Source organism: Cinclus cinclus, chromosome 2 (genome assembly GCF_963662255.1).
Source record: "Cinclus cinclus chromosome 2, bCinCin1.1, whole genome shotgun sequence".
NCBI lineage: Eukaryota > Metazoa > Chordata > Aves > Passeriformes > Cinclidae > Cinclus > Cinclus cinclus.
The window spans coordinates 45,767,192-45,839,280 of NC_085047.1; the positions used below are offsets into that span (position 1 = coordinate 45,767,192).

The window sequence follows — 72,089 nt, forward strand, 5'->3', positions numbered from 1 at the left end:
GGTACAGGTACAGACTGGGAGAACTCTTTGAGAGCAGCCCTGCCACGAAGGGCTTGGGATGGGGATGCTGCTGGGTGAGAGGCTGGACACAAGCTGTCAGTGTGCACTCCCAGCCCAGCAAGCCAAACGTGTCCTGGGCTGCATCCAGAGCAGCGTGGGCAGCAGGGCAGGGAGGGGATTCTGCCCCTCTGCTCTGCTCTGCTCAGACCCCACCTGCAGTGCTGCACCCAACTCTGGGGGGCCAGCACAGGGAGGGCCTGTTGGAGTGAGCACAGAGGAGGACCATAAAGAACATTAGAGAAATGGGAAACCTCTTCTGTGGGGAAATGCTGAGAGAGTTGGGCTTGCTAAGCCTGGAGAAGAGGCTTCAGAAAGACCTCAGTTAGGCCTTCAGTACCTTTAGAGGGCTTATCAGAAGAAAGGAGATGACTTTTTATATGGGCAGATAGTAGAGGGACAAGGGGCAAGGTTTTAAACTTGGAAGTGAAGGAAGAAGGAGGAAGTTTTAAACTTGGAATTCCTTCTTTAAGGAAGAAATTCTACTCAGAGACTGGTGAAGCACTAGAACAAGTTGCCCCAAGAAGTTATGGATGTCCCATCTCTGGAAGTATTCAAGGCTGGGTTGGACTGGGCTCTGAGCAACCTCATCTAGAGTAAGGTGTCCCTGTCTCTGTTGGAGGGGGTTGGAACTGTATGATTTTTAAGGTCCTTTCCAACACAATCCATTTTGTGGTTTTATGTTTTAGATGTTGCATAATAAAATTACACGTGTTCTGCTTGCAATAATACATAATGCCATTTACAGCAATGTTAAGAAACTATTCACAACTTAAACATGAAGAGAACAGCCAACAAAGCACAATAAATGAAACACAGAGTTGCAAGGTGTTAGTTACAAGATTCAGCGTTTCCCTTTACATATTTTTGGGCTTCCTTTCTTCTTTCATTTGCAGTGTGAAAGAAATAACTACACCTATCGAACATACTGTATAAACATACAGAAAACAACACACTCCTTGGAGGACAATGAAGGTAATATTTATCAGTTTCAGAACAGTAGTATTATACCACAGTTATGGAAGCTATTCTGACTTTGCACGCTACATCAAAAGCACAAAGGACTGGGACTCACATCTGCAAGGCTCAACACTTGAGCGGACAAGGAGAGAGACCCAGCAGGCAGCCCACTGCCCTGGCAGGGTCAGGGAGCAGGACACTGGCCTTAGTTACCTCCTGGGTCCCTTCCAGATTTTCAGGAGATTTCTGTTTGCTTGCTTTTCAGCAATTTTTACTATTCCTACAATGTTCTTGCAAAGCTTTCTATTGGAACATTACTCAGTTTCCTAAAAAAAGAAAACCTTTGAGTCCAGTGACTGCTCAATTAAATTTGAACAATCTGGATGTTAAACTTAAAATGAACACACATCAACACCAAAGGCATTTTCTTTATGGTGTTTATTTTAAGTATTAAGATTCCTCTGCAAAAAGCTTTGGTCAGTCTCTTCAAACTTTGGACTGCTGTAATGCTTTTCTAGACCTCCTCTTTGATCATGAAGTCTGTCTCTCCCGGTGACTTTCAGAGGCAATGGCTGAAGGTCAGGTTTAATGAAACAGCCATCAACTCCATCAGTAGGTTTCAGGGGTGCTGACCTGCTGCTGGGCCCCACCAAGCTCCCCTCAGCCCCACTGTCAGTAGGTTGTGGAGATGGTGGCACCATGGTGGGTGGAAGAAAACAGTCATCAGCCACAGCAGCAGCAGCATCTTCGTGTTTCTTTAGTGACTGGAAAGTGCTATCGAAAGGGCAGGAGGTTTCACTTAAGGTAAACAGAGCCTGGTCTGAAAACACTGAGAAAGCACTGTCCAAGGAGCAAATCGATGACACAGATGGAGACGTCCCAGAAGAAGACCGGCTAAAAGAGCTAAATCCTGAGCAAATATTGAATCCCTCTGGCGTTGGAGGCAGGAGACAATGGGACAGGTCTTTCCTTTCAACGTTTTGGTTTGCGTTGTCACTTTTACCAACGTTAATCCCTATAAGCAAGCTCTGATTGCCCAGCTTTTGCCTTTCCACCTGCAACGACCGGCGCTGGCAGAGGCACTCCTCATCTCCGTGAGACAGGACAACGTCACAGCTGGCTTTGCGCATCGCCTTCTCACGCCCGGCATCGGCGCGGGCGGAACTGGAGCTCTGCAGGCCAACTGCAGGCTCGGAGGAGCGCCGCTGCCTCCTCACAGTTTTGGGAGCACCTGAGGTAGCTGCTGAGGGGAAGCCACTGGAGTAGGGAGACTCATTTGAGTTTTCTTGCGAGGAAAACTTCAGGTGCACGTCAGTGGAAATCGCCAACTGCTTCAGTTTGTTTTGGCTCTGGATTTCATCCACCTCCGTCTGCTCCGAGTCGCCGTCGCTCAGAGTGAAGACAGACTCCCTGCTTCTGTTATCCTGATCACGGGTTTTAATCCAGTCACTGGAGGAAGAGTCAGCTTCATCATTTGCCTCATTTTCCAGGCTGTCATAGGAAGAGTCATTCTGATGCAGAGAAGCAACATCTGCAAGGACAAACCAAATGTTAACACATCAGTGACTGAACCACCCTCTTGACAAGCAGTGCTTTTTTTCCTGGCAAGTATCCTTTACTTTCAGGAGCATTTGCCCTTTAAAGATTCTTCAAGCAAAAGTACTATTAATTTCATTAAAAATTACTGTCTTCACTTTGAAGTGGAGAAGTTGAAGTGAGTACAAAGCTACAGTTCAGTCAAGAAATACAGGATAATGGCACAAATAAGGGTTAGGGAGTTTTTGTTGTGGTTTTGCTTTGGTTTGGTTTTTTTAGGTAGATAGTAGCTAATCCAGTTGTAAACAATAATTTACATACATACGTACTTTGAATTGGTAATTTATTTAACTTTTCACTATTGGATATTGAAAGCAACATTTAATCTTTCTTTCCTTCTTTCAGACAAATGAAAAGAACAGGGTAACTTCTTACCTCTACTTCTTCCAGAAAATACAGTATTTTTAAGAGCAACACTGTGAAGTTTTAGGCTCAGTTTAAACAGCCACCTCATTTGCCCTGAGCAGTGCACACCTGGGCCCTATCCTGTATCTGCAGTAATTGGAATTACATTAAAATCTCTTTTGCTCTGGGTTAGGCTAAGCTGCCTTATCTCACATTTGCAGCAGACATGGCTCATGCACGGGCAGTCACCATGCCTCAGTGCCTGCCTGAAAGCTCGTTCAGCTGCTGCAACCTGTCGTTGGGTCTAAGCTCTCACTGCCAGCACAACCCAGCACAGCACATCCCATGTGCTGCACTCCTGGGGAGGGGGCAGGCCAAATTTCACCCAATCTCACTGGAGGCAGTGCATGAGGAGTTTGGAACAGCCACACTGAGTCAGTCAGACATGCTGACACAAGTGCCATTACCACTCTCAGTATAGGCCACCTGTGACAAAATTTATTTTACAAAAATGCTGCTTTGGAAATACTTTGAGGAGAGACACAAAACTCCAGTCAAAATCAGAGGGCTGGAGAGAAAAAAAGCATCAATGATAATCTAGAAAAGTCTGTCAATTCATCTGCCAAACACTTCCAGTCACCACTTCCCTGATATTTCTGTTCTAGCAGCAAAATCTGGATGTCCCATTGAAACTCAGGAGATCTCTCTCTTTAGGTAGTGAATAGACACTTTCAACCCTAACGTAATGGTGTGGCAGCTGTATTATGATCACTGTTGATCACTGACCTCCTGATATTTTGGGAAAACATAAGCTAGATTTGAGAGGAAGCCTTCTCTAGATTTTTTTCTTTTCTTTGTGTCCCCTCCCTCCTTTTTAACCATAGTGGTTCAGATGACTGGTACAGGAGAACAAGAGTCTTTGTGAAAGCTTTCTGTGATATAGTCCAGGTCTGTGGGAAGTTGAATCAGTGATTATGACCAATTCTTTGGGGAACTGAATGGAAAGAGAACAGCAGTATCTGGGAACACCACATGAAGAAGGAACAGCATTCCTGCATGGAATATACCAATTTTTTGCCTGGCTTGGTTTAGCTGCCTTGACAGGATCAAAACATCAATCTGCATTACCTGAGCTGTTCTCTCTCTTGCATGTCATCAGTATTTCTCCAAAGAGGGAGGTAATTTCATCTCCAAAAATCCTGCAGCAATTCTCAATGAGGTACTGTACCAGACTAGAAATCTGCAAGAAAGCAACGGGAGAGAGATGTCAGATCTTCTATTATTCAACTCAGGACAAGCTCACCATACAAGTGAGGAACAGGAGCAAACTGTCATGAAGGCAGCCAGGAAGTACTCTCTCAGTCTCCTGGGCCTGATAAACTGTCCTGGTGTACATCCTTGTAAACATCTTTTCCATTCTACTCTGTCCTGTTCTGAGGTCACCACAACCAGAGATCTTCTTGATGAGAGAAGCATTTTGCTGACACACTGTGCATTGTTTTATGACCTCTCTCCCATTCTTCCACAAAGATTATGAGAATGGATTGATGAATGTTGCTGGAGCCCTGATACGAGGACAAGTCCTGATCTGAAGAGGTACTGAGTGTTCTCATGTTTGTAACCAAGAGCCTGGTTGAATGGGATGAAGGCTGGCTTGGTTTTCTGCTACACTGAAGTGTCCTTACCTTTTTAATAAATTCACTTTCTATATCAGGAGTGGAGGAAACAGGAGGCCAGAGCAGGCTAGGTGCAATGCAGACAGCCAGATTAAAAGCATTCATCTGGTTCTCTTCAGATCGCATTTCTATCCCATGCAGTACTCCAAAGATGTAACGTAAGAGAACAACATTAGCTCTGGGGAGATGCTCTATTAACCTGAAAACATATAAAACCCAGAATTCTTCACATTAGTGACCACTTTCCACAGATACACACAAGTCAAGATAATGGAAATGCAGAAACAGGGTAACACGGTGCACTAATTAAACAAGGGAGAGTGTCAAAGAGATGTTCTTATTTGGGCTAAAAAAATATAATTGTAAGTTGAATATTTGTGATTCTGCATTCTGGGATATACATTTATAGGAAAAGAATGTAGAGAACATAATTAACTACCTTTGGATGCTTTTTATTTTCTCTTCATTATTTCCTTGATCCAGCACAGAGATCCACTTATCACACAGCTGGGATGATAAAATACTGCCTGGGATATTGCGAAGAAAATCCTTACCAAGAGAAAAGAAGAACAAAACACATGAGCAGCTGTTCTGGGGCACATGAGGGAGTAGGAATAAGATACACAGATACAAGAGGATATATCCATGGGACAGCACTCACTGGCAAGCATATTGTTACACACAACAACCAAAACCAGAAGAAAATCATCTGAGGTAGAGGCACTTTAGATTATGCTTAAAGTAAGTATTTTCCTGGTTTTCCCTACCCTTTCCTGCCAAAACAGAGGTATTTAAATGCTTCATCTGATATTGCTGAACTAAAAAATCTGCAGTAAGACTAGTTATTTTGATGTTGCAATAACGTCTGCCTTTACTTATCACTTAACTTCATCTGCAGTCCCTGTTTCTTCTCCTCAGCTGACAAGCTCAAATACCTCCACCAGACCATAAGCACTCCAAGGCATCCCTACCTTCCTTCCCCTAATCAATGGAGTACATAAACTAGTCATTGATAGTCCTGCTATTCCTCTTTCCAAACACTGAAACCATGGGCATGGAAATTGCTGCAGTTTAGGAAGAAGGCCAAATCCTAGCTTCCCAAAACAGCAAGGGTGAGGGAAGCTATGATGCTTTTTTTTGCACAAGGAACATTGATTGTGACATACAAGACTGTAACAGAAGATAATACATGGAAAAAATAATCCTAATATTTATGGCAACACTATCAACTCACTGGGATTTGCAGTGTAGGGTAGTACTGATTTGTAAGGAGACAGGTCTGCAACATGCCTTTTAGTATTTCATATAAAGAGATAAAGAGAGTAACAGGACCAGCCTGTAGCAGACACCTCAGGAAAGCTGTCAGCAAAACAAGCTGGCCACTCCTCATCCTAATTCAGTGGTAGCCTCCTTTGGAGATCCTCACAAGGCTAATGTGCCAGCCCACCATCTTGTTAATTCAGTCCACCAATTCCTCTTTGGGCCTGTCCCAGGAGAACAGCTCTCTGGTTGAGCACAGGATCTGTGCTACTCTCACCCAAAAAGGGGACAGGAACATTTTTCACACACCTTAAACAAAGATGCTGTCACAAATATGGATTCACAGGCCAGGTCCACTTCAGTGCCAGAATCAAGCTTCTCCTTTAGCTCTTTGAATGTTTTTGCACTTCCAGAGCGTCTGAAAATACCCTTGGTGGAAGGCCCCTCTTGGTAAAGGAGGGAAAGCATGTCCTAAAAAAAATTAAAAAGGCAAAGACAACTTCTCATAAATATATTTTACTGTCCAGTGCCACTAAAACCTAGTTTTGCCATTTTGCCACAGCTGAAAAGCTTTTAGTTCTAAAAAATATCAGAAATCAAACACAAGTCAAGGCTCACTCTCCAAACCATGCCGAACTGCACTGCTAAGCTCTGATTTGGGGCTCTCATTTTGGAAAACATCCCCTCAGAAATACCATGCTGCCACTGCTGAGCACTAACTTTCTGCATGACCTTCCAGGACCAAGTCCAATTTTCAGCCAAGTCATTTAAATATATTTAAGACTGTCGTATGGGAAAAGGAGAGTGGTCTATCTAATTCAAAGCTTTGCACTTGACAGTGGCCTCAGCCAGACACTACATATGAGACCCACACTGCTCATCATAATAGATAATATTATCACCTACCACAAATAATCTGTTTCACTGTTGATACCTGAAAAAAAAAATTATCTAAACTAGAAATTGCTTTGTTTGTTAATATATACCTGCACTTCTACAGCAGACCAGAGTCAAGTTTTTACCCCCTTTGCTGCTTGTGAGTGGTATCAGACTATGCAAGCAGCTCAGGGCTCTCAGCAGGGCTAACTCTGAGGCAAGGTGCTCCTGCTTGGGAGGTCACTCCAAGGGGGATAAAGCTCAGCTTGTGGCTCCCCTGAAGCCAGTGAAGCTGCACAGGATTAAACAAGTAGGCAGATCATTACAGAGAAGGGAAAACAAGCAGATTCCTGCCTAGCTTTTAAAATAACAGGAGGGACTGATTTTTTCTGTTAAACAATAGAGAAAAACAAGGAGAACAGGAAATGCTGAAACTTCTCCTGAGATAGTATGTTCGGTATATTTGCCATATACTTTGTTCTCTGCAGTCTCCTGTGGGCCATTTCAGACATGCAGGTCAACTCCTGCAGGCCTGCCCCAAGCAATGTAGAATTTGTCATGTTTATCTCTTTGAAAGGGGAAACATGTGCAGACAGTCTCTGGGATTATGTGTATGCACACAGTGGCCTGAGGACCATGTTATCAAAAATGATGGCAGGAAAAGGAACACAGAAGGGTCCTGGGACACTGGTCCAGCATCATTAAACTGAATTAGTGAACAGTAATAGATAAGGAATGGAGTCTGGGGACTTTCCTAGTCTGGGCTGTAAGGTAGGTCTTCCTGCCACACAGCAGTGCAAATAAATTTAACAGAAGCTATTACTTTTGCTTTTATTCTTTAATGTTTCTTTTTTCACTTTTGAAGTCCAAGCTCAAGAATTCATGTAAGTGCAGATGCTTTGGAGGAGCGCCTTCATGGCAACAGGACTCAGCACTTTCATTCTCTTTGCAGGAATTTAGAGCTTTCCCATCAAAACAGGCTGAATCCTACAGCACAGGATGTTAGCACATGAACAAACCCTTCGAAAATACATTTTGAAAAAAATATTCACAAGATAAAAATGGGAAGCCCCTATTAAACTAACAAACCCAGATGAAATTACACAAATGAAGCTATCGTGCAAGACAACTCAGCATGGCAATAGCTGAAAGAGAGCCCTTCAGCTGTGAAAGCAAACTGGAGGCTCTGAAGCAGTTATCCAGCTGCCTGCAGCATTCATCCCTGATATTTTATTTCTCTTGAAGGTAAATCCTATTCAGATCCCCAGTATTCTATTCTTCAGAGACTCTGCATGAATTCAGAAGTAAGTTATATTTTGTGGCACAAACACAATGTTTAAAATTCAAAGGGTGAAGTCTACCAAGCTGCGATTCTATGCTTAGTAACTCTGGGTTTTTTTTTTTTCAAATAAACATTTACTAATATTTATGTTTGGGAGAATTTTCTGAAACGCAGCATTGGCTCATCTCTTAAACAGAGAGAAGAAGGGATCAGGTGATCATAATCATACAGAATCCATCTCTGGAAGGCTTATTTAAATAACCTAAATAATGAGAGCACACACTTCTCCTTAAAAAGAAAGCACTGTTAAAAGACCTGAAAAATCCTGGTATGATTCACTGCTCGGGCAGCGATAAAGCAGCACATCAAGCACCAGCTTAGGAAACAAAACATCTCTTCCTGTCAACTGGTGTGACCCCACTGATTTCAGTGGTGTTCTGGCAATTTCTTCTAGCCAGAAGTCAAATTGTTAGGATGAAGGGCCCAGTCCCATAAATACTTAATCTGCTGTACTGACAACAAAGCCTTCTAATGACCAAAAATACTACATCCGTGCCTTATTTATGCCTAGGAATGGGCTCTAGGACAACCTTTTTCATGGTCCTAGGCTGGTTTTGAGAGCACCCACAGCACCAGAGCTCCCTCAAGACAGGATGAAAAGATGCTACTGAAACCTCCACTTCCCACCTATTTTTTGCAGTGGTGCTGTCAGACCAAAAATGAGGACTCAAAAGTGCTTGCCTGCCCTGGAATGACTTCAAGGAAGGCTCTGAAATTGCCTAGTTATGGGCAGGTGGCATTTTTATGCATGCGTGGGCTGCCTATATGGGACAGTAGATGAGACATTTATGGATGTGGGGATTTTACAGAGATCTTGGGAGTGGTTTAAAAAGTATGTGTGAATGTGGCGTTTATTTACACTGTATAAGTGAGGATTAGGAACCAGCCTTATAGCATGGGCTATAAAGGAGAAATAGCCCAGAGCAGCAGTCTGATCACATACATTTCTCAAGCTGTTATTAACTGGGCCTGACCACAGTATAAGTTAAAAACCAAAGTTCTCGCTGGGAACCACAAATGAGGTTTCCCTATGGAAACCTTTCCGGTTTCTTTGCTTGGGTAATTTCAATGTCCCATTTACAAACATATCCTCATTTATTACACAGAGAAATTCCACCACTGTAAGACCCAACCCTGAGCCTGGGACTCACCAAGAGGGGTTTGGGCAGGTTGTCATCCTCACAGATGGTTGTTAGTAAGAGGCCAAAGAGCTTCCCAGGAGCAGCAGATGTTGAGGAGAGGGGTGCATTGTCCAAGTGAGTGCCTGGGCCACGCCAAAAAGCCCAGTTTATGATAGATCTTTTCCTTTTAAATGACTTTTGGCTTAAGTCTGGGGAAAGAGAAAGGTGTTTATTATGAGAAACGCATTTCAATTCTAGTTCCAGTGTTTGGGTTTTGGTGGTTGCTATGGTTTCAAAGGAAAAAATGTCATTAACTCAACCAACTCCTTGCATCCAGCTAGCCTAATCCACCATGTACATAGTTGTGTGTGTGTGTGTGTGTGTAGAATGTGTTGCCTTACTCATGCCCTGAAGAGGATCACCAGGATCTGCCCTGCACTGCTGGAGCAGTGTCAGAACTCTCCACCAAGTGCAGGATGGCAAACCTCAGCCTGCTGACTTCATTGAGCTGCACTCTGCTAAATAGCTCATTTTCCACCCACAGGTGCAAATCCACTGCCCTCACCTCAGCATGCTGTCCAGGGCCATCCTAGCTCTCTTGACAATGTGGGAGACTCTCCCCACAGGTAACACCAGAGAATCCACTAATGGCATGAGGCCTTTTCAGACTAGGAAAAGCCACTGCCTTTGCTCTCTTCTCTGCAACACAGGAGTATCATCAGTGTCCTCACTCCAAGCATTTGCTGACCATGGTGCCTGCCCTTTAATCAATGCCTTCCAGATGGCATTTCAGCATGCTGCCAGCACATGGGATGGGCTCTGCTTGTCTTCACTGTAACATATTCCATGAGATATCGACAGAGGCATACTAACTGAAACTCTTGTTTGGAGTTTGGAGAGAAGGAAATACTGGTATTGGGACACAAAAAGGGTTTTTTTACATGACCTTTCTCAACATCAGCCAGTGTGAAGTCTTAACAGCATGGGTTACTGCTAAAGGGAAAAGGAGTGAGGACTGTTTATGACAGAAGTGCTAACTGGGAAAAACTTACTCTGATATATTTTTCCTTTCTGAGGTGTTTTCAAAGCCAGTCAGAACTGATTTAGTTGCTTGCCTGCCCCATACACATTTTAATTAGCTGGTTCTTCCAAACATTTTGCTTTCTGCTGTCGTGGAGGCAAGAAACCAAGGCTTGTAGAATTAAGGATTGTGTTACAATACCAGATTTTTCTCTCCAATATTTTATTCTCTCCTATACTTTATTAGAATTGGGTTTTTAGCTCAAAGAGTGATTTTCATTATACGTCATTCCATTCCAGATCATGCTCCCTTTGGGAATGGGTGGAAGCCTTTTCATTAGATGCTTACACTATGAAAAGTTACAGTTTAACCCAAAATGTGAACATATGAATGTGAAAGCCTGAAGAAAAATGCTTTTCATAAAAAATAATGAGGATATACGTTTTAAGCAGTCCAAAGCTTCAAGAAATTTAAGTCTGGCAGTGTCTAAGGCTTTACTTGACACATCATGTTTTGGGAGAACATAACTGACCTGTAACTTTCAAAATGAAAGGTTTTTTTTCCTTCTGATGAGCTGGATATTAGTGCCTGAACAAGGTTTTCCTTCACAAACTAAGGTTTGCCAGCGTTCTAGTGACACAGTGACAAACACATACTGGTGTTTTTTTTTTGTAAACCCCGTAGATGTCAGTGGAAGCAAAAATTAAGATGCTATTTTGGAAAACAAGGAATAGCGGAAGTGAATTCAAAAAGAAGTTTTAAATTAGGAACTCTTCTCAGTCTCTTAGTGATTGTTGCCCTCTTAACAGACAAGTCCCAAACTGAGAATGTGAACAAGGGGTCATTGCAACTAACTGCAGCTCTCTCCTGGGACAGCAATCTTAGCCAGTGTTCTTCAGCATACCAGGGCAGAAACCAACAACTGATGTGTGGCAGTGAAATGCCCTGTCACTTAAAAACTAACATTGACTGAAAAACAGGAAAACTCATCCTTTTCACACCCCCTTTTTAAGGATGTTGAGAAGTCTTAAGCTGAAGAGGAGATGAGAATGGGTGGATGTACACTTTCTTTCCTTGAACCTATGCAAAGCTATAATACTAGGAGAAGGCCAGACTCCTCTCAGCCAAGACAGATACCAATTATTGCTCTGCAGAAGTACTTCCATACAAAAACCTCATGCCTTGCTCTAGTGGATTATTCTAAGCCAGAATCAGAAAAAAAGTAACACCAGTTTGATCGAAAATTTTGGTCAGAGCTCACAGCAGTCACCTTTTCTGCTTGTATTTTACATGAAGGCAATGTCTTTTCATAGTTAGTGTCCTAGCCATGGAAATGGCATTTCCTCTCCTTGAAATTAATCAGATAATTCTAAATAAGTCTTCAACTCTATTTAACAATGTGCTCATGAGCATAATTTAATGGCTGTTTTTAACTGGTAGGTGACCATTCCTGCTACATGCTGAAAGGCTACAGCAGAGGCAACAGAAACACTCCATTTCTTCCACATAGAAAATTCTCCTGTACTTTTTTAACCATCCTCCCAGGACAGCTGATGAAATTACACCACCACATTCGGTATCCACACAACTACTTACTTGATACGAGGGCCAGCTGTCAGTCATGCCTGCCTGTCAGCACCTACACTGCTGTCTGACTGCGGTGCACACTGGTGGAGCTGGGCAGATGCTCCTTGCTGCATCCAGAAGGGACAGCATGTCCAGCAGTGTGTCCCTCTGCAGGGAAGTGATGGGAGGGAGGACAGCACAGCATGTGGCACTGAAGTGCAGGGTTACAGAGACTGCTCTCTGTAAATTCACCCTGTATGCGGCAGTGTGACCAGTGGGTACCCCACACAGATTTTGGCTTGCTGATTTGAAGATCAAAAGCCAAATCATGGCCTTGGCTTGCATGCAGATAACTTTTGCCATTTTCTAAACTCAGAACAGTTGGGAAAAGCACAAGGAACAGCGCTGTATGTGAGATAACCTGCTTTGCAAACTGTTACACCTATATATATCCCTTTAACAGGTTTGTCTGATGAAAGAAGGAAAGATGAATGGACTAAAAGCCTCTTTCTCCCATTTAGTGCAGTCCCTGTGCATGACCTGCAGGCTGCCCCAGGCTTCTGCTGCCCCAAGCCAGGCTCACTCCACTCCTGCAGCTTGCACAGCACCAATGATAACACATCTGCATTAGAACTCTACAGGCCTGATTTGCATTTCTATTTTCTTTTGCCAGTCAAGATCAGCTGCCAAAGCCGGGCCTGTAAACCTAATTACACCCCTTTGCTAGATTGCCTCACTCTTAAAATATGCCATGAAGTAATATATGATACAAATCACTGGAAAAGGGGTGGATGAATGCATGTGGAAAGGAAATTAATTTATATAAACTGTAATCAATTTTCAGAAGAATTTGTAATGGACTCTGGTATAGCTTCACTGTATTTAATTCCAAAAAACATTACAAATGGATTCTATTCATATTCATATATTGTGGAAGATCTTGGGTATTGGGGAGTGCCCAAGGTAACATTGTGGATGTTGTATTTTCTATGATATAGTTATTAATGGTGAAGTAGGGCAGAGCTCCAAATTGAGCTGAGTGTGCTGGTGTGTTCAGAACAACAAAAACACACCATAGGAGGTATCCTTGCCCTAAGTCTAATTCCCCAATCCTGTCACTATCTCCTTATTTGTTTCATCATGAGCAGAGCACAGTCACAGTGCTGTTGACAACAGAGTGAAAAACAGAGAGCAGGTGCTCGTATTTTTGCAGCATCAAGGCCAAAGGCAGAAGAAAACATTACTTTCTTCATTTTACTCAAAGAGAACTATTATTAATTCTATTATTAGAAATATTACGAGTTCTATTAATAGAACTAAAGTTCTGTTCACTCACCTCATCTAGATACACAAGTACCTGCCTAGACTTTGCCACTTGAGGGTCCCAGTGAGGTAGGTGGCTAGTCTTATGTACCTCAGTGAGATGAAGGGTGCTGCCAAATATTGCATGCGAATTGAATTCTGTGCCAAAGTCAAGCCTTGACTCTTGAGCCTTGAAACCACCCTACCTTGTTGCAGAGCACAGCAAGGGCTGCAGAGAGAAGCTCAGCTAACAGACTCACAAAAATTGCAGGGGAGAGATTGTGTCTTTCTTTCGCTGATTTTAGAACAATCGATTGACAGGCAGCTTGTCAAAATGTAACTCACAAAGATGACACATATACAACAGCACACTCAAATCTGTGAGAGCTACACTGCAACATCCCCCGAGCAGCTGGAAGATACACCTGCGTGCTCCTCCGTGCTTCCTGCTGTGCCCCAGTCTGGCACATTTGCCTTCTGTAGCAGGGCCAGGTGGCCAGGCTGTGGGGAGAGATATGGGGTGAGAGGACAACGTACCGTTCAGCTGCTGGCACGTGGCCACCTGGCTGGGCTTCAGCACGAACTGGCACTGCAGCTCCTGGGGCAGCTGCTCAGTCAAGAAAGGGCCCTGAAGCTGCCTGGGGCAGGCACAGTGCTTTGATCCGTGGGGCATAGCATCACGAATGTGGCTCATTTTAATTCCAAAGGGATATTCATGTCCTGTTCAAAGAGAAATCGTAATAATCTCCATTGGATTGACTGGAGACTTGCAAAACTCCATCTGCCCTGGAGGAAAAGCAGATTTGGCTTGCTGGCCCACAGCACTTTCTCAGTAATCTAAGAATTGCTGCTTTTCTCCATATTTGCACGGGCATAAATCATATACTGGCAGATAGGGAGTTACTGTGTTTGGTGTACTTAAACAGATGTAGAAGTAAAATCAGAACTATTACAGCTGTATAACATAAAACCCTGCCGGAAAAAAAATAAAAGTGCCTATTTCCGAATTCAATGTTTACTCTTTCTACTGCTTTTATTGTGGCACTGAAAGTTTAGGTACTGCTTGCTCATATCATTCTGGAGAGAAATGAGATTTTGGGATCAGTCACATCAAATTTTTGCTGAGCATGCAAAACCAAAGAATTCCAGCGTGGAAGTGATCTTCCCTCCCTTAACATGTTAAGTGCAACAGCCATTAGCCCAGACAAATGAGACACAATTATGGTTCCTGTCTGAGGCTGAAACAGGAAGGAAATGTTAATCACAGGGCTGATGCAAATGAGCTATGCTTGGCTTTAACCAGCATCTTTGGGGACTACACAGAGGCAATTCATTTCTGGAGGAGCTTTTACAAATGCCACCGGAAAGATGCTTTTCAGACTTGTCTAAAGACCTGGTGGATTAAATTAATTAAATGTGGACATAATGCTAAGATGTTTTAGTTAGCTTGCAGTTAGACTTGAACATTATGAAAATGGAAGAGATGTTATTTCAGATTATAATATGAAGCTATGGCACAGTCAAACTGCTTCTGATGTGCACCTATGATAAAAGTTGGGCTTATCTAATAAACCTTTGCATAAGTATCAAGAAAAACATCACTTTAACTTCAGATTCTTCTTTTCCAAGAATTGCAACTTGAATCTGCAGTGAGTCAGTCAATTAGAAAGGCCTTCCCCATTTCTGAATTCTCTGGCTCTGTGTTTAAAGCCAGATTCTAATCGATGTGAAGAAGATGCACAATAATGGTCAGAAACCCAAAGTCTGGTATGTTTCAAGGGCAAAACAGTTAGCACTCTCTACAAGTTAGACATTTTATAAATATTAATGCTGTCTGACTCGAGTGGAGCATTTGTAGCTAAGGCTGCTTTCAGAAGGAATGCTAAGATTTACTGGGATTAAATTTGCAGGAGAAAAAAACTCAGAAAATCCACAAGTTTTTCTTGTTCTAATCATCTGCAAACCCATACAGCACAAGTAATGCTCGGCTTCTACAGGGAAATGCTCTTACTAATGGAAAGGGATTTGTTCTTAGTGAATCATGGGCCAAAAATCAAATCACTCCATCCAATCACTTCTGAGATTTGTGTTGAGTCCTGGTCCTGAAATGTTTTGAAAAGCAATTTAGATAGTGAATAAGCACAAATTTGTCCTAACCAGAGGGGAGCTGTCAGACAGAATGAGAAATACAGGATTGGAAAGGACCCCTTGAATCACTTGCGCTGTGGAACAAAAGAACATTTCTCAAGAACTGCTGAATTTTGCTGAGGAGGGGAGTAAAGAATGTTATGGAGGTGGAGGAAGAAATACAGGAAAGCTGGACAACCTCCAGAAGAGAAGGTGACTGGACAGGCCAACCCTGCAGAAACACTGGGGCTCATGTGGTAAAACTGGGGCAGAAATAAATGAACTTCTTCAACCTCTTAGTGACATAAGCAGACAATTACTCTTCAAAACAAAGGATCAGCATTTCTTTAACTCCCCAGATAGGCAAACTTGCGTGATAGGGAAGTAAGAAAAAACACAAAACAAGAGGAAACTGAATTTCAGTCTTCTCTCTATTTCTTGCTTCCTGAGACAGTAGTAACTGACTGAATACTGAAAAACAAAACAATGTCAACAACTTACCAATAAGAGGGTAAGGAGCATGTTCTCTTCCCGAAATCACCCACAGCTTGTAGTCTTTTTCAGAGCCCTTTAAAACCAAAATTAAGAATCAGTTTGTCAGCCATTAGGGACAGGTTATTACATAGCTTCTCCCAAAATAAGAATAATCTGCACCTTGCCAGCAGGGTCAAAGGAATCCCCTTTACTTTTGCAGCGCCCAAGCCTGTCACCAGAGAAATTCCTGCAGTGTGTCTCTCATGTGCAGTGTGGTTTATGTGACCTGGATTCAGCTCTGAGCAGTGAGAGGTGCTGGAGCCAATCACTTCTGAAGAAAAAGGGGGAGATTAGCCCCCAGTTCTTTCCCTCAGACTGGAGTGACTGCTTGCAGCAGAGGGATGGGTGTCAGAGCCCACTTCACTACTCTGTTTCACCCTGTCCCCAGCTTTTCTACATCTCTAAGCAGGAGGAGCTCAGGCTGCTGAGCCAACAGCATCCTGTGACTGTCACTGGAGCGCAGGGCAGGAGCACCCTCACCTGAGAGCTGAGCCCACCCTAATGATGCCAAGGCAAGGATGGCAGCCCCGCGCTCCTGGCACTCCTGCTGCCCCAAAATCTCATTGTAGGGCTGCTGCCAGCATTTTTGTGCAGCCCTTATGTGTGGAAGGCTTGGGACTGCTGGATAGTGTTTTAAGACTACCGAGCCCTCTTTAAAGTATACAGCAGAGAGGATAAATTTATACCAAAAGAGACCATTTTCAAAAGACTGGGGAATGTGATTGTTTTTGGGAAAAGCTGTGATTTAAATCAAATGAAATTAAAGCAAATTCTAAATATTGCTTTTAGCATAAATGTACAAAAGAAAATAGAAAGTGGATAAATAGAATGCATTAAAAGTGAGCTATTTTACCTCAAATCCCTTTTTGGTGATGCTACTAAATCAGAACAGCTAAAATCTAAATGTTTTCTGGCTACAAAAAACAATAAATACCTCATTACAGCATTTATTTAGACCCAAAGTTAATTCCTATCTCTTTTTAAACAGATTTGCCTACTATCCTCCATTTTCTGGACCTTCACTCGTTGTTCCTAAGGCTTTTGAGACTTTTCCTACTTGCTGCATGCACCTGATGTAATGCTGATACACCCAGATAAAGCCTTTGCAGTTTGCTCTCTGACTGACAGAGCTTTCTGTATTAGCACTGCTGTTAAGTCAGCTAGCAGGGGGCAGAAGGAAAATAAATAGGCTTTGGAGACATCTCTGATGCCTTGGGGCAAGCAGCCAGGAACAAATAAATACAGCTGAAGAGCACAAGAAAGGGTATTTGCTTTTCCTTTCACATACATATATGAAAGGATTCGTCGCTGTGAAGGGGAAGCAGGGGAAGGGAAGAGCCAGTAAGAGTGGTTCCAGGAGGCAGGCCGTTCATCTCTCACTGCAAATGCTGTCCTTTATGGCTTTATGAGGCCATTTGTCAGGATAAATGTGACTGTCCCAGAAAAGTCAGCAAGTGTACTTACAAAGCTGGGAAACCCAAGGCCCTTCCTTCTGCCCCACTTGATAATTTGGAACAGATGATCAATGCCATTTTGCTTGAGCTAGCTGTCATTTTACCAGAGGAACCACAGAGGAAAAAACCCTGATGTGTTAAACCAGAGTGAACTCAGCCAAAGTAATAGCCCCATTAATCACACAAAATGTGAAATGTAGTTTTTATAACTGCCATTGAAATGTAATGGAGCTCCTTTCAAGTGGTTCTCTGTGGACAGAAATAAAAATCCTTGATACAGCGTGTGATGTAGAGCTTCCTTGTAGAGCCAGAACCATCCCACCAGGGGGCTGGGTGTTTGATTGATATGCAGTCTACAGCTTAATTTATTTAGCTTGTTTGATTTTATTGCTAATCTTATTATACGCCTCTAATAAAAAAAAAGGCTTTCTGCTATAAAGAAGCAGTGAAAAAACGTAGTATATTAGTTGGGCAAATAATTCTGCAGGCAAGATTTAAAATCTTTCAGATGGCTTTCATTCTTTTTCCACTTGAAATAAAAATTCAAAGAGGAGGAAAAGGTTGATTGTGATACATACAAAAGAACAAAATGCTGAAACCCAACCAGCTCCTCCTCCTGCTTATCTTAAAGTATTCTCTTTAAATACCACCATTTTCCTGTTTTTTCTGTACACAGAGTGAGGAAGCATAAATGACACCCATTAAATGGGTAAAAATGAAGTATATCACAATAAAGACTTGCAGTTGTAATAGCACTTAGTCTCCTGATATTTGGTGCAGAACAGGGGAGACAATCTGCAATTAAAATCCTAATTTTAATTCACCTTTCATCCTTTTCACCTTGCAATCCTTCTATAAACTCCAGAGATTCCTTAATTAAATGGACTACTGGATTCTGAGCCAGAGCCCCAGCCCTGATGTAAATTAGATGTCTGAGCCATAACAAGATGTGTACACACAAATTGTTGTGCCTGGGAAATGCCAAGCTAGCAGAATAGACTCCTACATTAAATGCCTGTATAAATTAGGAGTAATGGATGCTGGGGAAGGCAAATTCTGAGGTTACTCCAGCTTTTGCTGTGAGTCTCCAGAAGCCCCAGGGAAGCATAACAGTGGCATTTTACATATCATATTTGACTCTTCACACTCAGGGCTGTGGTAAGGAAAGACTTATCAGATTCCACACAACGAGATCAACATATGCATCACAACTAAAACATTTTAAAAAATCCTGTTACCCAAACAGCAAGCTGATAGACCAGTTAAAAAAGCTGTCATCCAGGAGCTTCTGTATGATCACTGGTATTGGTTGGAGCCATGCTGTGAAACACAGTGAGAGAGCCAGAAGTCTTGTCCCTGGCACTGATCCTCCACTATACCCGAGGCACTGCCTAGTCTGGTTTAGGGCAAAGGAAGCCAGTTGAGGCAGTACCTGACCTAGCAGGGATCTCTGCATCTATCTGGTACACTACCCTGCACTATCATAAGTTCTGCAAAAGCCTTTTTCCCAAACAGTTTCAGGACACCGCTTAAATTGGGTGCATTCAGATTCCATGCAATCACTTAGTTACATTCGTAACTCACACAGCTCCAAAGGCCCATGGATATTTAGAGTACCTGGCTGGGACACTTGAGAGCAGTGCAGTCTGGGGACACAGCTGATCCTGCATGCTTGCACACTTTGAAACCAACTAAAAGGCAGACCAGTAGGTTTCTTGTTCACATTGTTCCATGCAAAAGGAGCTCTATCAAGCTCTCATTTCTTGTGTCAAGATATGTCCTCTTAGGCATCAGCAAAAGAGATTTAAAAGCAACTTGAAACATGACTGACCCCTTACAGGGATGAGAAGCTTACACAAAACTTTTAAGGCACTTCTTAATCTCTGGAGGTCTGTATGTTAACACGGCACTTCTGCTGCATTTCAATAACTCTGAAGTACTGTGTTAAAGAATTTAATTAATGTTCATATCCTAAATCTTGTAAAAAGTGCAAGGGATGATCTGATTGTTAAAAGTAACTACAAAGAAAGATTCATTAAAACTGGTGCAAGGACTTACATTAATTCCCAGCTGCTGCAGGGCCATCAGAATTACATCATTTGCTGTATCAACATTGGTTACACTTAGGGTTTTTGACTGTGAACAGAACAAAGGAGAAGGGGAAAGTGGCATTAAAAGTTTGAATTTGCAAAGAGTATCTGAAGTGCGGTAGCTTTGCATAATTCATTGTTATAAAAAAATGAGAATATCCTGTTAAAATTTTACTTGATAAATAAATTATACTACATATATAAAAGTCCAGCTGTCTGAGACAAAGGTTTGATTCCTCTGCTTTATCACATAGTTTCCATATTTGCTTCCTGCTTCCCCAACAGCTTAATCAGAAGAGAGAGTATTACAATTACTGGGGACATGACTTCCACATTAAAATATGCCAAGAAGTCAGAACCACTAACTGCACTTTTAGATACTGCATAAGGGAAAACATATTGGTGTGATTAATTTAAAAGCATAGAAGTTTCCTTTGAAACATGAAACGTTTCAGGGAGTTTTTTTCAGTGAAATATCAATTGTTAATTTCTCCTTTCCAACTGAAGATCTCTGTGGTAAGAAAGTATTGTACACACGCTGCTCATCCCCATAACCTTTCCCACATTCTATATAGATTTCTCAGAGCTAGATTTGGCTTAGTACCAGATGCACTTCCTCTTGGTAACGTTCCATCCAGCTAAAACACGACCTTTGCAGCATCCTCCAGAATCTGCTGATAGGCAGTTTGGAGAAGCATGGAGCAGCAGAGACCCCCACTTTCTAACCAGCTACAGCGACCAGCACAAAGTGCCAAGCTCTGTGTCAGCCGAAGTGCCACTTTCCACAGGCAGTCTTTCCAGAGTGAGATTTCAGCACCTGCTGCCTGGCACCAGCACAGCTCCTGTACTGCTGGGCAGTGCTCAGTACCTCAGCTCCATGACTTGCTCCAATGCTTGCAGCACCACACCCACGCTGGCCAACTTCCCAGCCAACTCCCACACACCAAGCACAGGCCACTGAGCCCCTGTCAGAGGCTGGCTTGGCTCTGCCACCAGGACTGCACAACCTGGGGATTGCAGCTGGTTCATGGCCAGGCTAAAGCCTTGGCAGAACAAAGGCAAGCCCACTGCAGCAAAACACCTGACGGCCCAAAGAAGGGAAGGTAGCAGAGCTGGGAAGTAGATGTTTACTGCCAGTCTCAAGACGGTTTGCAATACCCTGACACTTTGTGTAGCATGTCCGTTTTATGCTGGGCATAAGATGTTCAGGTGAAACAAACCCCAGACATTTTGCATTTAAGAAGATCTGAGCTGTACCTGAGTGTAAGACCCTGACAGTAACAAGCTGCCATGGCAATGAAAGGAAAGTAGTGAGAATACTGTGTATCTTGCTTCAGGACAGATTTGAATGCTCATACCATAAAAAATTTAACATTTGCCTGAAGCAATGACATCTGGCTCTCAGGAGTAGGTCAGCACATCTGCATAAATTTTGCTCTTGGCTAGAATATAGTTTGTGCCTTGTGTTCAGCCTTCCCTACTGTCCAAAAATGAAGTAATTATTGGGCATCTCCAGCTGCTGTAGCACAGGAACCACAGCACCGTAAGAACCATGTGCATCACAAAATTTCCATCTGTTCCTCCTCTGTTTTACTACTGATAATATGTAGACTACATTGTGTTGTTCCTAGCACTGTCAGTATCAAGACAGCATATATGGCACAAGAGCTAATTATAGCTAAGGGAAAAAGACAGTGCAGAAAGCCCCAGCAAACCCTGGTACAAGACTGCAACACCTGAGTGCATGTATGATTTATAGACTTTTACACCTGAACAGACCTTGATCTTCAGTCCCAAATTTGAACTGTCACAATTATTAGCATTCCTTATTAACTTTCATCTTAGCAACCTGGCAGTTCTATCACTGTTTACCTTAATAATGATTTTCTGGGGAAAAAAAAAGAAAAAAAGCAGACTCCTTTATGCTTACATTTATGCAAATATAGACTTCTAAGTGGAGTCATTGCTGGGCAAAGACTTACAGTGAAATCTAACTTCTGTGAAATTTCTTATGCCCATTGTGCTTCTTAGGATTCTGAGCTTGAAATACAGATGCCACAAGCACAGTTAGAAAGAAAAGACAAAAACAGAGGAAGAATGGATTAATTATCACTGAATGCTAGAGTATCTCTATGGAACTAGCTACATACAAGAATTTAGCTTAAATTGGTTAAAATTACATAGCCAAAATGGTACAAATCATGCTATGGATTATCTTCCTTTACCATCTACTCTTTGCCTATAAATTCACCAACATCAATTATTTGATGATTAACATGCTTAAGGCAATTTCAGGGTGTTCTTATACACTGCTTTACTGACTTAAGATCATTATAAACAATAAAACAACTGCAGCTTTGTAGAATTTAATGAAGGCAGCTGTGGGGTTAGGTAAGTTATACAGGCAAAAAAAAAAAAAAGGAACATTATACTGACATTTCTGGAGATGCTTACACATAAATTCTGCTAGAGGTGCTTCTTGTAGTCTTTAGTTCATGAGCCAGCACCAGTATTTCTTACCAAGCACACTGCCTTTAAAATGGAAATTGTGTATTAAAGACAGGGAACAAACATTTCTGTCTATGCCAAGACCTTCCAAGGGGCTGAATCCTTAAAGAAGATTGCAAACCAAAGGAAACCTCTCAATATCCAAAGGATCTGCAGGTGAATAGAGCTCATAGGTGGATTTAGCTCAAGAATACTTACATATGCACAAGTTCCCACGTCCTTTGCAATTATCGTCAGAGGAATGCTTTTAGGATTGTCCTTTTCCTTCTCTTCTCTTATTCGACTGACAAAGCAAGTACAAAACAAGTAAATTTTTAATACTGCACACATAAATAGCAAGACATAGATTTATACAGCAATCAAGCAGTAACTTGGTAAGAAGGAGATTGCAGATGTACTGCAGTAGAAAGAGCTCTGAGGACAAGAAAGCATCCAGCAGTATCTGGATGGGATGCTGACTGTGGCCCCCAGTAATGCCCTCTTGTACTGAAGTTCATTGCAGAAATCAGAGCAAGCAGCAGTGAAGGAGAATAGAAAAAATTCAAGCTAAAACTACTCATCATTGTGACGCCTTAGTCTGCACTACAGACTCCTACTGGGATCAGTTACATCAGTACAGACTAGTTCAAAGGACTGAGCAGGAGAGCAGTGAACTGGAAATCATCCCAGCAAGGATGATCAACCAGAAGATCTAGGCGACCAGAAAACAGAACCATCACATGTAGTTTTCTGTCCAAACACTGAATGAAATAAGACAGCTCTATTTATGCAAACTCTCCCACCTTACCCTCCAGCTGTGGGCATGTTTTTTCAGAACAAAATACAGCCAGCCTTCAGCAGCAGAAAGGTTAGAGCAGAGGTTTCTGAGCTGGACTTGCTTGAATGCCACCACCATGGAAAGAGCTCCAGGCTCAACTTGAGCCATGGTGGCAGAGGCTCCTGCTGCTGTGTTGGGAAGGAACAAAGTGTGATAGGAATTGCTCCAGTTTTCTGCTGAGCACAGAAAGCAATTCCCTCCTTGCACAGGGATTGTTGCCTGAAAGCATACAACATCTTCTGATGAAGAAGGCATGAGATTTTTTTTTTCTTAATATCACTTTGAAAGAGCTTATCTATCATGATGGCATAGGCACCACAGCTTAGGAATCACTGGTCTAGACCAGGACTCTTTCCAGTGTCTTTAAAGACCATATAATAAAGTACCTTTGCAAAAAAGACAGCCATGTTTCCTTTTGTTCTGCAGACCTGAAAGAATTAAAGAAAAAAACAGGACAAATCAGCCATCATTCTGATACCAAAATAATCCTTCTACAAACCACCATTAATTGGTTGTAATTCCATACATATCTACAAAAACTAAAAGGTTTATCCAGATTTGAATGAAAAGTCTGCTTCCCTGCAAAGTCAACTGAAAAGCCTGCCAGGGAGATCAAAAGCCCCAGTTACCAGCTCTTGCCACAGAAGGTAAAGCTTCACCAGTGAATTTGGTAGGAAATGTGTTGAGTTCTTAATGTCCAAATAGAAGAGAAGGGCACTTTAAGAAAAAGAGCTTAATTCAAAAGTTTAGAGGTATTTGCTTAGGTACACAGATTCATTTCCACTTGCACTATTCTAGTTATCTTCTTATTTATTACTTGTTTTATCAGCACATCACAAAGTACATATAAGTCCATTGTACTTAGTAGGGTTTAACTTCGGACATCTTGAGTCTTATCACATTTATTTTTATGTCATGTGTATACTTGGAAGGATACAAAGCTGTCCAGTAAAACATGGCTAATAATACGACAGTTCAAAGAATCCAACCTAATTTTGCTTCAACTTTCTTGATTTAAATCCTGTCCCATGTAGCTGCTATTCCCACTGCTGCTTTTGCAAACCAAGTTTTTCAAATTTCCACAGCAGGCATTTAGGGAACTAAATACCTACTCAGTGGTGCTGCAAAGGAAATGCACTTTATAAATGTTATAAATATGTTTCTGATTTGGTTGTTTCAGTTTCTGCTGGACAGACATCTATGCACTCACGCATGGCACTTTAGATTTTTCTGTGTACCTCCAGACATCAAATAGTTTTACCTCTATAAAATCTCTGGCTCTTTCTGACTGAAGCTATTGCTTTCCTATTCAGCTACTTTCAGTTATCTCTAAAGCATCACACACTGTCTTTAGCTCAAAGCTCCTGTTTATTGGCAACACTTCAATTGAAAATTAACAGAAAATTTCATCTCTGTTTCAGGACTATTAAATGTAAAAAACATAAAAAGCACAACCAGCTCAAGAGAATGCAGTTTGTAGACAACATTGTCCTTCGGTATGGACAATGGGACACAGAAGCTAAGCCAGATACTCCAGATTTTGCTCTGTGTTGATAAAGAAGAAAATGCGTTTTCCAAGACTCAGGCAAATTAATGTGGCTAAGCAGCTGGGATTTCAGGGGGGATGGTGCCCTCCCTCATCCAAAGTGACGAAAGAGCCCTCCTGCTGAGACTAAAATTATCCTAATCACTGAAATTACCTCTACGGCCCTTATGCGCCTTACAGTCAATACTACAAAGACAGACCAAAATTCTTTTCTCTATATTCAAATTCAGAGATTCTGCTTTAAGAGGAATTTTGACATTTTCTCTGGCACAATTAAATCAAAAAGAGAAATAGGACAAGGTCAGTATTTCACTCTAAGTTTCCTGCTACTTCCAATACATGGCCTTCTGTTTGAAACTGTCTTACGAGTGTCTTTGATCCTTTCATTAGCTTGGCTGTTTAATATTTGTCGTTCATCTTATTAATTAGTCAAGGTGTTTGTTGAGTTACACCAAAAAAAGGTAATTTCCACTGAGCAAGTTTTCAGTACAGAAAGTGTTTTGTCAAATAACACATTTTCTCAATTTTTAAAATTATAAGCGAGATGGAAAATGAGGTATGGAGGGCAACTGGCTCGGAGCAGTAGAAGGAACTGGTTTAAGAATCAGCAAGTTCCTGCTCCCCACATTACCTGGTGCTGAAATGAATCTGCGATAGTCTCATGACCTGTCAGCCTAGAAACATTTATTTAACTTGTTAATTAAAATTTATCTCAATTCTTACCTGAAATTTGCCACACAGTTTGTGGTGGGCCAGCCCAAAACAAAGGAGCGGTCTGGGTCTGTGCTGCCTTCACACACTTCTTCTGTACAAAATGCTGTCCACATCTCACAGAGACGTGCTTGGCACTTCAGTTTGAAATGAGAGTGTGACCTGCAGGTGGAAATTCACAGGTATGTCACACACATGAAAACACAGACAGCAGATTAAACAACTAGAGTTTTTCTCCCTTCACGCACATGTGAGGCTTGCGCTGGACCTGATAGAAGTACTTCTGCTTCAGTTAAAGCAAATGTTTTATTGGGTTGCATATAAAAACATACCAATTTTTCACTTAAATGGGATCAACAAATCTCTTATTTGTGGGATAAACAGATTGCTTCTGGAATCCCTGGACATCCCCTTTCTCAGGGGACATCTGCCCATGTCTAGAGTTGCCCTCCAAATCTTGCTATGAGGCAAAGATTGCCACTTGCATTTGACTCCTTTCAGAGACTTTAATGGCACTGAAGAGTTCACAACACATTTCTATTGCTTAGCTCCAGGGTCAAAAATTATGATGAATTTAAGTAGTGACAACTAGGCCAGGGCAAATGAAGCAAATCTGAAGGAAGAACAAGCAGAAAATTGCTGTTTGTGTTAACTACAGCACAGGTCACCACACAGCCTTCACAAACTTTCTACATGGTAGCTTTAGGACCACATCACTTGGAGAATGAGCCGAGACCTTGTGCATTCTCAAAATATTTACTCATGTGCAAGGAAGATACACAGTTTTCCCATTTTTTAAAAATTTGGCCTTTCCTATCTTTTATGCTACTAAACAATTAAGTAAAGGTCAAATTTACAGAATTTCACATTTTAACTTCAACTCTTTTCTTCCAGTAGACTTCTCTTCATAAGTGTCCTTCCTTTGTAGGATTAGTGAGTGCTACTGCTATATGAGAAACAAGTAAAAACTCCCAAAGTCAATCCAGCTCTGCAGCACTGTTACAGCCACTTGCTTCAAGTCTTGCAGAATTACCTGAGCTATGGTTCTCCTGGGCCATCACAGAAAGGCTGGAGGAAAAGCATCCCCTCCCTGAAACCAAGAGCATGTCAGCTCACCACTGTGTTGCAAATGTGGATGGGGACAGTGCTGGGCACCATGGTGATTAGTGGTTTATAAATAAATACTCCAGGTAAGCAGTTTCTTAGGGCTTTGGTACACACGGACTGCCTTCTCTGAGATTAGCCTCGTTTACAAGGTATTTGATTCAGGACAGATTGAACTAATACAGTCTGAAACATGAAAGCACTTGAACCTTGCGGCTTTAAAGAGGACATAGATGAACCTGGCTGCTCTGAGTTTTCCAGCTGACATTGTGCCAACAGGTGTGCTGAGATAGTGCAGAACATTCAGAAGAAGGTCAAGAAAGAACCATCAGTACCTATCAAACCTAAGGCTATGGTGTCTCCTGATCAGCTGAACATTTCACCCCTCTTTATTACATTTTGCTACCCAAAAAGAGAAACTTGAAGTACAGGAGCATATTTCAACATGCTATTTAGCAGTTTATGATGCAGCAAGTCAGGTCTGTCAAGAACACAGAAATAACTGTATTCTGACTGACCACGGAATGAATTGTGAAAATGTAGGTTTACAAAGAAATACTGCTCCGAATGCTAATGTAGATGTTAATCAGTGGATGTCTGGTCTGACTCCACCAAATCAATCTGTTGACCCTCCCTTTCTCCTCAACTTCTTTTTTGCCATTACCCAGCACATTGAACACAGTTTGATTTTTAAAATATTTACAGTCCATAAAGCCAGATCCCTACAGTGCCAGTAGCGGGTGTCAGGGTGTTGGCAGAAACACAAGGGTGTTTTCCAGTCATGCTTGATGTATATTCTTACCCTGTTTACCCTTGCCTAGTCACAGCTTTCAGCTATTATCAGTATTCAAGTGGCCTGGTTTCCAGAGGTGCTGAAACAGTAGCCTCCATTAACATCTAGAGAGCCCAAAGTATAATTTTATCCCTATCTGCTATGCCCTTTATGCAATCCATGGCTTCTCAGCATTTGTAAAACATGGATCCTCTATTTAAATGCCAAAGCATCACCTTCAGAAATGAATATATTGCTGACTAAGGAAGCAGCATGACAGAACATTTAAAAATGGGTACAGTAGTAATCTAATGAGCACTGTATATTTTTTAAGGAATTCCCCTAGCAAGTGCTACTGTGAATATCAAGCAGATCCCAAATCAACTGAAATCAACAGAAAAATAATGAAGACCAATGCTGTAGACACTGACACACCCAAGTTATGCCACCTCTGCATAGTACACACAGTTCCTTTTGCAGCCAATAACAGATGGAAGATTAATTTCTCCCTAGATTTGCTAATCTCCTTAACTGAACTCCCTGACAAAAGCATTTATGGATCTACTGTGAGACTACTACCATAATTCCATGCATGAACTCAGCCATTAATTCCTGTGTCCAGCCACTTCAGGAAAATGCCCTTAAAAGGCACATGTATGGATGCAGGTGCACATCACAAAGGAGAAAAAGGAAATCATTTCTCTGTGTCTACCACACAAAAATGTATGTCAGACACCTTCATCACTGAACTGACAGACACTTGAAATATCAACTGGCAGATCCTCTGCCAAATAAAAACATGCACTCTGTAAGAAATCTAATCAATATATAAAAAAGACTATAACATTTTACATATTTAACTTTGCTTTAGTTAGAAAAACTCCTTCAATAAATTAATTTGTGACTTAACCCCCACATAAAGGTAGTGAAGGACAGGGCAGCAGAGGAGCACAGTATGTGTGTCATATTTTTTATAAAACAGTGTAATGCATCCTAGAAAACCGTAGGGGTTTGTATTTCAGAAATTATTAGAAAGCAGCAAAAAAACCCACAGGCCCCTTGTCCAAAGTCATCCATAGACCACTTACAGAGAGGACTTACCCCTCAAAAATTCCAATGGGAACAATGCCAATTTGTGGCCTTTAAGCAGGAGCTCAGTGCTCTACAAACAGTTCACTCAGCAAGCTCAGAGGAAACAAGATACTTGTTCTCTTTAGGAAAAACCCGTACCCGTTTGCTGGTCATACAAAGCCTGATTGTGCATGAGCTCCATTTGTACAATGACTGGTCACCTGCAGCTGAGCTCAAACCTGCATGGGGCCCAGCTGGACTGAAGATACCTTAGGGGTTCATATGCCCCAAGCTGATAAACTACTTAAGACAGAATTATTCACAAGGAATAATGTTGAAGTTAAGTCAGATTCTACTGTATCATTAAATCTGTCCTAGTCTTACTGCTTTGACTCTGTATCAGCTATTAAAAAGTCAATAGCCATCAACAATCACGGCCACATAACAATACACACACTCGGGTTTTCCTTCTAGGAATTGGCATTGGCATTTTAGTGTGAGATAGCTTTAAAAATGCTGATTTTTAAGTAGCATTCATTAGTGACAGCTCTGATGCTTTAATTGCTGACAGGGCAGCTGTAGAGAGAACATTTCAATTAGTTCTTCAAAATACATGAAGTAAAATCACTCAAAATACTATTTTTACCACTTCTAGCAAAGACTTGCTCCCCCCACTTTTTCACATGCAAAAGCACAAATTGTTCTCTTCCACCTTTTTTAAACATTGTGTCTCTTCATCACATTAAATCCCATGCTGTAGGAGCTGCTATTACTCCCTAGGGACCAGATTTTTGTGAGGTCACACCGGCTAGTGCTTTCCTATGCAAATAGTCCCACTGGGACGCAGCCAAACCTGCAGCAACATGCGGCTCAGCGTGGGGCTATAACACAGCTTGTGCTCAGCAGGCTGACCGGGGGGGGGGGGGCTTTATCCCTCCTGACTGTACTCATCCACAATTTAGGAGCTAAGCTAGCAGACCATACCCACTGAATAGCCAGTGGACAGAGAGAGAGAACCCCAAGAGCATGAATCTGCTCACCCACTATCAATGGTCCTTCAGCACAGGTGAGTTAGCCACAGTGAGGAGCTGATTTTGCCTAAGTGGCTGTAAGAGGAACCCAGAAACCTATGTAAGTTGCAAATATTTCATTTTATGGCTGAAATTATGAGGTGAATTCCACCCTAAACCAGCAACAAACAAAAATCAATACAGGAACAATGCTGTTACTGCTAGTGCTGGTAGAATACCAAGATTTCCCCTAAATATCCTTATGTTCCCCACCCACCCAGAGTGGAACATGCTTTGTGTAAAATATCCTCTGTGTTGTCACACCACATCAAATGAGGGAGTTCAGCTGGGGGGAGGTTATATTTACTATGTGTGATTCAAACAGACACAGCTCGGATTTCTACAGAAAACACAGATTTCTTCTGGCTTTTCCCAGAAGCCCCTGAAACAATTGCTTAAGCGAAACGACACATTGCAGAAGCCCAGGATTCACACTGAGATTGCCCACCCTGTGAAACCACAACACAGTGCCTAACAGAGAGTGAAGCTACATCAGGATTTTTTATTATTATTTCTCCATAAGCCATAACAACAAGTGAAAGCACCCTCTAAAATTGCCTTAAACCACAAATGCCGCATGAAGCTGGCATGCTCGACACAGCTTGTAAATGTGATTTAATTGTGAATGGTAGAGTGAATAATCAGAGTTCAACAGCAAGCCTGATTACACATGAACACTACCCAGACTGCTCAGCATGGCTTCCCCTTCCCCATGCTCCTTCTGGCACAGGACAACCTACAGAGATAGACACCGCAGTGCTGCATGCAATCTCTATTTTTGTACAGCTGCTCATCCCTGGTGTGTATCAAAGCAGCTTCCAGGTAAGGATTAAAACCTCCAGTCCCTCTACAACACAACCACTGGAGCTATCCCAACCCCACAGGACTGAAGATGACCTGTCTAAAACAATAAGTTGAAGGCAGCACATTGGACATAGCTGAGCACCAATGAGTCTTTTGTGACACTGCCCACCCAAAGTGGACAAGATGACAGAGAACAAGAAATATATCAAAGAATATCTGATATTTCCATAAATGCTGCATCCTGAAATTCCTCTATGGCTATGCAGTTTTCAAAGGTCCCTGGAGAAGTCAAAATAAAACATTTCTTTATAATTTAGGGCAGATTTGCTATTAAAAAGCATTCTGGAAATCCATGCTACGTTCCACTGAAGAATCTGTCTGCTCTGCAGGAGCAGTGCCTGAGGGGCCATACTCACTTGGACTTGGCAACTACCAGAAGGTCTGTGAAGAGGAAAAGGTGTCGCTCCTGGGTTTGCAGACTCGTCTTCAGCTGCACGTGGCCATCCAGGATGAAGGTTCGGTTGTGGCAGATGAAAGACTGCACAAGGGGCCATGCCTCTGGGCTGATGGGGGACAAACAGCCTTCCCTGCAAAAGGACATAAAATAAACGGAATTAAGGAACACAAACCAGCCGCTGCTTAGCCTGCGAGTGAGAACCAGGCAGTGACTTCCCACACCTGCTGCCAAGAAGTAATTTATTATTTGACCACATTTCAGCGAAAGGTGAGAGGCACTTACAGGATAATTCAGCAGTCAGATTCTGACACAAAATATGTTAGGAACTGTCCTCACTGAACCTTTAAAGCCCAAGCTGTAAAAGCTGTAGCATTTAACATGAGTAGCATTTAGCAAAGGACAATAGCCCTCCCCATTTTGGCTATTTGTATTTGTCTCCCATTGTACTGAAGTCTTAGAGAAAATATTTAATCTCCTGTAGGCTCTCCAAAAAGAGAGAGGACACATGTGCCTGATGAACAGATAACTGCACACCCACCTTGATCAGAATAGGACTCATACTCAGGGTTAAAAGACATTTATAGAAATTATTCAGAAACAACGACAAATATAAGGTGTTACTGAACCTTGCTAGAGACACACCATGCTCTAGATGCAACATGAGAAGGCTGCTCAGCCTTTCTCTCTCCCAGCACACAACCCACAAACATTGAAGTAAGCTCCTGCTGCAGGCTTTGGTTGTGTGGCAGGAGCACAGCTGTGCTGCTGGGTAATCCAAACGCAAGCCTGTGAGGGAAATACCAGGCTCTCTTCTAGAAGACAGTGTTCTTTGCCAAGGAGGTATTGAATAAGCTGCAGCCCAAGGTGGAGACGTGATTCTCTCAAACTCTCCTGATATAACTGTTCTACATAAAGCAGCTGAATAGTTCTTGAAGCAGAAATAGATTTTCTCTAGCATGATGGTCAGTTTACTCATCCAGACAGGATATCCCTGCTTTCTGAGCCTTGCTCTAACAAACGACTATTTATATGGAGCCAAACCAAATGAGTGTGAGGGTCTGAGAGGAGGACACTCCTTCTCTAGGGTTCTGTAGAAGCTTGTAGCAGGTCAGGCTCTCCCTTGGAAAGCCAGAGGCATGGCCTCAAGTTCTCACACAAAGCTGAGAGAACTGAACCTGGGACTACTATGCCCTGGTGTACCTTAAATAATGAATTTCTGGATTAAATCCAGGAACCATCAGTATCTTTACTCATGATTTTAAAATTCAACTTTTCAATTACTGGCTTTCTCAAGAGATGCCTTCAAATGAACCATTTCCCACTGGCAAAACAAATCAGTTCAATTTTTATTCAAAAGTATTTAATTATCTTTTTCTTGTTTAAAAAAAAAAAAAGTCAAGCTAACACTTGGCAGGATCAGCTTGGCAAGGGCAGGCTGAAGTGAACAGCTTTGCAATTCCAGTTCATTCCCGGTCCCACTGGAATGGATGACAAACACCTAATGACTTTTCTGGGAGAAGACATGGAGCTTATACAGTGAAAGTCACAAAATAAATGGGGGAAATGAAAGAAAACAAGAGCAAGCACAGGAAACCTTCAAAGAAGGTCATAAACCTTGTACCTCTCACAGAGCCTGGATGACTCATGACCCTCCTCTCCTTGGTACTTGTGGCTGGATTATGCAGAAAGTTATTTAGGAAATCCTAACAGCTGGGAAAGAAAGGATAAGCTCTAAGACTGGTCTACATTATCAGGACACACTTTCACTGATGTATAAGAAGCTGGCAAGAATTTCAACCTGCTAGGAAGGGCCTTGGATTTGGCCTTGGATTCCCCTTTCTGGCTGGGAGTCTTCAGTTTATAAAAGAATTCCTCAACTTATTTTATTTTAAACTGTGTCTTAATCTTGTCTTTCATTGCATTCCCCTTCAGGTAAGTGAGAAAGAGGAATGACTTACAGAATGAATAATGCAAACCTAAGTTATCTGATCATTCCAATGCAGAAGAGGTATCCAGGAGTGTGGAGGTTAAAGCAGAGGGAGGAATTTTGGTCCAGCATAACAGGGATATACACTGTGTGCCCAGCAATAGGAGCCAGGGGAACAACAAGCACCTCTCCTACCCTGCCATTCCCATGGCACTAGAAATTGCCACCTCACTAGCTCATCCATCAGTGTTAGGTAACTGGGGCTCCATTAACTCCCTAGCAGCACTCGGCACAGAAACTGAAGCAGAATTCAGGAATGCTGATGAGTCCACCTGTGTGAAAGCCATGCACGGCTTTACCTCAAAGATTAAATCAGGGATATGCTCACCTGTACTTGAACACAGTAATAACAATTGTGAGGAAAACCATTTTCATGTTACACTGCTGTAAGCATTCTTACAATCATAAGGTCTGGCTCTTATGTCTCCATATAAGTAATTCTGTTTGATTATTCCTATTTTTACATTTTCTACATCATGACACATAAGCCCAGGAGCCTCTCAAATTAAACTAAGCAAATTCTTTGCTATGTTGCTACGCAAATGAAGGTGTAGTAGGTTTAGTAATGTCAGCAGGGTCAAGCAAATTGAACTGCCTTTTGAGCCAGTGCCTTTCAAGCACATCTGTCAGATGAACTCTAATAAGTACTCTTACACAAACTAATATTAGATCTTACCTGATAAGCCTTATTTTAAAAAGAATACAAAAGAAAAAAAAGAAGTGTCAATATTTTCTTCAAAGTGGAAAAAAATATCAAAGCTATTAATTTAGCCAGAGTCTTTTAACACCCCGGGAACAAGGAACATGGAGGAAATTCAGCAGTGACAGAAATGTCTTTTGGAAAGCAGGCTTTTGATACTCTCAATTAATGTTCCTTTGTTACAAGACATGAATGAAACCCAAGTGTTGTTATACTGAAGAAAATGCAGATCAGCAATATCCTCAGGCATAAGGATTTATATGAGAGAGGTATTTTTGCAGCTCAGTTTTTAATGGCTCAATGATTTTTCTCACCATTACATGGGTCTAATTTTGAAAAAGTGCTCAGTACATAAATACTGATTCTTTGAAAATTCCTTTCAACAAAATTAAGCAAAACTCAGGTCAACATGATTTCTGATATAAATAAAAAATTAAACTCAGTGACTTAAGGCTCTCTCTGCCTCTCCTGTATTTCCCTAAAAATCACGTTATGATTAGCACATGTAAAAATCCCACACAGTAACATCTTTCCACTTTGGCAGAAAAAAAAAAAAAGCTGTCATCCAGCTTAAGAATGTTAAGAAAGAGCTGTGAAGTGAGTCCTGAAAGATGGAGTTAGATGGGAACCGTATAGAGCCAGCAATCAGTCATGTTCTACTTTGTGAGGAAGCAAGGCTGACACTCATGTTTTGATGGCATTGCCATTATAAAACTCTAGTCTTAAGTGGACTTTTTCCCCTAAAAGTATTATTTTGGGGTTCTGAAATTTCCATGTGGGATTTTAATTAAGAAAAAAAATTTGCAATTTGAGGATATCTACAGAGATATTCTTGAGCTCTTCAGGAAAAGACTAAAATTACTGTGCTGGATGAACCTAGTAGACAGATAATTGAAGATTTCTCTCTGGGTGTTTTCAGGACATAAATTTTTATACCTCTTATTTTTCAAATTAATCAAAATAGTAATTTTGTGCCTATTCACAAGACACTATAATTTAAAAGACCGCTTCAATTTTGTAGGTGAAACATATGAGGGTGAAATCTACTGTAGTCAACCAAATATTGAAAAACACATCTTGGCAGCATTTGGTGTGAAAGCAAACATCAGAGCTCACTTCATCGATCTTTTATTTACTAGAAACCACAGAAACACAAAAAATACTTCTTCCCCCTGAAGATCTTCCTTGGGGTTTCCAATAAAGCTGAAACCTGAATGGCATTACCCACAAAATGTTTATTCTTGGTGTTAATGGAGACTTCAGCTTTATTCTCTGTTTATAGTGAAAACAATGGAAGAAAATATACTTTCTGAAGGAGAGCTCAACAATCCATGCTAAGTGGTTACTAAATCCATGATCCAAATGTCATTTATTCCAATAGGAAGCTTTCCCCTGATTTCAGTTGATGATGACTTCATGGGTATAGCCTATCATGGGTTTAGATTAAGCTCTAGGATACCTCAGGGGCACAACCTGTTCCAAGGTAGCTAAGCTGGAATGAGCTGCTGCAAGTATCTCAGCTATATGACACCCCTCTCACAGACTGCTCATGCTCCATCCTAAACCTCACTCCATTGTTTTGGTTGCTGTTCTCTGCCAGAACTTTTCTCCACTGACAATCTCTCTGCAGACACAGAAGTCGATTTCCTCTCACGATGCAGCACCAGTGCTCTCTGCACGACTGATACGTATTGAAATAAAATATCAATTCTCTTTTTAATCTCTGAAGTCCTTCTCAAGATGTAGGTGAGAAATTCACCTTTTCATCAGCAGAGCAGTGGCATTATAGCTATTCAAAAGGCTGAACCAGCCTAGCAATGTGTGAGGCTGCACTTGGTCTGTCAAACACATACATAATACCTTTCCAAATTCCTCTTACAGGGAACAACTTGGCCTGCACTCATTTCACAAATATGTATTGTAGGTATAAATCCTGAAAGCCTCCACTGGTGCTGAAGCTCAAGTAAGGACCAGAGGGTCTTTCCAATTTTCGTATAATCAATCATAGAATCATGGAAGGGACCCATGAGAATCATTCAATCACAGAGTCACAGAATAGCCTGGGTTGGAAGTGACCTTTAAAGGTCATCCAGTCCAACACCCCTGTGAAGAGCAGGAGACCTTCCGCTACATCAGCTTGCTCAGAGTCCTGACCAACCTGACCTTGAATCTTCCCAGGCATGGGGTATCTTAATGCCCCTCAAGGAAGCCTATCTTACAGGCCACCTTTAGGTACTAGAAGGCTGCACTAAGGTCTCCACAGAACTCTTCTCCAGGCTGAACAGTTCAAATTCTGTCAGCCTTTCCTCTTAGGAGAGACGTTCCATCTTTCTAGTAACCTTCATGGCTTTCCTCTCCCGGCTCCAATAGGTTCATTTTCTTTCTGTGCTAGGGATCCCAGAACTGGACACAGAACTCCAGGTGGGGTCTCACCAGAGTGGAGTAGAGGGGGAGAATCCCCTTCCTTGACCTGCTGCCCACACTGCTTTTGATGCTCCCCAGGACATGCTTGGCCCTCCTGGCTGCCAGGGCACTGCTGACTCATATTCAACTTGTCACTGACCAGGATCCCCAGATCCATTGCCCCTGGGCTGCTTTCCAGCATCTCACTCCCCAGTCAGTCTGTACTCCCACAGTTGCCACATGCCAGGTGCAGAATCCACCAGTTTCCCTGGTAAAACATCATGAATTTGCCTAGGTCTCTCTGCAGGGCCTCTCTGCCTTCCAGGGGGCCAACAGTTCCTCCCAGTTTGGTGTCATCAGCAAACTGATGTAAGTGTACCTTCAAGTCCTGTGTCCAAGTCATTTATGAAGACAGTGAAGAGGATCTGCCTACAGCCAAGCTTGCAGCTTGCAGCATAAATCTAACCTTGTTTCAGCTACAGGCTAGAGAGCCCACCAAGCACAGCACCTGCTGACCTTCCCCACAGTGTTTAGAGACATCAGACTTACTTTGTAGGTTTCAAAGGCCAGTTTTGGATGATTCTAAAGAATAAACAATTTATCCTTTAGGAATAATAAAGCAAATGAACTTTCAGCTTCAGCATCTCTCACTAAAGCATTTACTTTGCCATCACTGAATCACAGCTTTGCACTGGAGCAGCCCACTGAGAGAAGCAGGAGCTACTCACATCCTTTCAGGGCTATGCTTTTCAGGGCTATGCTGTGAAAACAGCAGCTATCTGCACCGTAAGAAATGTCTACAGTTCAGCCTACATTACGGATTTTTGCCAAAATAGATTATCAGTCAGGGAAAACACGTAATTTGTGACCAGTAGAGATACCCCCGAAAGTGAGCAAGATCCAGGAGGTAAGTTCCTCCACTTTCTTAATAGAGCTCATATTGGAAATCAGGTAACAATACTTTTTTTTTCTGTGCCTCCCACTCAGACCCTTAAGCACCTAAAGAGTACTGTGAGAAGGAACTTCAGTAGGAGCTTAATAAACAGTTTCCTTGGTTTTTTGCTAATGAGGCAGGACCTGCTAATTGGAGCTTGGAAGCCAAGATGGTTTACTGCTAGAAATCTATTAACACACAGACATATTACCCATACTGTGCCTAGAAGGTGTTTTGCATTCAAGGTAATTAGCTTAATACTGTAGTGAGAACAATTCTTTAACTAACCAAAAGCAAATAGGTTGAATTTGGTGTGCAAGAGCTCGCCAAATAAGGTTAGATAAGGTGAAACAAAAAACCCAACCAAAACTGTAACTCAGCAGTGAGTACTGACTCACCTTGAAGCACTCCTCATAGCACACCAAAGGGCAGTGTTAGCATTTCAGGACTTCAACACACATTGAATTTCATCATAAATGGTAATCTGGATGTGACTTGCACTGTATACTAGTCAACTTGACAAAATCATCACAGATTTTGCCAGAATAATCACACAAACCAGATCACTGTGTTCCGTACACTAAAGAAGAGTGAAAAACTAAATGAAAGAAAAGCTTTTCTGGTACACTGAAAACAATTGTCCATGCTTGGGCCTGAACACAGAACAATGGAGATAGTCCTGTTCATGCTCCTGATTAATTTAGTTTCTGTCATGCTGGCAGCTTATTGAAGCATATGGCTTGAAGAATCACTCCTCAGGCTAGAACAGCCGTGAAGAGAAAGGAGGCTACAACTGCACTACACCCATTTGCAGACCTACCTCCAAAATCTGTCAGCAAAGGGGCTTTGTCTTTGCAAAACAGTTGAGGAACAAGCAAAGCCCTGTATAAGTTCTTGATCATTCCCTCAAACCAGCTGTAATGGAAAAGGGAAGGAACAGGGAGATACAACACAGTACTCCTCAATAACACTATCTACCTGGGGGTCCCCTTGTGAAGGCTTCTGGCTTGGAACAAACTATCCATGGAGTAAGGAGTAGAAAACAGGGATGCCAACAGCCATGACCATTTCCCATGATTTGCTCAGTCCAGCCTGCTCCATCTCCACTGCCTGGCTGAGGTTCAGCATAACCACGCAGATCCCTGATGTCCTCAGAGATGAGCATTCACAGCTCCCATTGCTGTGAACAAGGTAACACAGACTAGGCTCACCCACACGGAGCAATCTGCAGCTCACAGCCCTACTTAGACAGGCAGATATATATAGCTATAGATATATATAGAGATGTGTAAATTCATCTGCATTTTTAAAGGTGCTAACTGCTCCTTTCTGCCACTGTCTCTGAACCACAAGCAGTGCCCTCGGCAAGTCGCCCACGTGCCCAGGATCTGCCCACTTCAAATCTTTGTGATCCTGAATATGCACCTACATTTATACAGCACTTTATTGTAATACATATAAAAGTATACTTGGAGGGTGAAAGAAAGCACAAAAAGTATGAGCATAGAGGGTAGGACTGTTTTCCAGGAAGGTGGTAGGTAAGATGTGGGCCAGCACAAAGTTAGAATGCAGCTCTAAACTTACATGGACTATTTATAGAAGGAACTTCAATAAACAAGCATAAAACTCCCTTAATCACATGGGCTGACAACCCATTTTGAAAATCTGCTGTCAATTGATCCCTGCTATGCCAAGGGAGCTTCGTTCTGAGGATGCTGGGCATGTTTGCATGCTGTTATCTTTGGTAAATCTTATACAGTTGAGGCAGCACTTTGTGAAAACAGTGCAGCATTCCAGAAATAGCAAGTCTATTTTCTGCAGCACTCCTTTAAAGTCCCCTAGGCCATCACCATTGTGGGTACAGTAGCTTTTTGTACCATGAAACAAATGAGATCTACTTGGTTTTTCAAACAGTATTAGTTGCTAAGTTTTACAATGTCTGATTCTACTTCACAAGTGCTCTTTGCCGGTTGCAACTTCTCTTTTACAAGTCATGTATTTGAACAAATATGGGGTAGTCACCCCTCACTCCTGCATCTTCCCTTATGGACTGTGCCTCTGATCTCACAGGGAATCCTCTGACCTGGAGCACGTATCAGCCTCCAGCACAGAGCTGTCCTCACTCTACCCAGGCAGGCAGCTGGACCTCAGAAAATTACACCCAAGATCAAGCAGTGAGTCCCAACAGGGTCACAAAGACTTCAGACTAAAATATGCTGCAACCCACTCTCCAGCACTGGCAGGGCAAGCACAGGCCTGGACAATGGAAGGAAGATGTATATTAATTGAGATTGGGACCAAGTTTTACTCAGATAAATAGACAAATTTACATTTTAGGGTGGAAATCAACGCTAAAACTTGTATGAGTGAAAGTGGATATCACTCCTCTGCTTCTAAAACTCAGTGTGCACATTTTAATGCAATATATATTGAGAAAAATATTCCAACTTAAATTATAATAGGATTCTAAAAATTGTCTTGTATTGTCTCTGCATGATGTCAAAACCTTATGAAACACAATAAAAATTATTATGAAGAAAAAGGTGGTTTGCACTAAATGTTCCAGGTGCTGAGGCACATAACAGACTACTTTTCTGTACTCTGGCAGTAGAATATCACATAGCTGTAGGGTAAAAGGCTTCATTAAAACAAAATCCTCACACTTTTCACGATGGAAGCTTGGCAGCTTATCTGTAAATAAAGCTGCACTTAAGTAATTTTTACATAGCCAAAAGGACAATATTCTCTGCAGAGCAAGCATGCACTACAGCGTGGAGGCTGGAGACAGGAAATACACTTGTGGTTTGGTTTGCTTCCAAGCCCTTTTGTTTTATTTTAACAAACAGCTGCAAGGTGTTTACTCTGAAAATTTAACACAAGAGTAAAATTCTCTATTGGTATAAATTAGCACCACACATTTTGGTCATATTTTGCATATTTCTACCAGAAAATAATTTAGGGCAAGTTATTTAAATACTTTGAAAGTTCTTGCAGTGTGGGTGTTCTACAGTCCTGCTATACAGGAGTCAACAAGTTCAAGGGGTTTTGGTCTAAAGCCCCCTGAGCAAGGGAGAGGTTTGGGAGAGGTCACATTCGAATGCAGAAGTCAATAAAAGCTTTTTGGCCTTAGGGAGAATCAATCTTCTGTTCACCACTGCAGTCCTCACTCACTTTTACTGACTAACATAGCAGCACCACCTTGAGTTACTCTCTTTGCAGATGCACCAGGGAAATGCCATTCCAGGCACTATCTACCCAAAAGATTTCATTGTTCAGACCAAAGGGGAAAAAAAAGTCACCAAAAAAGTGACCTTTGGGGGGGGAAAAAAAGAAAGATAATAAAGAAAAAAAAAATTGGAAAAAAAGCAGGATGAACTGAGGGGGAAAGAAAACCCCAAAACTTAACACCCCAGCTCTACAGTTCTGCACCATGGTTGTCTGGGCTTTTTGGAGGTTCTCATGGCCTACAAGAATCCTGGATGCACAGGCTACCTTTGTTAAAAACCAACCAAACTTCTTCCTACCCATCCTGAGGAGGCATACAGAGAAGCACTCTGGGATCTCAGTCCCACTAGAGATCCAGTGTTATTTTAGTCAGCCAAAGTAATAAGGTTTTTGTCCTACCTTAACTTTATTGAGAAGCAGTAATTGCAATTTGGATAATTAATTCCACTTAATCGCAACCAGAACATTTAAAAGCCTGGCTCAACTCCACTGACTTTGACTTACCTCATGGATGAGAATGACCTTTTATTCAAAAGGGGCTTTCATATATCTTCTTGTAAAGTGTATTACAAGAGTTCAGCACAGGTCATATAGCAGCCAGGAATTCTGGGTTACCAAAAATATCTAGGACATTCTGCAGATCTCTACAGAAACAGGTGATTTAAAGCTCGTGTGCACATGAGATAAAAAGATCAGTGTGGACATCTTTAGAAATCCTTTCTGGAACATCATGGATGGCTGTCAGTGAGCCTACATGTTTCTGCTGACCAGAACATCTCCAGCTATATGTCACACAGGCTGTAGATGGGCAGGAGTAAGGCACTTGTATGACCATGTGCTTTCAACAGGGAAATGGCATTTTCTAGTTGACTGCCTGGGTTTACTGCCTGTCAGTCACCCCACTCAATTACTGGGTAATACCAATGGGGCTGTTCATGGTCTCCCAGAGTTTCAGTGCTCAATAATCCTTCCTTTTTAGGCTCTGATTTTCCCATTATTGAAGAAGCAAATCAGATAGGTAGGTTGAGATTAGATTTTAGGAAGAATTCTATACTGTGATTGTGGTTAGGCACTGGCACAGGTTGTCCAGAGAAGTTGCAGATACCCCATTCCTGGAAGTGTTCAAGGCCAGGATGGATGGGGCCCTGAGCAACCTGGTCTAGTGGACATTATCCCTGTCCATGGCAGGGAGCTTAGAACTAGATGATCTTCAAGGTCTCTTCCAACACAAGCCATCCTATGATTTTATGAACTCTGGGACACAGTGGGGTGAACTCCACAAAGCCTCACCACAGACATGGAGAGAGGATCTGCTCAGCCCCTGTATTGGCTTAAGTTTGTAAGGACCATTTCCCTAAGAGGGATGACCAATATGGGTGCCAACATGGAAGACAGGAGTGCCTCGTCACCTGTTCAGCCTCCAGGGCTTTGAATTATATTTTGATACTTGTACTACGGCACAGCAATTATCCTATTACAGTGAACAGATTACTTGATATGGCTGCTGCTGACAGCTATAGCAAGTGTAGTGACCCAGATTCCTTGTGAACATGCATGGAACCACAAGTACCTGTTTGCTCTCCCATAATTAACTGCCCACTTATTTATTCAAGGAGTTTTTCCCCACAGCTACTCAGGCAGGTTAGTCAGAGGTTCCTCCTCCACTAGTGATTTGAGCTGGGGAAAAAAACTGTTAGAGCATCGCCTACATCTCTATGCCTTATGAGGATAATTACCTGTTCAGTGCTGCCAACAGTTATGCTGTACTGGGATGTGCAAAAGCAAAAATCCAGGTGTTTGGTAAGATCTCTGGTCAGCAGGACAGTGTCTAAAGGACAGAGGCACTTGAGAGGTCAGGAAGCCTCTAAGATTATGCTTTTCTGTCATGAGTTTAGAGTCTTGCCCCTGAGGTTTATTATGCTTCATTGGATCTAGCCCCCAGTACACGAACACTGAAGAACAGGTAAAGATACCTAAATATAGACTGTTACTCCCACGAGGTGATTAAAACCCCTCACCAGCAGCTTTGTGCACCACAAGGACGCAGCTGGACCAGGAGAAGCAACTCCATTATCAGCCCAGAGGAGAGTCCAACAGGTATTTAATGCTGGCCCATGTCAGAGGTCAGAGCACCAGAGGCTGCACATCAGCCAGCACATCATTAGAGTCTTTCTGCTTGTTTACACAAGATAAATGATCATTAAGCAGACTGAGCAAGTTGGTCTGTGATTTCCTCAGGTATGCTGTTGCCCAAACTGCTTGGCCAGACTGTCATTTGGCATAGATTTCATTGTTTAAAATCAGCGATACACAATGGCTGGACAAGAGCTGCGTTCTGCCAGACCTCAAGGCCTAATCCAAAAAGTCCTTTAAATGGGCTGCAGCCAAAAGCACATGTGGACACTGAGACATCTGGACAAGCAGAGCCCTGTACTCATCCTGATCAGCACTGCCCCTCACTGTCTTCATACTGCCACAACTCTCTCCAAAAGGGAATCTGCTTAAGGTGCTGGTGGTAAACTATTAGTAATTCATTGTAAAATTAATCCCCTATTTCAACTCCAATCCCTCCAAAGCCCTGCTTCCAAGCCTTCCTTATTCTTACCTCTAGTCCTTTCCTTTTAATAAAAAAAGCAGCATATCTCCAAAAGCCACAGCTCATTTCCATCTCCAGATGTACAAACATCGCTAAAAGCCAGTTTGTAGGTCGTAAATGAAGAACTGAGGAGTTTTATCAAAAACAAACATATGCACACATACACCCACACAAAACAAAACAGAAAAAACACAGCAGAGGGGTTGCAAATCTCTGAGTTAAAAGGCCATCTGAGGCCTCAGAAAGTTCACCTTGTTAACAGTTAATAAAATTTTATCCTCAGCTATTATTATGTAAAAGTAACTTTTGTGTTCAAACACATGGTTTAAGGAAGCAATACTCTAGTGTTATAATTAGCTTTAATCAAACATGAATTAGATACACTAGAAACTGAAAACCCATCACAAATTGTTTTAATTATGTATAATTCCATTAAAAAGCAAGAGCATTAAATACAAAACAGTAATTTTAAAACAATTACTATTTTTCTACAAATTCATATATGCTTACCTTACGTAGGGAAACATGACATATTGAGGGGAGAATTCCAGGGCAGTCCTCATACAGAGATTTCTGCCCATTCTGATTAAGCATAAAATGTTAAAGCATCAAAACTTTCAACAAAATAAAAAAATCTAAGAAAAAAATCCCAATCAAGTGCTTTGAAACTGAATTAAACCTAAGAATTAGACCCAGGAGCAAAGACACCTTCATTTGCTTTGGTGACTGAGTCTGTAGGAATAGGATTCTCCGTCCTTTTTGATGCCTGGCTGGAGCCAGCTGGGATGGTACCTGTCCGTGCTGTGAGATGTTACATAGTGATTTGTGTCACTACGAAAAATACACCGTGGGATCAACATAAACAAAAATACTGAACTCAAAGTAAAGAATTAACATGAAACACAGGAAAATATAATGATTTCATTATACTTGTTTAAATCACTTTGATGTGAATTGTTAGCTCTTGTTTTTATATATTTTTTATTATTTTGCCACTAAACTATGAACTGTATCCACTTTTTATGTATAAGGAAAATGCAAGCTTGTACGAACACGAGCAGGCTTGTCACTGCTGTTACCTGCTTGCCAGGAGTGTAACCTGACAACACGTTTGAGCCTTGTCCAGACTGGTGGGACCCTGTAGCCACTGCTGCTGGAGTGCTAGCCAGCATGTTGGGGCGTGCTGGGGCTTGTAGCCCAGCAGAGAAGGCATGACACGGCCCAACAAGAAACTGCCTGTAAAAGGGGCAGCGACCAGGGGTAGGACGGACGTGTTGGCGGAGCGCGGACTCCCCGCGTCCCCAGCGCTGCTTGCCCGCTCCTTATCAATGAATTAATAACTTGCCTTATTGATTGACCTACCCGATCGTGGTGAGTAATTTATAACAGTGCCAACTCCCGCTCTGGTTCTGAGCCCCGCTCTCCCCGCTGGCAGCGGGCAGTTGCTCCGGAGGCAAATTCCCACATGTAGAAGGCAATCCTGGAAACCGGCACACACACAGCATGGCCTTTTCCCCTCACAGCCCTGCAAACTCCCAGGCGAGGCCCTGCCTGTCCCACTCCACCTCAGGGCTGACCCTAAGCCATGCCCCCGCCCGCAGCGGCACCATCGGCCGCCCAGGCCATGGCGGCCTTGGCCCAGCCTGCCGCTCCTCTGCCTCCGCCCGGGATGTGCCACCCACGGCCCACGCTCCAGCAAAGGCTGCCACGGTGTCCGGGGGCTGTGCGAGAGCAACACTCACCTCCGCATGGGCAGACAGGAGAGAGGACAGGGCAGCCTCTGCATCTGGGCCTGGTCCTGCACCAGCAGGTAAAAATGGCCGCGGCGCGCGGCCCGGGCGCCTGTGCTGCCTCTCCATCGCCTCTGCAGCCAAACACACCTCACGGAGATCAATTGCACTGGGAGGCAAAATTACTCACTAGCATGGAAACGACTGGAGCAAAATTAGCTCCGCTGAAATGTCTACATAACAAGCTGGTTACTTGCAATGGACTTTTATCCCCTTCATCCCTGCCACCGGTTTTGCCTGAAGCACCAACTACACATCCTCCTGGTGAAAAAGAGACAGTTAAGGCCTTCTGGCAATTTACATTTATTAAAAGTCTCTATTTTTGTCTTCTTCTAGTCACATAGCTTGGATCATCCACATATCTTCTGACTAAGACCGGGAAAACACAATGTCCAAGGCTCTGGGAACACTCTGTATTTGACTCGCGCCAAGTGGAATGTATTACTAGATTACACATATGATCTTCATTATCTGGGATATTTAGCCTTTGGCACAGGACCCCTAAAAGATGACAGGCCAGAAGCACTTACTGTGCACTGGAAAAAGGAAGAACAACATCACTGTGAATGGCATAAACCACCTCTTAGGTAAACAAGGGTGTTTTCTCCCTTTGTAAACTTGTCAAATCTTCAGTTTTTACTTCCACTTCTTCAACCATAAAAGCCATATAACAAAATTGGGTAGGGGTAACATTTTAGGAACTTCCTTTTCAGGTTCATTATTCAGGGGAGTTATTCATAAAACTTTCTAAAAAATATCCTTTGGGGTTTTTTTTAAACAGCCTGTGCTCCCAGCTTACACCAAAATAACATCATAAGCACACTTCATACTGTAGAAAAGAGTTGTTACATTTTCGGTATTTTAACACCTTTAATGTGTAAAGACACAGATCTATAAGTGGTCTTCCAGACTCAGAAATTGTGAAATTATATTACTTAGTTTCAGCATTTAAAACCTGTTGAGGTGTGCATTAGAAAAAGGGAAGCTGCTGGTGACTGCAGCATAGAGCAGTCCCAGTGAAATATTAGAGATGCAAGCAGAAGACCACCAATGCTGAGCAAAATCCTGGGTTTTATCACATGTGAAAATTATTTTGAGGGACAGCAGAACAAAAGCTGAAAATTTGACTTGAAACAAGTCTTTCATATTCTATATCAATTATTTGAGATGACAATACCTGATGCATTAAATCCAGGCCTCAGACATTTCTGTTTCAAGCATGTAATTTGTATTGCACTGAACTGTACCATTAAGTTGTGCAGGTTTCACTAAAAGACACCAAGAAAGAGGAAAATTACAACTGCAGAACAAGTCCAGGGATAAATATAACTAACCCAAATCCATTGCCAATTTCATACACATTAATAGAATTGACAATCAAATTTATTTTTTCTGCACCTGAATATGAGCCAAGAAAAGTACCAAAAGCTTACTTTTCCAATGTATTTCTACAATAACCTTGCTCAAAGTGCTTCTGAAGAGTAGATTTGATGATGTAAAGAGTCTTTACGTGGCTACTCATCACAATTTTGTGATGAAAAAGAAGCTGTACAGGGGAAAAAAAAGGAAGATAAACAAAATGTGGCAACAGTGGTCTGCATATCTTCATCTCTTAGACGTAAGGGCCCAAATTCCACTCTAATATCTGTAGTATTTACTATGCTTCTCTTCTGCCTGCAAGTACAAGTCAAGTGAGGCATGAATTACAGCAAGGTTTCCCTTCTGTGAGCCACCATGCCATACAGCTATCCCAGAACTCTTCTTTAGGCCGAATATCATGTAACTCCTTCTATATGATTGACCAAGGCAAGGCAAGATTTGTAATGAAAGCAGAATGTTAATTAAACCAAATGATACAGCTGGAGAAAAAGATGACAAGCTTTTAAGCACACAAGATTTTCAGACTTGCTTCTCTTTCAGGACTGGATAAGAGGACAATGACCCAAACAAGCATCTGGTTTTTCCAGCGAAATCATCTTGTCTTGCTCACATCCTTGTGTCATCGCAGCTACAGTAACACTGCCAACAAAAACCTTAGTCCTCTGAATGCTAAATAGCCATCTCCAGATGTCACAGTGGTTTTCTTTGAATAAATAGCATTAATAAACTTTAAAATGCCCCACAGTAAGTCTGTCCAAAGTGCCACTACATTTTATGAAAGTGCCCTGTATATAAACCAGGGACACCTGACATATAAAGTGGTATAAAAACACAAACTGACTCGGCTTCTAAGTATTTCCTGCTCTTTTAAACTTTGCACTTGTTCATTAATTTCAACAAATACTGAGGTGAGCCAGCTGTTGAGGTGAGAGTATTCAAATAAATCCCTCACAAATGTTTGTTACCTTCAGATAGGAGCTTTACTATCTACAAGTCATTAATCAACCATTAACAAGTAAGTGTTATGGAGTCCCAGTATTAAGGTTCACTGCCAGAGAAGCATAATAGATTTTGCAGATTGGCTGTGTCTATAAGGACTAAGAGCAGAGAAAGGTCTGAGGTAAAACATTTGGAGGAGATTAGAAAACATGGGAAGTAATTGTGTTGCTCTTCAGCTTTCCTTCAGAGAAAGCACTTCACCAGAGTTAAGCATTTACACAACAAACCGAGTGGAAAGATCAAACTCATCCATCAGTTTGGCGATGAAAAGGAATGTGCTTTGCACAGTCAAACAGGGAAGTCAGGCACAGGTGAGAACTGCTGCTCCTGTGAACAATAATGAACACCATGCAAAGTGTCACCCTCTAAACTGAAAGACTCTGAAGCTACAAAATCACCTGCTCTGACTTCAGTGTCCTCAGACTTCACCCAATACCTTTCACAAAGGCCACAGACTTCAGTTCAAAACAAAGGAAGCAGCTAAATTGTTGCATGCCACAGGCAGAGGACATGACTGAGCCAGCATCCATCAGTTGTTGTGTAGGACAAGCATTGCTTACTGCAGAACAAGGAAATTCATTCCTCTCTTTGGTCCTCTCCACCACACAGCTTCTGCCAACTGGCCTTACGAAAGAATCCTTTCACACCCTAGATTTGGAAATAATTCTGATCTGGGCTATACAAGCAAGACATTTAAGAAAAAATAAAATTCTTAGGTGAAAATGTAGTCTGTATTACACTTGGTGTCTCTAGAGCTATTTCTGATTTCTGATACTTATGGAGCAGGAAATAAAGTAAATTTTAAAAGTTGAATTGAAGAAAAAATATTAATGTCTGAATAACAACATGTAAATGAATTTTGACTTTCCTATTTTGCAACTCTGATTTTTTTCACAGAATACTTTCACAGGTTTCTGAAATAGTGTAGAATTCTGCATGATGTCAAACCAGATATTAATTAGATCAAAGACAAAAAACTTTCCGAAGCTAACGTACTGATTATTTAACACACCACAGAGTAGGAAAAAATATTCCTTACAAAGCCATACTTTTATTTCCCGCAATAACATTTCTTCATAAAGAGCAATACACAGCTGGAAGCATTAACAGCCTATACCAGATGGTTCACTTCTCGATAAACACGTTTTGTAAGTTTAAAATCTAATGAACTGCAGTGCAGGGAGAAAAAAGTTATGTATGCAGAGTGGTTCAAATGGCAGGTCAGGGCTGAGGCTGGACAGGGGACTAGCTCCATAGAAACTTCCATTTCTATGGCAGCCTTACACTGGAGGGGGGAGGGAGGGAGGAAGGGAGGGAGGAAGGATGGCCGATTCTGGCAGAAGACAAGACAAAAAAGGGTGAATGCTTAATACCCACGTATTCAGTCCCACAAGTGCTAATACTGGACAGGAGAAGGCTGTGATCACCAGATTCCTGGCCCACAGCATTGTTCTGAATCAGCAGGTGCTTCCAGAGCCCTGGAGAGCTTGTACCACATGGCAGGCAATGACAGAAGAAACTTAGCTCAAATTAAATTGTGCAATTCTACAGTGAACAATCCTGAGTTACGCCTGACACTGTGGAAGTGCCCAAGGCAACAAGCATGCATCTTCCTCTGCCCATGCCATCTCCAGAGCAGGCAATCACAGCCAGTCACAAACTGTTCACAGCTGAGCAGCCCAAATGTCGCATCCCCAGCTGCAAATTGCAGAGCAGCCCTGCCCACCCAGCCAGGTATAAACAGCTCAGTGTGGCAGCACTGGGGAAACCCTGTCTAGGAGATCAGCTTGGTGCCTGGACTGGTTCTGTCACATCTTTCAGCAGGCTTTATAGATGTGCAGCTACCGAGGAGCCTGAATTGTGTTCAACAACTGGCTGTGGACAATAGTTCAAAAACATTTCAAGTCTGGGGCTGAGAAACTGCAAAACAGTACAGCCAGCAAAACTCACTGACTCACCTTGAGGCCGATCTAGATCTGCTGAGTGCTTTGACAAAGATCAAAGATGGTGCAGACTGGCGTCTTTGGGCCAAACTCTTCATTTTCTGATTGGAAAGAGAAACAAAATTACAGCACAGGTGAGATTTGGAACAGGAACTGTATGCATACAGACAGACTGGGCACAGCCAGACTCCAATTTCAGGCCATGGGAAAAAGGCTAAGTTATTGCCTTCAGCTACCCTGGAGTGGGAAAATATCAAATGATAAGAAAAGCAGAAGCATTACCAGAAAGCCAGTGTAAAGAAAAGCTGAAAATCAGTGTCTATACAGATACTTGAGGTACCCTGCCCATGTGAAATAAACACCGAGAGCTTGTCCTCAACCACTTTTTTGTCCTTTAGTAATTTATTGTACTTCAAATTTATCAAATATCCAGGCGGTGGTTTAAATTTCAAATGCTTCATACATTTTCTGTGTCAGATCTGACATCTGTCATAAATTAAGGTTTGGATTCTACCCACCTGACCTTACATGCTGCATTAGGCTACCCTTTTTTAACTAATTTTTAGAGAGGAGAGCATTTTCCTTCCTTAGTAATCTATCTGGAGCATTATATCTTGCTCCTCAGTAGTCAACAATCACATTTTTTTCCATTCCTTATTATGCATGAGAAAAATAAAATGGGGAGAGGCGCAACAGTTGCTAGCACAGAACTAGAAAGAGAATAAGGATACACTAAGAGATCACCACAGGGAAAAAAAAAAGAAAAAGCACAAGGAAGAGATGAAAATGTCAGTAGCTAACAAGGGAGCATGGATTTCCAGTCAGTGAAGTTGAACATTACAATGAAAATACTGAGCAAATAAATACCACCATTTTCCCCAGAGGCAGAAATTTTCAAAAGCACCTACAGGAGACAAAACCACACATTTCCCTGAACGCAAATGTATTTATTCACCACGATGCATTCAGTCTCCCTCCTGCAGCCAGAAGCAGGACTGAGTAGTCCTGGCCCTAACCCTGGAGGGCTGTCTTGAACCGGTTGTGCAGCCTGCTGCCAAGGTGCATGACCTCTCCTCTCCTCTGGTGCATAACCCTCCACCAGAAGGGTGACTGTTACCTTATTTTGCTCAAATACTTTTCAGAATAAACTGGTGAACAAAAGAACCAGGGTCAAACTCTTCCTGAGACGCCGACAGGAGAATATCCAATGATGCAGTGGTACCTTACACTGCCCTGACCACCACTGAGAGCCCACAGACAGGTGAACCAGTGACAGTCATGAACTCCCTGCTCTCAGTTAATCACAAAGCACGACTCTCCTCCTTCGTACCAAAAATAACCACTGACTACCAGGACAAATATGTCAGGGTAGTCAGAACAACTGATTCTTCTGCCAGTGTATGTGCTGGATGTGGCTATACATTTTGTCTGGGCAGGTGCACAGAGTGCTCCCCTTGGAGAAACTGAACTCCACATATTTTACTCGCTTGTGACAAGTGCATTCCTCTTCCTCACTGCAGTCCATCTGTTAGTGTGTCATTTTTTTGGTTCTCTCTTTATTGATGTAGAGCACGCTTGTTTGTCACTCAGTTACAGCTGTTGTGCAGCAATTGCTATAAATTCAACTGTGTAATTTCAATTCACCTTTAAAAATTATTCCCTTGTCCCTAGTTTATCAAAAAATAACCTTCTCAAGACTGGTAAATTAGATCTGGGAACACTTAACTCTCTCCAATTGGACTAAAACAGGATAAAAAAAAAAGATTAATAATAAAAGAGATGCTAATTTTGATAGTTATTTAAAAAAGAAATAAATAAATTGTTCTAGTGAATTAAATCTAGCTAGCAAATCTGAAAAGCTGTTAAAAGTTTGAAAAGTAGCATACCTACAAATACAAAGACAAAAAGAGATCTGTGTAACAATGCAGTATAACATGCTATAGAAGACCAGCCACATAAATCACACAACAGGCAGATTTCAGGAGTTTATATAAACCATCAACTCCCAGTGGGAAATTTACTGCAATTTACTCATTACTGGGCAGGTGGCTTTTGAGGGGGTAAAAACTGGAGCATCTCAGCTCCCACAGTGGAAGTCTGGTTACATTTTCAAAGAGATCTTCAGGTCTGAAAAGAGAGGCACTGGGAAAAAAAAATCACAGTATTTTAAAATCTATGGCAATTACAGCTCTTTTTTTCCACACCTGAGTTAGCAGTGCTGAATAACACCTATGCCAGCAAGATTCTAGTCTTGACTCAAACATCTGAAGACCAAAGTAAAGCCTTGACTACAGCAAGCTTAGTAAGAGCTCAAATAACTGGCAGAGATAATCCTGGTGGGAGGGGATCTGTGATCCAGCCTCTCTGAACCAGCAAGACCCATTCAAGCAGGCCACTCTGGGCCACCTCCAGTGCAGGCCTGTGTTACCTCCAAGGACAAGATTCCACAGCCTCTCTGGGCAAACTCTTAGCACATAAAAAGATCAGTGATGAGAAAAGGAAAATTTTCACAGCACTCAAGTGAGTCAGGTCAGCTGTATGCAAACAAACACATTACACAGAGACATTGATTACAGACAGAAAGGGGTGTTTTATTTTTATTTTGTTATGTACAGAGTTTTGGAAGAGAAAATAAGGGACCATCATTACAACCTGAATTGATTCACTTTGAGAAGGGAGAGGATAAATTCACTTTTCATTAAGTTGGATCCAGTTGCCCGCTATCCTCATTTTCATTGCTTTTGTTATGGGCAAGTATGGCAATGTGGAGGAGAGGAGATATATCCTGAACACCTGTAGTGAGAGCAGATGTTTGGGAGGAAAAGGGGATGCACTGACCAATTATCTAAGCATGGGACACAGAGGAGCATTTCTCAACATGTGTTCCACATCATTACCTCCTATTTTTTCACGTAAATATTAGAAAGGTCAACACAGACAGAAATTCTCATACTTACTGGCTGAGTAACAACCATGTGAAATGTATCATAAAATCAGTATCTATAATGAATGTTTACAGTGTGCCAGATGCAAAGATTATAATCTTGTGTCAGTCGGGACAAACTCGAGTAAAAGCTTGAGTTCCTGCACCCTCCCCTCCGATTCAGGTTTAACTTCATACTTTCTGCATTTCTGGTTGTGGTTGTCCTGACTTTTTAACAGAAACAAAAAGGTTTTGCATTTTCAGTTGTTGGACTGGTGATAGTATTTAGCCAGTTTCTCATCTGGTATAAAAAAAGTCATAGGTCTGTAGACTGGAAAATAATGAATTTACACCAGATATCGATCAGACCTACAATCTGACACACTGTTTTGTAAACTGTGATGGTAGGCGGTTTATGAGCAGATCAGCCCACCATGCTGAGGACAGAAAGCTTGCAAACCACCACTGAAAATATGCTGTCTCTCCTCAGGAATCAGAACCCCTATGGATTACAGTAAAGGTTGCACAAGTATCTCACAAGTAATCAGCTGGAGGAAAAGTCTATTCCTGGATGCCAGTATTCAACTAATTTTGCCTCGCTGTTGAAGTGGATGATAGTACTATATGAAATTCACATAAATTAATATCTTGCCAAGTTACAATATTGATTTCCACTGTGGAAAAGGTAACACACGATAAGATTAAAAAACTGGAACTGTTCCTGTACTCTATGTGTATCACTTTAATATAGCACGCTTCTGAAGAGAATGGCAGAGTGTGAATTAAATAAATAAGGTATGAAAACAATTAATAGTACTTACTATTTATTTTGTGATGACAAGAAACTTAAGTAGTGCATATAGAGTGTAACATTCTCGAGTATCTAGAGAAGTTAAAAATCTGTGCAGTAAGTGGATACCCTGCTGCAGCTACTGCAGGTGTGTCAGAGGTCAGAGCAGGTGGGCTAAGACAGGGACTGCGTGCGGTGATTCCCGGAGCACACTGCCCACACTGCCCGGCTGTGCTGCCTGACCCGTGCCATGGTCGGACACATGCAGGAAGATTCCTCTCACCCAGCCTCTGACTCACACACCTGAGCTGTTTGGCCTGTGCTCCTTTTGTAGCTGTCAGAGAGAAAAAGGACAATTTAGGGCACAGTTCATCTTGTCTGAAGAAGTTTTCCTCCACTGACTGTAAAAGAATAGTAAGGTGACCAAGAAAATAGAGTTAATCATCATCAATCCTCTCCTTGCTAGCTGAACAAAGGACAGGGAACAGAGAAATGTATGTGCTCAGTAACACAGGGAAAGACTGTCTTCTTGCAGAGGTTTGAGCTTAGGATGAGACAACAATGTTATCTGGTGTCTATTTAAGAGACTCATACAAAACAGTTGAAAATTTTATTTAGTTCCTGAGTGACAGGTAAACACATCAGAAATGCCTCCTCAGCAATGTGCAGATAACCTTGCTAAAGCCTCCTCAGACACTGAAGGATTTCAGGCTCCTGATTTACAGGCTCACTCCAGAAATGGGTCAAGGCTGGGACATCTGCCTGGGTAATTTAACTGGGTGACAGGGACAGCCCTCAGATGTGCCAATGCCTCGAGCTGAGGATTGCTTTCAAGTGGCTAAGCCCTCCCTTTCACTGCTTTATTTTTCTAATGAAAGGAAGTCTGATTTTAACAAATCCTACTCTCTAAATGTATTTAAGTTAATAACTGTGAGGGATTTCACCCATGCAAACTCTGCTCTTGTTGTCTGAGCAACAAAACATATCTATGGCACACACTCCCGGTTTAGCTAAATGTGAACCAAAGCACAGACAACAAATCCTTACCAAAAACTGGGAAGCAAAGTTCAGCTAACTGTCTGACAATCAAAAAACCACAACCCTCAGCATATAGCAGTTAATTTTCCAGGACAACTGGGCATCACTCTTAGCCCTCTATCACTGGGTCACTTACAAGAGACAATAGATTATATTTTCCTACATACTACAATACAGTATTTGTTAGACTTACAGACTAGGGTTTTCAAAAAGTACAAAAAATAACAAGAATCTCTTGTACTTTGTTAAAGCAAGAAATGGACCTATGTTGACTTATAACATTCTCGAGCTCTCATAAACAGGGTGTGAAGATGACTGCATTTGAACTGCTGGCTCAAGCAGCAGAGATGTAGGTCCCACAGAGGGACCATTTACCATAAAGACAGAGCAGGTGACAAAACTATGTGGTTTTGTTTATGCTGGCAGAATACTTTTACTTACAAGGACCTTCCTAGAAAGAAAGCCATTTTTGGATGGATAATTGTGGAGAAAACAATTGCAGGGGCACAAGAGAAAGAGCCATCAACACAGTGGAACCAAAGGCACATCATCACGGAAAAACAGTTGCTAGAGAGCATGGCAAAGACTGAAGGCCATCTCAGAGTAGAAAGAAAAATGGATAAAAGGAGCTAAGACAAAAACATGTTTCACCAACTGCTTCCCGAAGTATATAAACTATTGGAAGCACTGATACAGATGTCTTCAGAAGATTCCACTCATCTACATCATAAGATGAAGATGTGAAAGATCAGTAAAAACATCATAGAGGAGGGGAACATGAAATATGTTGCTTGTAGGTCCTACGGTGAGTCAGGGCACTGCTCAGACCAGTGACTCTGTATGTGGTGGTCTTGTTGAAGCCCAAAGTTTCCTTTCAAACATGCCACAAAGCAGGAATTAATACATGGATAAAATTCTGCCCCAGATTCTGTACATAAAGGCTTTCTCAGGAGCAGTTTACAGATGACAGAGAGAGGAGACTCCCCCCATTCCACATCCATACTTCAAGCAACATTTAGTCAAGAGACAATAATTTGTTATTTACGGTTCTTGGGTATTAGATCTCACACGACCTATCGTGCCCCTCCTCTTTTTCCTACTGCTACCATGAGTAGCGAAAAGAACCCCCGGGAATAGGAAACTCAAGAACTAGAACACATAGTTTTCTTAATAATTTTCAGTTTCTCTCGTGGACAGAGAAATGAAGGATTGCTAGCACTAGTTCATCATTAAAGCAGCATCAGGAGGCACATCTCAACATAAGCCAGCACAACCTACCAAGGTGATTTTAACCTAATGACCCACTTCGCGGGTGATTTCATTAAAGCAGGGGTTTTTCAGTCCTCTTCAGAGACAAAATAGCTACAGGGTACGTCTGCAGGATGATAGGAATTGTTCATCACTTTGCTAAATAGTGTTCCTCTCTGCTTACCAGGTGTGATTTTAGAAACACCCCACCAGATCCTCAGCCAGGACTAGAGCAAACAGGACAGAGTCTTGCAGGAAGAAGAAATCCCTGCTTAAGGAGATTTATGTTAAAAAACCATACATATATTGGCATGAGATCAAGGTATAAAACATAATGGCAAATATATACTTGATTCATCTTTTCAGAGTAAAACAAAGGATGAAAGTTATGTATGATTACTCTTCCAATGCCATTAGTTAGCATTAATTTATCCATTTAATACACTGTTGAGGAGCACTATAGCTCCCTTTTCCCTGCCAGTAAACTGTTGCTGCATTTGTGATCAGAATCACAAAGAAACACATATTTATGGTGATGGAATTGCCAGACGCCAAGTCTCAAACCATAAAGGCTACTTTGATTAGTATTCAAAATGGTTAATTTTTTGCACACTTTGTAGGTGTAAACATTAAAAATTGCTGAGCCTCCAAAATATTTTAAGTAGTTACTTGAAATCTTCAAGGAGACAGCAAAGACCCTAGGAGTGACTCCTTGTGCTAACAGATATCCTTTTGCATAAAATATTCAGGGTTGGTTGGAATCTAGCTACTCTGAAAAGAGAGAAGTGAAACACTAGGAACTTATAAATATGGTTAAATGATCCAGCTGCTACTGCTGACACAGTGACATTGGCATAAAAGACATCTCTGCTGCACAGTTTGTTTTGAAAAAAAATTGTAGAAACAACCCCTATCAGTATAATCACTTTTACTCATCAACTTCAATCCACTTGAGGGTTGCATCAATTTTCTGGTATTGGTTACAAAGCTGAACAGCCAATACAAAACTTCTCTGTAGGTCAATCACACAGGGTAAGTCCAGTAAAGGAGGGAAACTAGCCCAGAATTTTCCAAAGGTATTAACTGAAACACTGCACTTCAATGTCACCTGTTAGCAGAGTGTCTTGAGCGCCTTGTAAGCGTTCAACAGAGAGAACCTCCCACAGACTGTGAGGTAGGTTAGCAGTGCGAATTATTTTGCACGCCAAGAAGAGGCAAAGAAATTTCCAAGGTATTAGTTTAAATGGTCACATAAAATACATGAAAAAAGCCCTAGACATTTTCTGTCCCTATTCTGGTTCTGTGGTGTGATCAAGCACGTGATCCTTCAGCTTCGTTTTGACAGCCAAGTGGAAGATGAAGTAGGAGTTCAGAAAACCACAGAACAATTGCAGCAAATCTCAGCTAATTTGAGAAAATATAGTCACAACAATAAAAAGGGAGAAAGGTCCACTGGTCGCCTAGCATCACCTATTTAGGGGAAGCTTTTGCCAGAAAGTAAAACAGTTGATGTTAAATACATATTTGCAACAAAATTTTTCAACCTGACATGCTGTGTCACTGGTACTAAAACTGATTTCTTGCCAACACATTCTTCCATTTCACTGTATGTAACCCATACAAACAAGGTAAGCTCTCTGGTACCAAAAAAGACTTTCTGTACTGTAAAAAAAATGATGTTTTGGCACTGAGTGGAAGACAACACAGAGGTATATATAGAGTCCAAAGGACCCAAATAGTAAAAAAAAAAAAATACTTGAACTGTCACTGAAATCCAGGTTCAGGGAAAATTAGGAATACTCCTTCCCTGTACATGGATAAAGGTAGGAATCTTCTTTCCCAGAGAGGCATAAAGAAGTGGCATGCTAGTAGTCTCAAGGAAGCACCACAGCCGTGGACAAGCAGCTGAGCTGTTGGCTGGATGTTGGTGACTGCCTGTGTTGGCTGTGCATGGTGTACAAAGCTGCCATATGCTGCAGGGCACAGCCAGGGTCTCAAGCTGCTTCTCCACAGGAGGATCTCCATCTGTACCCCCACTGCATGTGCCTCCACGCTGAGGAATTCCAAAAGGGCTGCCAAGATCCGTAAAAAGTAATATCCCTGCTCTCTTGTCAGTGTTGGCAAAAACAAGGTCTGCATTCCTTTGACTGTGGGCTCTTTGGAGCAGGAATAGGAAACACAAGTGCTACCATTAATATTTGTCCTCAGAATGCTGAATAATGAAATGGAACTTGCACAATAAAAACATTAATCTTCGCAGTTCTTGAACATAATTTCTCATTTCAGGTGGGTGCCTAGCATCAGGGCTCTGCCAGGTTGGAAGGTACATGGCATTCTGTCTTCAGCAAAAATGAAATAAATGCTTGATAAAAATCAAAGCTGCACATGTAGCCATCTCAAATTAGATCACAGTCTTTGGACAGGGTGAGTATCTACTCCATCATTTTGCCCAGCTGGGCAGCAGAAGGTACTCCACCACCTTGTGTAGATGTATCACACGCCCAGTTCAGAAACCAGTCAGGTATTAACTGCAGCAAAGTGTAGTAGAAATCTTGGCCAAACTCTCTCCAGGCAACCATTCCACCATTGACAGCAGCTGCCAGAAGAACAGGTCCCCAGGGCTGCAGTCAGCCTGGAGCACTATGTGGCTTGGTGGGACACAGCACACACGGACTCAACCCATGGAAGCACATAGCATCACCTCCCAGCCCAAACAGACACATCAGCAGGACTTCTCTCTGTACTGCTGTGCCACAGCCAGCAAAATCCCAGTGACTGCTCAGCCACAGGACTGGACACAAGCTCAGACTTTACTACCATCCTAAACTGTCAGCAGGTGGACAGATTTACTAAGGGACACTGAAACTTGGCCAGTCATTCCGATCCTGCCAGCCTATCTAGCAGTAGTCTGAAGTGCACCTCTAAAGACAAGGCAATGAAAAGATTTAGATGTCATCGTGAAGCAAAATCGGCAAGGCAGCAAGCTACCAGCTCTAATTTGGATAGAAAAACACTATAGCAGTTGCTAAACCCAAGAGAAAAAAGAAAATTCCTGCTCTATACAGCAGGAAGAATCCAGTTACCACAGCTTGCTTGTTACAGCTAAATAGAAGGCAGAAACAAGTGCTTGGCTGTATGCAGAAGAGAGCATTTTGCATTTGATTGCATTAGATGCTGAAAAGCAATTTGAGACATCAGACACATTTTACAACCCGTTCTGAAGATGGGATGAGGCTCTTCTGCTATCAATTGTATACACTTTGCATAAGGTGCTTCTTCAGGAAGCATCTTATATTTCTCTTGCACAAAGCACGTGCGAGAGCAGCTACCAAACACCGTCACCTCTTCCCTCGCTCTCTCCAGGCATACATGAAGCAGATCCCTCTTCGATCCCCTGGATAACCACTCCGCAAACCTTTCTCCAGCTCCCTCTGATACCCATCGAGCAAAACCTCTGGAAATCCATCCAGCAAAACGTCCTTCAGGTTTCCCCACGAAATCCATGTAGCAAACCCCCTTATCGCTCCAGCACATCCATGCAGCAACACCCTCCGCGCCAGACCACCGGGAAATCCATACAGCAGATAGATCCCTGTGACTCCACCGAACAGCACCCAGCAAACCCTTCCCGAGCTCTCCGGGACAGCTGTGCAGCGGCACTCCTTACCTTCCCCGGACACCCGGGCAGCAGCCTCCCTGTGCTCCCGGGACAGGGGATGCGTGCAGCCACCCCGCTGAGTTCCCCGGGCTATTCACCCGTCAGAAGCCCCTCGGCCACGCCGGGCACAGCCGCACTCACAGCTTCCCGTGGAACCCGCACACGAACCCTTCCCGCCGACAGCCCCGGCTCCCCCGACCCCGGTTCCGACGGCGGCGTGCAGGACCCAGGCAGACGGCGAGGCAGAGAGCGCGGTGGGGCCGCGCTGACCTGCGGTGCCCGCCGCGGGAACCTCCGGGACACGGGCGAGGGCCGGGGGGCGTTTTCCCGTGTGGTCTCCGGGGGCGGCCTCACCTTCTTGCTGTCGGCGGCGGCGAAGCCCCTGCTCTCGCCGCTCACCGAGGACGAGCGGCCCGGGCCGAGGTGCTCCTGTTGCGGGGACATCACGTCCATACAGCCCCGCGCCGCCGCGCTCCCGCCGCGGGGACACCCGCGCCGCCACCCGCACCATGGACAGGGCGCGCCGCGCCGCGCCACGCCCCCCCCGCGCGGGACACGCCCCCTCGGGAAACACGCCCTCAGAGGCCACGCCCCCTCGGCCGCGCCGAGCCCCGCTCTGCGCAGGGGGGTCCGGCAGCGGGCGGGCGGTGGCGCGCATGCGCGGGCTGCGGAGGGCGCGGGGGGACGGGGCCGGCGGTGGGCGGTGGCGCGCGCGCGCTTGCCTCCCGCGCCTGCGCGGCCTGCGGAGCCTGGGGGCGCGCGCGGGGGCGGCGGGGAGCCGGGAGCTGCGGGCTCCCGGGAATGGGGCGGGTGTGCCAGGGGCGGAGCGCTGCGGGACGGGCTGGGGGGTTCCGGGAATGGGGCGGGTGTGCCAGGGACGGAGGGCTGCGGGACGGGCTGGGGGGTCCCGGGAATGGGGCGGGTGTGCCAGGGACGGAGCGCTGCGGGACGGGCTGGGGGGTCCCGGGAATGGGGCGGGTGTGCCAGGGACGGAGCGCTGCGGGACGGGCTGGGGGGTCCCAGGAATGGGGCGCGCGTTGCAGGGTGGCGGAGCTGTAGGGACAGAGCGCGGAGGTCGGTGCTGCAGGGTCAGGGCCCCGCGGAGCTGCTGTAGGGTCCCAGGAGCGGGGCGGGTATTGCTCTGCGTGGCGTGGCGCTCCCCAGAGCCCTCTGTGTGCTGGTGCGGGGGTCCCTGGTGAGGAGGAGAAGCGATCGCAGGCTCGCACTGTGCTGGGGGAGGACGGCAAGGGGCTGGCGCCGTGCTCCAGAAAGCCGTGAGCAATAAGGAGGAACCACTAGTTCCACTAATGGATGGTGTTGGCTCGAGAACAAATGGTTGTGAGTAGGCTATAAATAAATCTCAGCTGGAGAAGGAAAGAAAGCGTACTGATCGTACTGATACTAAGAGGAGGAGGTTGTGGAGGATCCCTGCCAGCCAGGGGCAGAAGGTGTAGCTCTGAATGCTGGTGGTTTGATACAACTCTCATCTTGGTACAATATTGTATACCCTCATAAACGTGGTGTCTTCAACACTGAGGGGCTACTCCTGATCACTCACGAGGTTCCTTCTAACCTTTCCTACACCTTGTGAGGGATATTTTTATCTCCAGCCTTTCTAGCTGTTACAGACTGTACATGCATTTTCTCCCACATTGATCACAAAAGCAGAAAAAGAGAGATCCTACCATCTTGTGCAGCTTCTCAAAACCACCACTTTCCTTCTGCAAGGAGAGTTTTTACATCTCTGTGGTGAATTGGATGGGGAATAGATTCAGGTTTAACAAGGTTTCTTTTCATCTGGAGAACCCAGGCTGGTTCTCCTGGAAGCACAAATTGATGTGCTGGTTCTCCAGCTTGGTGGTGGTGGCTCTTGCCATATATAACTAAAATAGTAGTAAATTATGAATTTGGTTTCATGTTATGTAGCTACCCTGGATGCGTTGTTTAGGCTCAGCATGTCCATGTAACAGTGCTTCAGTGATCTCTCTGTTGAGATTGATATGGGCATCTGCCCTCTCCCTGCACCCTCATTTCTGCAAGTCGGTGGAATCATGTAAGTAAGGAAAGATTAAATATTTAAGTCTGGAATGCAGTATGAGTTCTTCAGCCTCCTCAGAAGCCCTGGGGTTTTGTGGATCTGATCTGACTTTTTCTCCCTACTGTATGACTGACCAATAAAAATATCATAGATATCTGTGACAACCAGGAAATAGCTCTTGGATGACACTGTGTCTGATTCCAGAAAGCCCAGCAGGCTGCCCCTGATATCTTTGGGAAAGCGGTGGATGGTTAGGGCAGAGGTTTGTATGTAATGTGTGTGTTAATGTGTCATGAGTTGTGCCATTTCCTCTTTGTTGGGTGTGTAAGGTCTTTCAGCTGAAGTGTAAAAACCTTGAAATGATGTGTTCTTGGTATCTGTACTAATTTACAGACAGATGGCCATTCATCACTGAGCTAAAATAGTATATTAAAAAGCTTTCTGAATTTTTAAAGCATGAGACTCTGAAAACCATGATGTCAGCTAATTTCTTCACCTCTGGGCCATGGCACAGGCCAGGTGTCAGGCCAGCTGTGAACCCCCATCCCCACACACACTTGGTGCTCTCACAGCTCCCATCTTTCCACCCCTTTGGTCATGTCCCTGTTTCTGCTCCTTCATCCTCTTCCACCGTACCAGTCCTGTGAGGGGTTGGCAGCAATGGGGAACAAGCAGGGTCACAGGCATAGGCTTCCCCTGGCACAGCACCCAGCTCTGTAACAGGGGGACAAGCACCCAACCCAGGATATGCCATCCCCAGGCAGGTCTTTGAGTTTCTGTGGGAGGGCTAAGAAAAGATTTATCAGGGTAGAAAGAAAATGGTACAAAATGCCTATTCAAAGCACAGAATATATTTAGCAATTTGGCAACCTCCTTTCCAAAAACATTTGCAAGCGATATTCTCGGTGACATTTTGGAAACGGGCCTGTATGTATATGTTTGTTTGAAAAGGAAATGTTGCATAAGCTTTCTGAAATGCTTGCACGTGCATAGAAGTATTCTTTTAGCTACTACCATGAGTGCATTTCTTACAATCTTCATTGAATGCTGACTCACCTACTCACAGAGGCAAATAGATCAAAATCTTGCTGTTTTGTGACCAAGATGGAGAAGCTTTCTTCTCTTTGAAGCACAAATATGTTTACATATGCATACAGACAGCCAACATGTTTTTGTTAGCTTCAGTTCTTCTCTGGAGCCATCATTTCCATACCATGCCTTAACCTCCTCTGCCAGAACAGTGGACAGGAAGGTTAGTGCAGGAGGTGTGAACTGGCAGGAGTGACTGGGAGGGAGCAGGATTTTACAAGCCTCCCTTCCCCTTGCTGGAGCACAAATGACAGGAGGAAGCATGCAGAGTGCAGTAGCAAAATACAGGCAGCCTGGAGTGCCTTGCCTGGTATGACACGAGCAGCAAGTGGGTCTCATGCCTTACTATGATTAATCTCAAAAAATATAAAATGAAATGTAAAAATAAATGAACCTGCTAAGAACTGCTAAAATTGGGAAACAGGAAAAATAAGGATTCCAAAAATACTGTTCAGAGTTTAACCAAAGTTAAACCAGAGTTTAACCAGAGTTTCTTTCTGGCAGATCAGGGCTTTGCTTGTTTTGGTTTGGATTTTGAGGGACTCCTGAAAACTGAGGGCATGATCAAGGCTGGGGACAAGATGCGATTGCAGCCTGTTCAGAATTCCCAGAACTTCATCTGCCTGATGGTTAACCTGCTTCTGTGCAGAGATTCCCAGTGGGAAAATCACCAGCTCTCCCTCAGTGTTTGTCCAAGGATGAAGAAAATCCCACATAGGCTGGTGTGAGGCCACAGGGCTGTTGCTGCCTAAGCCACCCCAGTCCCTGCCACCCCACAGCACAAAGCAAGCACACGGTGACATTGCCCAGGCTGTGGGGCACCTACTGCGTGCTGCTTCTCATGCCATCAGGGTTTTAACATCAGCCTGGGTATTTCTGGCCTGTTGGTCTGAAGATGTATAATTGCACCAAATCATCCTTAAACTGCACCCTTATCACCACCAGCTAAAATCCTGCTTGAACCCAAACCCCCTCAAAAAAGACGTAGAAGGCTCAGAAAATAACATGCATGCTCATAGAAAGATTTTCTTTCTGTTGCCTTGACCACGGTGTGGTGTGAAGAAAAATACCAGAGAGACGGGGAGAACTGGGACAGAGAAATATATGTGTTGTAGAAAAATCACGTTTGTACACAAGACAGGTAAATTATTCATGGGCAAACCCATCCATGTGGAAATATGACCCCTGTAAATCTGCCACATCAGAGAAACCCAGAGTGAACTGTTAGCAAATACAAGATACACAGGCTGCTGCTACCTCTGGATTTTATGAGCTTTCCAAGCACATTAGCACTAGCAGACATTCCTCCAAGAAAACTGTGATATCTGAGGAACTATGTGAGGCTATAAATGAATGAACAGTACTTAACCTGCACTAAAAACCCATGGTTCTATCAAATCTGCCCCAAAAGGACACAGTTGCCTGAGCGCTAATTTTATGAATCTCACAAGTGCCCCATGCAATTAAAGACATGAAGTTGATCTGAATTGGAAACTCCAGGGGCAGTTGTGTTTCAATGAGATCTGTTGCAATGACTTTCAGGTTTAATATCCCAGTACCTAGAATCTTGTGCTGCTCGTGCATTATGAACAGCTAAAAATAGGACCATATCCTGGACAGATTGGTGCTAGTCAGGCGGAGAAAAGCTGAGCTGAAATGAAAGCTTGGAGAAGGAAACAAAATTAATGGAATGGATGCCTGAACTCAGCACAGGAGCTTTTAGAGGCAACTATTTACCCTACAGTGTGAATCCTTCATTGCACATCTTCATGATGTTTACTGGTGCTCCTTTCCCAAAAGGCTGTGGTAAGCTGAGAGCATCCTCTGTGCTCTGGTTTCAGAGGGTTTGGGTAGAAGGTGGCCCAGGTACCAAGTCCTGCCCTTCTGTTTTGCTAGCAAAACTGCTAAATGCTATGTGAGTAGCTGCTAAGTGGAATTCATGAACATCCTGGGATTCAGGCCACAGCAGTTATTAATGTTTTGTGCAGATTGTACCACATCGACAGGAAGCACCCCATTCTATCCCTTCCCAAGCTATGAAGTTTGCAGGGCCTTTTGTGCCAGATGTTCTTCCTTGGATGCCCCTTTAGGGCTGGGAAACACCTCAGGTGGGCAGTTCTGCCAAATCTTGTCAAATACGCAGAGACCTACCCTCTCTCTCTCTACCCCAGAAATACAGGTGGTCCCATGTGAATGTGGAGTCCAAGTTTGCAGCATGTGGCATGTTTCCAGCAGCAGGGACGAGTGTGCACTCAGGTGGGAGCCCAGGTGACAGCTCAGCTCTAGAAACAGGCACAGTACAATACAGGGAGAGTCTGGAGCGCTGGGTGCTCCACATGGGGATCACCCCTGTGGCCATCTAGAGCCATCCTGCCATGGTTACACCTACTGCCCAGATAGGAGGGAAGACTTTTATGTCCCAGCCTCATGGATGAACCAGCCAACGATTCTTCCAATTCTTAATATCCCCTTCAGTTTTATTACATATGCTCTGTGAAATTCAGTCCAGCACATCAAAGGGAAGTTTGTTGTTGAAGGGCTGCATGCTTCCTGCATGCAAACATTGCTCTGATTTAATTAAGTTTGATTTTTTTAATCAGTGTAGTTAAACCAGTACTATGCTTATAAGCAGATATGGCTGGCATTAAGTATCTCAGTGTGTATACGGCCCAATATCAATGCCTCCCAGAAGCAAGTGGCATTTGAATTCTCCTACCATGCACATTTTCCCTGATTTTCCTATATCTTCTGTCTCATTTTTATGCCTTATTTCTTTCATTTACACTAACATGCTCATAAGATTGTTTATTTTTTGTTTCTCTGCACTGATGATATTCTTACTGTCCTTTTCCAGTTCAGTCTTTCAATTGCAAATTGCGAGGCAAAGTTGAAAGTCAGTAATGGGATATTCATCCACAAGGACCTCACAGAGTAGCTAAGTATTAGACATGAAGGGGTAGCATTTCATTTAAGATAAGGCCTAATCTCTTCCCTTTGTGTGCAATGTTTCCAAACTTAATCTGACCACTTGTGCCTGGAGCCATTTAACTTTCCTCTCAGGTAGGTGGGTAGTGGTGGGAACCCACAGAACTGAAAGTGCATCTTAATCCTGAGTACAAAAGGTAGGCGCCATTAAGACAAAGGAGGATGACCTAAGGAAACATCTAATAAGTGTTCAAATATGGGCAGAGCACACATCTCTTCAGTATAAGCTTGAGCCTTGTTGGATCTCAAAGTACCCATCCCACTACCTGAGTCCTGGAAAACCCATGGTCCTCAGCACCCACAGTGATACTGAGCAGCAGGGTTTGTTTCTATTCATATTCAACATATTCTTGAAAAAAGACCTAAACTTAAGAGAAAAGACCTATCACCTAAACTTTGGTGGGGGAGGGTGTTTTCAGATGCTTGTCCCAAAATCACAGTTGAGAAACATGGTTATCAGCATACAGATCGTAAATTACCTACGCTATGTTTTGTCTTACAGCCAGGTGTTGCCAACAGACTCCCTGGAGCTCCACAAAGCACTGGCCACATAGACAGCCAAATTCAGTGGTTTGAGGCACAGAGTGATAAATTAGGTAACATGAGTCAGGTTGGCATACAAGGGACTGGTGAGAATTATACATTCATAACAGAAACGTTTATAGTAACTAGAATGGGAAGTTATTGAGGTTGCACTAAGAATAGGGCATCTTTGTTTTATGGCTGATGGGACTTGATTTTATTGCAAGCAGAAGGTGGACTGTTGACATTGGCTCTTTAGGAAACATGAGGGAAGCTCCCATGAACAGGGGACCCTTTCAAGTGTAACATACACTCATCCATAAAAGTTGTCACGTTATCTTCCTTGCTCTGTATCCATGTCAGGCATCACTTTCTCTGTCTCTCTAATTCTCAACCCAGACAGTTTTTACTGTGAGTGTGTTTAAGAGCCCTGAGGGCTGTATTTTTTGTCAGTTTATGTTTTTAACGTGCTGATGGATTGTACTGTACTTCTGATCCCACCCTGGATTTTTTTATTTTCCATTCACCTTTTCCTATTAGCTTGTGGGACTGTAAGGCTGTGAATGACAGACATTAAAAATAAAAAAGATGGACAAGATTTTTTAGTTGTCCTTTCATAACACACTGCAAAATTTTTCACTGGAAGACTAGGATGCTTTCAAAAGTGATTCAGATGAATAAGAAATGAACTAGACATCCTCCTACTCACTTGGGATCTGAAAGGAAACAGCTCTATTTTTCTTAAAGAGTGTTGAATTACTCCATATAACCTGATGTACATATCTTCAGCCTCTGTAAGCCAAGGTGGGAGCCCAGACTTCACTGCATTCCATTGAGCAGGGTCTTGGCTCTCCTGCCTGTCTCGGCCACAACAGCACCCCCAGCATTTTAGAGATTAAATGGTCTGTTACACGAGTGTGGTGGGTTGACATGAAAGCATGCTAAGTGCTTTCAAAGCCATGCCATTACTCTTCTCTGTCGCTGATGGTCTCGTCCTTGGCCAGTGGTGGGTGTGTCTTGGAGCTGGCTGGCATTGGATCTGTTGGAAATGGGGAAAGCTTCTGGCAGCTTCTCACAGAAGCCATCCCTGTAGCCTCCATACACACACTACCAAAACCTTGCCACACAAACCAAATACAGTGAGGGCTGAAACTCCTGGATCTTCTGTCTGATATGGACAATGGGGACTGTCGACCTCCAAAGGGAGTTTGGCTTTTACTGCAGTATAAGAGGGTGTAATTTCCAGAAAGGGGAGGCCAGCAGGAGCAAGGCAGAGGAGTGCTCAGAGTCTCTGCCAAGCTCCTACCACAGTCAGCCTGCCTCACAACTGCTGTTTAGACCATTCTAATGTTTTAAGGAAAAAACACAATGGTTTTGGAGTGTATCCAAGCTGTTCCTGACTCTGACATGGTAATTGTAAGAAGCAGACTTAGGAAGGACTTAAGAAGTTCACCTAACCTCATCATCAGGCAGCTTTCCCTCAGTCTTTCCTCAATTACTTGTTCTTAGAAATGAGGGATGATGGGAATGTGCAGCCCCTCTTGTGAGCCTGTCTCTTCCTTGTCACCTTGTCACCTCAGCTGGGAACTATTTTCCCTGATGAAACCATCTCCTCCTCAGTTAAGCCTATGATAACATGTCCTAACCCCAGGGGATATGAACAGAGTTTATTCTTTCCTCCTTAGAGCTACCTTCTACATATTTGGACACTGTGTCCCCACAACCCTTATTTCTAGACTAAACAATACCAAATCCTTCAGCTTTCCTTGCAGTCCATGATTCCTGATCCTCCAATCCATCTCGTTTTCTGAATTCTTTCCATTTCGGTACATTTCCTTTCTAAATCATCATTTCCAAAGCAGGATGTTTTGTTTGTAAGGATGATGTGCACATGTTTCTCTTCCTTTCACACCCCACTTCCAACCAAAATGTGTCCCTGCTTTTTTATTAACTGAAGACAGGTGTAACTGTGAGGAGAGGTACAGGAAAGTTGGCAGTCCATCCTTAATATTGTACAATTTTTTTTGTTATTCTCCATAATACGGAAAGCCATTAAGCAAAGTAAAATACATGCATTTCTTAAGTGATGTTATAACTGTTGAACTGAGAAACTATGCACAAAGCTATTAAAATATTTGGATAGTTTAAGTTTAGATGAGATTCCAGCTGATATTCCTATCCCACTTATTTCTCAATATGAAAGCTGTGACCTAGCATTTCTCCTGAATCAGCAGGATACGGGCCCTGGTTATAAAGCAGAGCTAAATGGTTATTGCTTTTAAATTAACAGAAAGGTTATTGCTACTGAGATGCACACATTTGGGTGGAAAGCTCAGCTGCAGGACAATAATGGGCTTGAATTATTTTAGGATTCAAGCTTGAGGGGAAAAATAAAAGGGTTGTTACTATAATTGTAGAACCATACAATGGTTTGGGTTGGGAGAAACCCTAAAGGCCGTTTGGTTTCAATGTCTCCACCATAAATCCCAGATCATTCAAAACAAAAGACTGTTTCATAAACTTGTTAAAAGTTAATTATTTTAGATCACAAAGTAGGAAAACCAAAATATGAAAAAATGGTTGACATGTTTTGGAAGAAAGATTCCTTCAGATAGCTGGAAGAGTGAAAATGTTCTTTGCTGTGAATGCAGAGGATTTGGGCCAGACTAAGAGCAGAGAGGATTGGAAGGAGATGGGGAGGAAGAGGAGGGTCAGAGCTGGTAGCCACGGAGCTGCTGAGTCAAGAAATGCCACATGCAGTCAGAGAGAACACGGAGGCATAAGGGGCATTGCATTTCCAAATTGCATCACTGAAAGCCATGGTTTTTCTTAAAGGAACATGACTTCTTTTCCCCATTACTTTTTTGTTTAATGTTGCACTTAGATGATCTAGTTCTCATTGGGAGTTTTCTCTCAAGGGAGCTCTCTGACATGGGGTTGGGCAGCATCAGCAGTACAGCAGTGCCACACATTACAACATTTTACACACCACTTCAATACAGAAACATCTTATAATAATTTTAATGTAACTGGGATACAAGCTAGGGTCATTCCTGAGAAATAAAGCACACAGCATAGATAATCACTGTTAGATGCTCCTGGACCATCTTCATGGAACATGGGCAACATGGCAAGCCTACCAGCTTCACATCTTATGTATTTGCCTGTGGGGATGTGTACTCGGTCATGAAAATAAAAAAAAAAACTTTTAAAAAACAGCTTAAAATTATTTTCAAGGAGAGTACTGGCATTTATTAAAAAGAAATCTGAAGTAGTTATCACAGGACTATCATTTGGATTCTGCTGCTGTTCAAGGTTCACAGATTAATTTCTGCACTGAAGAGATTTGCTCTTGACTTGAAGACTTACAGGTCAGTGGAAACTGTTGATCCTGAGAGGCCTGTCAAGAAAAATAAGTGAATTATGGGGTTTGGCGAAGGCTTGTGCTTACCAGGCCAATTTCAGTAACCCAGGCAGCAAAAAAGCCATTTCAATTGAACTGAAATTAAAATGTGTAAAAATGTACATTCTAGGTATTGCAGGATTTCCAGTGTTTTGCAGTATGACATAATGACACATATTTTTATGCCTCCAGGACAATTCTGCTGGTTTAAAAAGGTTGAGCTGACACTGATGGCACATGATCCACTTACTCTACAATATATTCTGGCTTTGTTCTTTATTTAATGCTTTGCAATTTTCTTTGGGCGCCCTAATTTTACAGTTGCCTCACTGGATCAATGAGGAAAAATAAAAAGCTGCTAGAGGAAGGTTATTTCACCCACAAATTCATCAGCAGTCCAAACCTCTCCTAGCTTAACTTTCCTTCTCCTGCACCTGAATGCAAACCCATTAAAAACAGTCCAAGAAACCTCCACCTCTGCATTCACACTCAAGATGCTCATAAATCATATTTCTTTAACAGGGGTTTATAATCTGATATTAATGAAACCTCTGGGGTAGCACTGTGTCTGAGAAGGAGCTGGTGCCAGAAGAAGGTTGATATATGGTTGCAAATCATCAGTGTTATCAGTGAAACCCTTGGAATTACATCAGTGCAAGAGCTCTCCCTTTCTCTTTATTTCAGAAGTTTCTGTTGGCAGAAGAATAAAAATTCCACATCACACCTCATGCATAGTTTACACTGCAAATTCCAGAGCCCTGGCTGCTCTACCATGTGCATCCCAAAGCACCACAGCCCTGCTGCTTCCCATCTGCTGCCAGCCCCTCCACAGCACCCCAGCAGTGTGAAAGGCTCCATACCCCCCGGAAGGTGCTTTTCATTTAAGACCCCTTCCCAGAGTTGGGCCAGTGGGGGGAGGCTGGTGCTCAGATGCAAAGCTGTGTTACAGCCTTGCAGGACAGTGCTGGGAAATGTGGTGGGTGCTTGGCGAAGTGGTGGCGTGGCACACACATGGACATAGGAGCTGCCCCTGCACCTCCCAAGTCTGGACCTGAAGGTCAGCCCTTTGGGTTGTGACATAAAAACCAGTCTCTTGAGCCATGGCCCCTCACAATGTCCAGCAGGTTGATGTCATTTGCAGACTCATTAACCTGCTAAATGACAGAGATATTCCAGAATGTTGCAGCTGCCTGTCTCTTCCCCTTTCAAACCCTCTGAAAACAGAGTGGTGCTGGTGGTATTTCACCCCACCAGGAATCCCTGGCCATCCCACAACACCAGCATGCTCCATCCTTGTGTCCCCTTGCATCCATCCCCTCTAGTCTGGGATGGCTATCCTGCATTTCTCACTGTAGACCAAATGGCACTCAGCAAAGAGGATGAGTGTTTTCACCTCTGCCTCCAGCTGCTGACTACCCCATCCCAAAAAAGTATTTGTTCAAGCTCCATGTCTTAACGACTGCAAGAAATAAGGTGAGCTTGACTGTGGCTTTGGCTGCTTTATTGCCTAGTGGGCGTATATGGATTGAAGTGTAATTGTCATAAGAGCATTAGGTAATGAGCTATGAGTATGGCAATGGGGATAACAAATGATCTGCTCTTACAGAATGTCACACCAGAAACCTAACAATCATCACTGAGAACTCCTTCTTTCACTCAGAGTTTTTAATACTGTAAAATTTGTCAGTAAAATAAATACCATGTTAGGGAATAATGATACCCTGCTGCTAAATGAATATATAAATGACATTATGGAAGGATTTTCATTATAAAACTTATTTTCTTTCTGGCCTATAAATTGATCAATGTGGAGTGAGTATCATTTTGTTTACTAGTTGTTGCTGTTCTCAAGTGGGAATTAATCTGAATCAGGATGTTTCTTGGCTCACAAGCCACTCAGCTCTCTGCATAAAGCACTGTAATTTTACACAGTCCCTGTAAACTGGAGCATTATATCAGCTCTGGTGAGCATTTTCACATAATGCTTACCAGTAAGGTTGTAATGTTCACTTATGAGTGGGACCATAGAGTTACTGGAGAAAAATACTCCCACAATACTGTAGAAGATTTCACAGGGTGGCAATAAATGTAAAATGACAATTGAAGTGCAGCTCAGGAGTGCAGTTGTGGCTGATACAAAGTCACTGGTGTTTTAGCTGCCCTGCATGAGAGATGACAAGGATGGTGGTATCCAAAAACCTCCAAGAACTCTTCATTTGCCTGATCTCAAAGTTAAAATTTTCTTGCCACAATATCCATTCTCTCCCCCTTTGCTTTCTATGGTTACCTACAGCAAGGAATATTTTCCCGGGCATAAACCAAATTGTTTTCCCTTGTTTCACCCCTATTTGTTGTTCGTTCAACTTTCTGAATAATTGCTTAGCATTAGTCATTTGCTCTCAGTGGTGCTGACATGCTGCCTGTGTCTGGAGGACTTGGAGGCTATCTGGCAGAAGAAAGCAGGCTGTATGCCAGAGACTTTGTTCTGGGCTGTACATTGCCCTGACCTGCAGGTTGGCTACCACTGATCCTGGCTGTTAGACCCTGCTTTTCTGCAAAACGAATTGCAGACTTCATGAGGCTTCTCTACTAAATGTCTTCTTATGCTTCACAGCTCTGTGTTTGTAGTTTTCCAGCCAGTTTTTAATCCATGTGACAATGTTCATCACCAGGCCAGTTTTGATTATTATTCTTTGGTGTGAGATACCCTATCATTTGCTTCCCCGAAAATCCCAGAATATTTCCTTTATGTCATTGCTTTTGTCCAGTAATAGTAAAACTCCATCATAAAATGTAATCAAGACTGTTTGGCAAGATCTTTCATTTAGAAACACATGTGGCTTATTGCACATAATTCCACTGCCATCTTGATCTTTCATGATCATATTTTCAATCTTTGTATTGTATTAATGTGGAGGGAAGGGAGGGACACACACACGCACACACACACATTTGTTTCATACCTGACCAATCATTTTTTATGCATTTACACTTCCTATAACGTAGAGCACATATGCAAGGGAGCTGTGTTATTTTTCCATGTGGTTTAGGCTGTTTGTTTATTTTGTGATTAGTTCTCAGTGAGAAGGTCATCCTTTCCCCCAGATGTTTATTACTTTCCAAACCAAAAAAGATTTCTCTCATAACTTGAGTTGCAGATCTAATACTTGTAAAATGCATGAACAATGCCAACACCGTAATGGTTTCAAGAACTTTCTACACACAGAACTAGTTTACCACCACACCATGGCTCATCACAGTTTAGTAGAGAGCCATAGCTTTTAATTAGTAAGTGTTGGCCAATTGGGGGGGGGGGGGGGGGGGATGTGTGAGAAATTTGGGAGAGACCTGATGCACTGCTTTCTCTCAGTTTTCCTGTTTACTTCCATTCTTTAAGTTATTATCATATATTGCCTACAAGAAGGAGAAAAGAGTGACAAACAGGAAACATTTGGAGGTTGACACATTGGAAAAGACTAGTCTAAATTTGATAATTCCATTTTCAACCTCAACCTTTATACCTTTCTGGCCCTTCTTAGCTCTATATACATCTCTGAAAATGTAGAGTACATAAGCATGCAGGTTCCTGAGGTTTAAATATATTATCTCTACTGAAGAATTTTCTCTTTGCAGATTTTGTGACTACTGTGGGTGTACTCAGCTACTTCTGCATAGGTTATTACTGCAAAGAGAGCAGACTTCAAAATTAGCTCATATACACATTATAGAGAACTGACAAAGGCAAGTTAATACATTGCAGTTTCAGCTATCTATGAGCCTGAGGGGTGTATATATGCATATGTTTTTTTGCCTTTGGAAATCTTACAGGTATGTTTCCTTCAGGAAATGAAAGATATATGTTCAGTATATAATGTAAAAATGAACTGGTTGTTTGGAAAGGAGTGGCTCAAATTTCTGATATGTCTGAAGTTGAATTTCTTCATATAGAGTCCCTATTTTTGCCTTGATAGCATGAGAACACTGGTGGGACTTGCTAGAGGAGTTTATTTTTCTAGCCAAAAGCTGAAAAGACATCTCTGAGCAGCAGGTGGTAAGGACAAGAGATAGGTCACACTAAATCACCATAATGAACAGGGCTTGAATTAAGGAGAAAGAAATTGTTTTAATGACACCAAATTCCACTTGTGACTTTCTACTCAGCAGAGACAAGCTGTAACTCCTTTATGTTGAGAAAAATATAAATCTTTTGGTCTGGTACTATAATAGCCAAAATGTCAGAGATAATGTTAC

At 42.7% G+C, this 72,089-nt stretch overlaps 1 protein-coding gene across 1 annotated transcript; it reads right to left on the reverse strand.

Annotated features, from left to right (window-relative positions):
- Nucleotides 1–1,503: 1,503 nt before the first annotated feature.
- On the reverse strand, nucleotides 1,504–58,254 carry ARHGAP20 (Rho GTPase activating protein 20). The gene is given in 16 exon segments (XM_062514645.1): nucleotides 1,504–1,547; nucleotides 1,550–2,548; nucleotides 4,087–4,198; nucleotides 4,644–4,833; nucleotides 5,074–5,183; nucleotides 6,204–6,365; nucleotides 9,264–9,442; nucleotides 13,660–13,842; nucleotides 15,751–15,817; nucleotides 19,296–19,373; nucleotides 22,034–22,118; nucleotides 23,039–23,080; nucleotides 24,922–25,071; nucleotides 30,147–30,317; nucleotides 48,160–48,245; nucleotides 58,156–58,254. Coding segments are annotated over 16 exon segments (2,757 nt in total).
- Between the last annotated feature and the right edge of the window lie 13,835 nt (nucleotides 58,255–72,089).